The following is a 72089-nucleotide window of genomic DNA, read 5'->3' on the forward strand; positions in this document are numbered from 1 at the left end:
AGAGCCAGCAACACTGCTAGGCATTTGAATAATACCCTGGAACTGCTACAGCTCCATTTTATCCAAGTATAAAGGTTGAATGTTTATATCTTCCAATAAATTTATTGGAAGAAGTTGTTCTGGTTAAGTATCTTCCTTAGCCTAATGGGTGTTCTAGTGGCATAAGAGCCAGAAAAGATGCCAGTGTCATTGATGGAATTGAAATTCTGTTATGTACAACATTAAGAGCTATGACAGCAAAGGAGGTACACTGAGAAGAACACTCACTCATCACGATGGTAAAATTTTCACTGCCAGTCACAGCCGCTAGCTCACACGCTATCCTCTGCGTGACAGTGTCGTTGCCATATAACGTGGGATGCTTGAGACGTTGCGCCTGTTTCAAATTAAATAGTAAAATTCAAATACGTGCACGGAAGAGCTACATTGATACTTTTGAGCATTAGGGGAGATGTGTCTTTATTACGTCATCTGTCAGGGTTTTATAGGTTTTTAATACTCATACTGTTAGAACTCTCCTGTTAGGTTTTTTCTATTATGCTGGTCACATGTCCGTTTTTGCCTATTTAATCCTGCTCCGCCATTCTGGCCTTGCTGGACTTCATTGTAATTTCTACTCTTAAGATAGCCAGGTGCTTTGTTACCTTTCTTAGTCAGTTTAGCTAGGTCTTTTGACCTCTATGTTCTATGTTGTTTGTTTGTCTTTTTACTGCTACAATTTCTGCTAGGAGGTGTCCATCTTTCTCCCAGTCCCTAGTTCTTGTAGGGATCCCTCCCTCACATCTATAGGTCTTCGTTCAGACTAGCTGAGGACTTTAGCGGGTCTGATCGCAGGATCAGGTTCCCCGTTACATTGTAGGGATCTAGCTTAGTTCTATTGTAGGGACAGATCTCCTGTCTTTCCTTAGTGCTTGTAGCAGATCATAGCAGTAAGTCCAGCCGAAAAAATTTCTCTAAGGAAAGACCTCCAGTGTCCATCATGGTGTCGGTTCAGGATTTGGCTCAACACCTGCAGGGACTCTCTCTGGAGGTGGCCGAGCTCCAACAACATGTGAGTAGCTGTTCTGGAGCGCATTTTGTGGAGCCAAAGGTACGATTGCCTGATTTATTTTTTGGTGAACAACAAGATTGTTTTTCCTTTAAAAATGCTTGTTTATTGTATTTTCGTTTGAGACCCAGATACTCTGGTGATGAATCACAGCACATAGGGTTCATAATGTCACTTTTGCGCAAAGAACCTCAGGGATGGGCCTTTTCTCTCCAACCTAGTGATCCGTGCTTTAGATCAGTGGATAGTTTTTTTTCTGCTTTGGGGTTGTTGTATGATGATCCTGATCGTGTCTCATCAGCTGAGACGGAATTGAGACATTTGAGGCAGGGATCAGGTAATGTGGAAAATTATTGTACTCACTTCCGTCGGTGGTCTGCTCAGGTGGGGTGGAACGATTCAGCTCTGAAAAGTTTGTTTCTTGCTGGGCTAGGTGAAAGGGTTAAGGATCTGCTGATTGCTTATCCTACACCTGGAAACTTGCAGGAGGCAATGCAATTAGCTATACGGGTGGACAGGAGACTGCGTGCAAGGGTTAATGAGAGTAAATCCTCTGCCATGTCAGCTCCGAGTCTTGAGAGGGTCTGTACTGACACTGGAAAGCCGATGGAGATTGGGGCGATGTCACCCCGCTCTCAGGAAAAAGACCGCAGGTTTTCTGAAGGTTTGTGCTTTTATTGCGGCAAGTTGGACCATTTCATTAAGAACTCTGTGCTTCGTATGAACAAAGAAAAAAAAAAGGTCAATTACGCCCGTATAGCCTGTTTAAACACTAAGGGTGTATTTCTTTCTGTTACTACCGCAGTTCAGGAAGAATTAATTGAATTTTGGGTATTTGTGGATTGTGGTTCTACTCTGAATGTGATTGATGGGGGATTCTTGGAAAAACTTAATTTAAAACCCAAACCTTTGTCATCCCCTATTGCCGTGGTTTCTGTCGATGGCTCTCCCTTGAAATATGTTACTCACAAGGTTTATGAATTTCCCCTCACTTTTAATGGTATTCACCAAGAAAATTTGGATTTGGTGGTATTAAATAATTTGCCTTCTCCCGCAGTTTTGGGGTTGCCCTGGTTAAAATTGCACAATCCTGTACTGGATTGGTCTACCAATGAAATTAAGTCCTGGAGCCCTAAGTGTTATGACAAGTGTTGTAACGGGCGCATTGCTGCTGTGGATAAAGGGGAACTACCTGTACCTATTCAAGATTTTTGGAAAGTTTTTTCTGAGGAGGAGTCGCAAATTTTGCGTCCCCATAGAGACTACGATTGTACCATTGAATTTGTCCCTGGAGCGACTCTTCCTAAAAGTCGTTTATTTAATCTGACTATTCCTGAGAGAAAGTCTTTGGAGGAATACATACAGACGAGCTTGGCCGCCGGTCATATCAGACCCTCTAAGTCACCTGTGGCTGTTGGATTTTTTTTTGTTAAAAAAAAGGACGGCGGTTTACGTCCTTGTTTGGACTTTCGCGAGATTAATAAAATAACTGTACGCAATCCCTACCCACTGCCATTGAATCCTGATTTGTTTAACCAGTTAGTGGGGGCCAAGTGGTTCTCTAAAATTGTTCTCCGGGGGGCATACAATTTGTTGCGCATGAAGGAGGGTGATGAATGGAAGACTGCTTTTAACACTCCTGTGGGTCATTTTGAGAATTTGGTTATGCCTTTTGGTCTTACCAATGCACCAGCATTTTTTCAGAATCTTATTAATGACATCCTTAGACCTTTGATCGGCAAAAATGTGGTTGTGTATTTGGATGACATTTTGATTTATTCGCCTGACCTGGAGTCTCATTGGCGAAGCGTACGTGAGGTATTGCAGTTATTGATTGACAATTCGCTTTTTGCTAAGCTGGAGAAATGTGAGATCGCTGAACAGAGAATTAGTTTTTTGGGCTACATTATCTCCAGCGAGGGCTTTGAGATGGATCCGGTGAAAGTTCAAGCTGTGCAGGAATGGCCTATGCCTATTGGTTTGAAATCGATACAGAGGTTTCTGGGTTTCGCCAATTATTACAGAAAATTCATTAAAAATTTTTCTATTGTTGTTAAACCACTGACCGATCTCACCAGGAAAGGTTCTAATACTGTTCAGTGGACTACTGAGGCCATTGAAGCTTTTGTGTTTCTAAAGGAGAGGTTTAGCTCTGCCCCCATCCTTATGCAGCCTGATGTGACTAAGCCATTTTTGATTGAGGTTGATGCTTCTTCTGTGGGGGTCGGTGCGGTGTTGTCTCAGGAAAACAAGGATGGAGTACATCCCTGTGCATTTTTTTCAAAAATTTTTTCTGACACTGAACTTAATTACGATATTGGTAATCGGGAATTGCTGGCTATTAAACTCGTATTTGAACACTGGCGTCATCTCTTGGAAGGTGCTGATTTTCCCATTCAGGTTTTCACTGATCATATAATCTGATCTATCTTGATGCTGCCAAGCGCTTGAATGCCCGTCAGGCTAGGTGGGCACTTTTTTTTTCGCGGTTTAATTTTTCCGTTATTTACATCCTGGGTACCAAGAATGTTAAATCTGATGCTTTGTCTCGCAGCTTTTCTCCCATGGTCGGTGCTGAGGAGGAGGAGAGCATTTTACAAGAAGGTGTTGTGATTGCTGCATTGGACTCCGTTTTGGAAGATGAGATTCTTAAAGCTCAGGAGAATGCCCCATCTAACACTCCCCATGGGAGGTTGTTTGTGCCTAGGACCTTTAGGAGAGATTTGTTTGTTGAGTGTCATGAGTCTCGGTTGACAGGTCATCCAGGAATTTCTGAGACCAAGAGACTTGTGGGTCGCAGTTTTTGGTGGCCTGGATGGCAGAAGGAAGTCATTAAGTGGGTGCGTCAATGTACTGTGTGTGCTAGATCTAAGTCTTCACATACTCCTGCTGCAGGGTTGCTTTGCCCTCTGGAGGTTCCAAGTGCACCTTGGACACATCTGGCTATGTACTTTATTACTGACCTTCCCCCCTCTGAGGGTTTCACGGTCATCTGGGTGGTCGTGGACCGTTTTAGCAAGATGTGTCACTTGGTTCCTTTCATCAAACTGCCCTGCGCTAAGACACTCGCTAATGCCTTTGTCAAGGAGATTGTCAGACTCCATGGTGTTCCTACTGACATTGTTTCTGATAGGGGACCTCAGTTCGTGGCTCGTTTTTGGCGTGCCTTTTGTGACAGGTTGGGAGTTCATTTGTCATTTTCATCTGGATATCATCCTGAGTCTAATGGCCAGACAGAAAGGAAGAACCAGGATGTTGAGCAGTTCTTGCGTTGTTTTGTGGCAGACAATCAAGAGGGGTTGTCTCAGTTTCTGCCGCTTGCTGAATTTGCCCTTAACAACCATACATCCTCTTCTGCTGGGTGTTCGCCTTTTTTTGTTGTTCTGGGAGACATCCTTCTTTTGGGTCATTCTCCAAATTGGTATCGGCTGTGCCTGAGGAGGAGAGTTTTTCCGGTGATTTGGAAAGAGTTTGGACGGATGTGCGTGGTAATCTTCAGGAGGCTAACAAAAAATCTAAGAGGTACTTTGACAGGAAACGTCAAGAGGTTTTGTTTACGGTTGGTGACATGGTGTGGTTGTCCTCTAAGAATCTGAGGTTGAGGATTCCTTCTAAAAACTTGGGTCACAAGTTTGTAGGGCCCTTTAAGGTGCTTCAGGTAGTTAACCAATCTGCTGTTAGGTTGGAGGTTCCTACCTCCTGGAAGATTAATCCGGTGTTTCATGTTTCTCTATTGAAAAAAGCTTATGTATCAAATAGAGACGCGACTGCCACTGTTCCTCCGGTGGTGGAGGACGGGGAATATGAAATTTCCCGCATCCTTAATTCTAGACGGTATAGAGGGAGTTTGCAGTATCTCGTCACTTGGAAGGGTTTCGGTCCCGAGGATAACTCTTGGGTGAGGGCAGATGATGTTTCTGCTTCCAGACTTGTCAGAGCGTTTCACAAGAGGTTTCCTGATAAGCCTGGGCCTAGGGGATCCGGAGGATCCTCATAGAAGAGGGGGTACTGTTAGAACTCTCCTGTTAAGTTTTTTCTATTATGCTGGTCACATGTCCGTTTTTGCCTATTTAATCCTGCTCCGCCCTTCTGGCCTTGCTGGACTTCATTGTAATTTCTACTCTTAAGCTAGCTAGGTGCTTTGTTACCTTTCTCAGTCAGTTTAGCTAGGTCTTTTGACCTCTATGTTCTATGTTGTTTGTTTGTCTTTTTACTGCTACAATTTCTGCTAGGAAGTGTCCATCTTTCTCCCAGTCCCTAGTTCTTGTAGGGATCCCTCCCTCACATCTATAGGTCTTCATTCAGACTAGCTGAGGACTTTAGCGGGTCTGATCGCGGGATCAGGTTCCCCGTTACATCGTAGGGATCTAGCTTAGTTCTATTGTATGGACAGATCTCCTGTCTTTCCTTAGTGCTTGTAGCAGATCATAACACATACATGGTAACAATATAATTGACTTAGCTTATCTCTACATATGTGCTGCCATTAGCATACATACATCTTATTGGCTAAAGGTAATTCTGTCTACACCCATCTTTTGGGTTTAGAAATCTCTCACTTTCAATGTGGGAAACCGCAGCAGTCCGCAATACGCAGCGGCAGTGACCATCAGTGACTTCAGTAAGGTTACTGCCGGTTAAAGTCGATGTTTCCCACGCTGTTACACAGAGGACAGCATGGGACCCACTGGATGTTTGGGATTACCCATTCACTTGCATGGGGTTAAAGTTTGGGATCAAGTTTGGGTACCGTTCTGGTACCCGAACCAAACTTTTTTATAAAGGTCGGCCGGACCCAAAAATCCACGTTTAAGCCCATCCCTAGTTACATTTTAAATTGACTACTTAAACTTTACTAAATTTAACTTTACTTAATTAATCCTGAGACTATGGCAAATTGTGATTTGAGACCAAGGTGACAATGGGTAATAATTAGTGATGAGTGAACGTGCTCAGTGATACTCGGATATCATTCAAGTATCTGGGTGCTTGGATGTGCTCGGCACTCGGTGAGCATTAGCAGGTGCTTGAATTTGAAGCTTAAAACCCCACCCTGCGTTTTTGGTGCCTGTTATACAGCCAATAAACATGAGGGTATTGCCTGTCAATCACTGCAACGCCATAGCCATCTTGGTAGCTGCATTATTGTGATTGGCTGGCCGAATCAAGAGTTGTGGAAGAACAGGCACTGCCACGTTCAGCACACTGACGCCATTGTAAATCTCAAGGACAGTTCCTATTGGAGAGAGAGTGCTTGTCCAGGCCTGTGTGTGCACAGTTTAACAAATCAGAGTCCTGTAGTGTTGATACTGGTGCTGAAGCTGAAACATCATACTAACAGTCCTTGTAAGGGCAAATCTTGTGCTTTGCAGTTTGTATCAGATACATTCTGCGTTTAGATTAGGGAAGGATAGTTGCAGGAGCAGGGAGAGTGGCAGAATATAGTCTCTAGGTAGGGCTTAGGGCTTTGCAATCCATTTCTAAATATATATCTGCTGCACATGAACACATTCTTTTCTTTATTTGCTTGCAAAAATTTACTATATTGTCATCAATATAGTATTACATGCTTTCTGATAAATTTCGGTGGTATATAACACTCCAAAAAAGCGTTGAAATTTTTTTCTGGATTCAATTTGTCATCCATAGAGTATTATGTGCTTTGTGGTATATTTCGGTGGTATATAACACTTCAAAAAAGTGTTGAAAATTATTAATGGAATCATTTATAACATAATATATAACAGTCCAAAAAATGGTTGAGAATTTTTTCTGGATTCAATTATTCATCCATGAAGTATTTCATGTTTTTTGGTACATTTTGGTGGTATTAAACACTCCAAAAAAAAGTTGATTTTTTTTCTGGATTGAATTAGCCATTTATAGAGTATTACGTGCTTTATGATACCTTTCGGTGGTATATAACGCTCCAAAAAAGTATTTACATTTTATTCTGGATTCAATTAATCATCCTTAGCATATTACTTAATTTCTGTTAAACTTAAACACTTCAAAAAAACATTGAAAAATGCTTCTGGATTCAATTAGTCATTCATAGAGCATTATGTGCTTTATGGTACATTTCAGTGGTATATAACACTTCAAAAAAGTGTTGAAAATTATTAATGGAATCATTTAGTCAACCATAGAGTATTACGTGCTTTCTGGTACATTTCAGTGGTTTATAACACTCCCAAAAAAGCGTTGATATTTTTTTCTGGATTCAATTAGTCATCCATAGAGTATTTTATGCTTTTTGATAAATTTTGGTGGTATTAAACACTCCAAAAAAGCGTTAAAAAATTTGTCTTTATTCAATTAGTTATCCATAGAATATTACGTGCTTTCTGGTACATTTCAGTGGTATATAACACGCCCAAAAAGTGTTGAAATTTTTTTCTGGAATCAGTCAGTCATTCATAGAGTAGTACGTGCTTTGTGGTACATATCGGTGGTATATAACACTGCAAAAAAGCATTTACATTTTTTTCTGTATTCAATTAATCATTAGTGATGAGCGACTACAGGCCCTAGGTCAATCAGGGTTACCCTCATGGTCTACTGCTCCTGCACCTCATCCTCCTTAGCCTCCTCCTCCTCTTCAATCTCCATCTCCGAAATGACCACATCAGTCACAAGCTGGAAGCACTGCAGCACTGCCTTGGCCAAGCGGCAACAGGCTGTACTGAAGCTAATATGCTTAGGTGACAAACCGCACAATGCTGAAGAGTTGTGGACAGCTCTGAAAGAGCAGGCAGATCTGTGGCTCACACTTCTGAACCTACAGCCAGGCATGGTCGTGTGTGACAATGGCCGGAACCTGGTGGCGGCTCTGAGGCGAGGCGAGCTCACACACGTACCATGCCTGGCCCATGAGCTTAACCTCATGGTTCAGTGGTTTCTCAAATCCTACCCGGAGCTGCTGGATCTGCTTGTTAAAGTACGCCGCCTGTGTGCCCATTTAAGAAAGTCAGCTACAGCTTCCGCTGCACTTGCGTTTGCAGCTTCCGGCTCACAGTGATGTCCCCAAACGTTGGAACTGTACACTGCAGATGTTGGGAAGGATTTGTGAGCAGAAGAGGGCAGTTGTTGAGTACCAGCATCAACAGGGCCGTTGGTATTCAGTTCAGACTCCACACATAAGACCTCAGGAGTGGACATGAATGTCAGACATACAGTACAGACCAAAAGTTTGGACACAGCTTCTCATTTAAAGATTTTTCTGTATGTTCATGACTATGAAAATTGTACATTCACACTGAAGGCATCAAAACTATGAATTAACACATGTGGAATTATCTACTTAACAAAAAAGTGTGAAACAACTGAAAATATGTCTTATATTCTAGGTTCTTCAAAGTAGCCACCTTTTGCTTTGATGACTGCTTTGCACACTCTTGGCATTCTCTTGATGAGCTTCAAAAGGTAGTCACCGGAAATGGTCTTCCAACAATCTTGAAGGAGTTCCCAGAGATGCTTAGCACTTGTTGGCCCTTTTGTCTTCACTCTGCGGTCCAGCTCACCCCAAACCATTTCGATTGGGTTCAGGTCTGGTGACTGTGGAGGCCAAGTCATCTGGCGTAGCACCCCATCACTCTCCTTCTTGGTCAAATAGCCCTTACACAGCCTGGAGGTGTGTTTGGGGTCCTTGTCCTTTTGAAAAATAAATGATGGTCCAACTAAACGCAAACCGGATGGAATAGCATGCCGCTGCAAGATGCTGTGGTAGCCATGCTGGTTCAGTATGCCTTCAATTTTGAATAAATCCCCAACAGTGTCACCAGCAAAGCACCCCCACACCATCACACCTCCTCCTCCATGCTTCACGGTGGGAACCAGGCATGTAGAGTCCATCCGTTCACCTTTTCTGCGTCGCACAAAGACACGGTGGTTGGAACCAAAGATCTCAAATTTGGACTCATCAGACCAAAGCACAGATTTCCAGAGGTCTAATGTCCATTCCTTGTGTTCTTTAGCCCAAATAAGTCTCTTCTGCTTGTTGCCTGTCCTTAGCAGTGGTTTCCTAGCAGCTATTTTACCATGAAGGCCTGAGGCACAAAGTTTCCTCTTAACAGTTGTTGAAGAGATGTGTCTGCTGCTAGAACTCTGTGTGGCATTGACCTGGTCTCTCATCTGAGCTAGTGTTAACCTGCGATTTCTGAGGCTGGTGACTCGGATAAACATATCCTCAGAAGTAGAGGTGACTCTTGGTCTTCCTTTCCTGGGGCGGCCTCATGTGAGCCAGTTTCTTTGTAGTGCTTGATGGCTTTTGCAACTGCACTTGGGGACACTTTCAAAGTTTGCCCAATTTTTCGGACTGACTGACCTTCATTTCTTAAAGTAATGATGGCCACTCGTTTTTCTTTACTTAGCTGCTTTTTTCTTGCCATAATACAAATTATAACAGTTTATTCAGTAGGACTATCAGCTGTGTATCCACCTGACTTCTGCACAACACAACTGATGGGTCAAACCCCATTTATAAGGCAAGAAATCCCACTTATTGAACCTGACAGGGCACACCTGTGAAGTGAAACCATTTCTGGTGACTACCTCTAGAAGCTCATCAAGAGAATGCCAAGAGTGTGCAAAGCAGTCATCAAAGCAAAAGGTGGCTACTTTGAAGAATCTAGATATAAGACATATTTTCAGTTGTTTCACACTTTTTTGTTAAGTATATAATTCCACCTGTGTTAATTCATAGTTTTGATGCCTTCAGTGTGAATGTACAATTTTCAAAGTCATGAAAATTAAGGAAAATCTTTAAATGAGAAGGTGTGTCCAAACTTTTGATCTATACTGTATGTACCATCCTCCAAAATTTTGAGGATTCCACCAAGATGGTGAGAGGCGATGACTCCATATTTAGCATCACCATTCCGCTTCTCTGTCTTCTGTAACAATCTCTGCTCACAATCAAAGAGGATGCATTGCAGGCGGAGCACGATGAGATGAAGCAAGGAATCATACAGGGTGATTACACACAGCCAAGCCTCATCTCATCCCAACGTGGATTGGGTGACAATGAGGAAGAGGAGGAGGCAGAGGAAGGACAGGAGCTAGTTTCATCCACTATAGACGGTACTAGCTGCACAGCTGTCATACCGTCTGTTCAGCGCGGATGGCCAGAGGACCAAGAGGAGGAGGAGGAGGAGGAGAGCATGGTCAGTCATCCTCTTGGTGAGGACACTGAAGTCTTGCCTGTTAGTAGTCTGGCACGGATGGCTGAGTTTGTTACGCTGCCTTTCCCATGACCCTCGCTTTCTCAAAATTTTGGGTGACAGTCATTACTGGTTGGTGACACTTCTAGACCCACGCTACAAGGAGAACTTAATATCTCTTATTCCTGAGGCGGACAGGTCTACAAAAATGGGGCTGTACCAGTAGGCCCTTGTTGAGGAACTATTAAAAAAATTCCCATCTTAAAACGCTGGCGGCAGAGGGCAAACTTCGTTGGACAACCAAGGAGTACAGGTGAGAGAGACACAACTTCAATCCAGCAGAGGCAGGGGAACACTGTCAAAGTTCTGGGAGAGTTTTCTCAGACCCTCCCATCGCACAGGCCCTAAGGCGCAGAGTACTCTCACAAGGAGTGCAAAGTTTTGGAAGATGCTGAGGCAGTACCTTGCCAACCGTACCAGTGTCCTCCATGATTCCTCTGTGCCTTATAATTATTGGGTATCCAAGCTGGATACGTGGAATGAACTGGCTCTCTATGCCTTGGAGGTCCTGGCCTGCCCTGCTGCCAGAGTTTTATCAGAGCGGGTTTTAAGTGCCGCTGGTGGAATTATAACTGATAAGCGCATCCGCCTGTCAACTGAAAATGCTGACAGGCTGACTCTTATAAAAATGAACAAGGGCTGGATTGGACCTGACTTCTCAACACCACCGAACGATAGCAGCGTAACATAAACTCAAATCCAGTGTCTTTTCTTGGGAGGTATATTCCCATGCACCTTTTCACACCCACACATGGGTATACGCGTCCTGATTTTGTCTATTTGCTCTTTTCCTCCTCCTTCTCCTCATCCTCCACCACCATATCACCAGGGTGACCGTGGTCCGTGATGCAACACCCACATAATTTTTTTAAAGGGTGTTTATGATGCCCGTAAAAAAAAATTTTTATACAGTATGTTCATTTATACTCCCTAGGTGTAAATGTTTGTCAGCCTATACACTTATGTAAGGGCATTACAAGTAAAGGAGGCCCGCTACTTTCTAATGGGAACATTTTTTTATGAGGCCCTCCTCCACGTCTCTTCCAAGGGGCATTGAAGTGCCTCCAAATTTTTGGCAGGCCTTGCATTCACTGCATAGGCCAGCACTATGGGAGACTCTCTCCTTTCTAATGGGAATTTGTCGTTAATGTGGCCCTGCTCTGTGTGTCTTTAAATTCTTAGTGGGGTTTTTCCTAAAATTGGTCAGCCGTTTGACTCAAAGCATACCCTATAACTGTACAGCAGACTCTCTCCTTTCTAATAGGAGTTTGTCGTACTTGTTACTGTGGCCCTGCTCTATGAGTCTTTAAATTCTTAGTAGGGCTTTTCCTAAAATTGTTCAGCCGTTGGACTCACTGCATGACCTATAACTGTATAGCAGACCATCTCCTTTCTAATGGGAACATGTCGTACTTGTTACTGCAGCCCTGCTCTGTGTGTCTTTAAATTCTTAGTGGGGTTTTTCCTAAATTTGGTCAGCCGTTGGACTCACTGCATACCCTATAACTGTATAGCAGACTCTCTCCTTTATAATGGGAATTTGTCATTACTGTGGCCCTGCTCTATGTGTCTTTGAATTCTTAGTGGGGTTTTTCCTAAAATTGTTCAGCCAATGGACTCACTGCATACACTATAACTTTATAGCAGACCCTCTCCTTTCTAATGGGAACATGTCGTACTTGTTACTGTGGCCCTGCTCTGTGTGTCTTCAAATTCTTAGTGGGGTTTTTCCTAAATTTGGTCAGCCATTGGACTCATTGCATACCCTATAACTGTATAGCAGACTCTCTCCTTTCTAATGGGAATTTGTTCTTACTGTGGCCCAGCTCTATGTGTCTTTGAATTCTTAGTGGGGTTTTTCCTAAAATTGTTCAGCCGTTGGACTCACTGCATACACTAAAACTGTATAGCAGACCCTCTCCTTTCTAATGGGAGCAGGTCGTGCCTTGTTACTGTGGCCTTGCTCTATGTGTCTTTAAATTCTTAGTGGGGTTTTTCCTAAAATTGGTCAGCCGTTGGACTCACTGCATACACTATAAATGTATAGCAGACTCTCTCCTTTCTAATGGGAATTTGTCGTTACTGTGGCCCTGCTCTATGTGTTTTTAAAATTTAGTGGGGTTTTTCCTAAAATTGGTCAGCCGTTGGACTCACTGCATACCCTATAACTGTATAGCAGACTTGCTCCTTTATAATGGGAATTTGTTGTTGCTGTGGCCCTGCTCTGTGTGTCTTTAAATTCTTAGTGGGGTTTTTCCTAAATTTGGTCAGCCGTTAGACTCACTGCATACCCATTAACTGTGTAGCAGACCCTCTCCTTTCTAATGGGAGCATGTCGTACTTGTTACTGTGGCCCTGTTCTATGTGTCTTTAAATTCTTAGTGGGGTTTTTCAAAAATTTGGTCAGCCATTGGACTCACTGCGTACCCTATAACTATATAGCAGACTCTCTCCTTTATAATGGGAATTTGTCATTACTCTGGCCCTGCTCTATGTGTCTTTAAATTCTTAGTGGGGTTTTTCCTAAAATTGTTCAGCCGTTGGACTCACTGCATACCCTATAACTGTATAGCAGACCCTCTCCTTTCTAATGGGAACATGTCATACTTTTTACTGTGGCCCTGCTCTATGTGTCTTTAAATTCTTAGTGGGGTTTTTCCTAAATTTGGTCAGCCGTTGGACTCACTGCATAACCTATAACTGTATAGCAGACTCTCTCCTTTCTAATGGGAACATGTCGTGCCTTGTTACTGTGGCCTTGCTCTATGTGTCTTTAAATTCTTAGTGGGGTTTTTCCTAAAATTGGTCAGCCATTGGACTCACTGCATACCCTATATCTGTATAGCAGATTCTCTCCTTTCTAATGGGAATTTGTCGTTACTGTGGCCCTGCTCTATGTGTCTTTAAATTCTTAGTGGGGTTTTTCCTAAAATTGGTCAGCCGTTGGACTCACTGAATACCCTATAATTGTATAGCAGACTCGCTCCTTTCTAATAGGAATTTGTCATTACTGTGGCCCTGCTCTATGTGTCTTTAAATTCTTAGTGAGGTTTTTCCTAAAATTGGTCAGCCGTTGAACTCACTGCATACCCTATAATTGTATAGCAGATAGTGTTGAGCCACCCCCGTAGTGTTCGAGTTCGGTTCATCGAACACCCGTGTGTTCGCCGAACTGTTCGTCGAACTGTTCGTCGAACACCTTCGAACACCGTTAAAACCAATGGCAGGCAAACAAAAACACATAGAAACACATAGAAAACACCTTCAAAGGTGTCCAAAAGCTGACAAACTGCTCAGAAGACACAACTAACACATGGAAAAGTGACAAGTACATATAGTCATGCGAAAAGAAAAGAGGTGGAGGAGAAAAAGGAGGGGGAGATACAGATATAGGCATGTCATGCCCTTCTAAAATCCAAAAAGTGAGAAGCCGACACATTCAGTCCGCTCCTGCCCGTGCCACCTCCGTGTCGCCGGGTTTGTGCCAGAGCCGCGGTGAACCCTGACGGCCAGCCCCCCTCTCCCAATACTGGTGCCTGTCCGCTGGTGGGTCGAGCGAGCCCCCCTGTGGTGGAGGCAGCTCTAAGCTTTTTAATTTAAATTGTCTCTCTAATTTGAATGAATACACTTTAAATCCATTTACAAGGATCTATTGGGGGGCAAGTCTCATGCTAGCAGCCGTGTAATTCCAGCTCCAGTAGCGTCCACTAAAGCTGCTGCAGTTAAAAAGCTTTTATAAGGATCGAGCTCGGCTGTCCACCGCAAGGCATCCTACTGCCAGCCCCAGCCCCTATGCCTTGGGGTGCCTCCTGATGCTCTTCACTGAGTATCCCGTGGTCCCGAAGCATTTCCTTTGAAAAAATTAAGTGTCCAAACTACAGGTGGTGTAGCTTGCTTAACAGCCGGGATAATCCGCTGACTAGCAGACACTGCTGCTAGGCACAAAGTATTTCCTGGGCTAGATGCAGTTAAAAATTTGTAAGTAGATACTCTCGTTGGATGCTGAGAAAGCATTCCATAGAGTCTCCTGGCACGCCATATATGATTCTCTTAAAAAGCTTGGGGTAGGGGTCTAGGGGACCCTTTTATAGCCAAAATCACGGCCCTGTATCACAATACGTCACCTAGGCTGAAGATAAATGGAACTGTAGCACCGAGGGCTCGGTTGCTACAGACGTATTGCACCTCACCCAGAGGTGTGATATCTCACTCTCAGATAAGGATGGAGTGTGGATCAGGACCCGACACCTGCATGCATTACACCACATTGCCGTGGGGCAGGGCGACCAATATGCCCCTGAGATGGGCACGACAGTCCTTGTCCCTGGCTGGAGTGGGGGGAGGGAACACTGAGGAAGGGGAACCCTGCAGTGCAGGAGCAGGGAGGAAGCAGTTCCTGGGTGCATTGAGAAGGGAGTATAAAAGATGGGCACCATCTTAGTTCAGTGCAGAGAAGTCTGAGCAGAAGTGGCAGGGAGCAGGGGCTCTGCATGAGCTCTGCTCCGGAGGCGGGCCTAGTAACAGAGGCCCAGGCCTGCAAGAGGGAGAAGGAAGGAAGAGGAGCGGAGAAGGCTCCAGGAACGAGGAATGAAGGGATCCCAGGGGTGCGGACGGGCGAGTCGCCACCGCACGCCCGAATCCACCTGCGTGGAGGGGTCAGGCCAAAGGGGGAGACCGGTCCCCGAACTAGTGGAGGCAGGAAACGACCCTCAGCTAGAAACCGGAGGCTCTGACATTTTATGTGGCGCAGCCCCTTGCTCCACCCGCTAGGAAGGCACCACATAGGGTCAGGGAAACTGGCGCCAAGTTTACCAAGAGTAGGCCCGAGGCAGCCGGACAGAAGTGTTGGTAAGAAAGGCCAGACAAAGGACACACAAAGGGGGTCCTGTGAAGCGCTCCAAAGTTATCTGGGAGTTGTCTGAGCCCCTCACCTGGTGAGCACAGTACGACGTGGGCAGCCGTTACCTGCAGACGTGGTCTGGATAATAAGAACTGTGAGTAAAGGCCCTGAACTGCATCACTGACTCCGTGTCGTTACTGCTGCTGCCCTGCACCATCACCCCCATCCTCCGCATACACTGCCCTGAGGCTATACTCCTCCCGTGGGGAGTTATGCTACGCTCTGCTGCACCCACAACACCAGCCTTAGCGGTCTGCCCTGTAGCGGCGGTTCACTCTGACCGCAATCCACGGGTGGCGTAGTCGGACATTTAAACATCAAAACCACATAAATAGTTCCGCCACTGGTTTGACCGCCCTGAGCCACGGAACCGGATCGCCGCCACGAAGACTACAACCACCAGCATCCACCAAAAAGGGTCCGGCTCCGGGTGTCCCAAGGCCCAGGGGGTGCGTCAGAACATTTTCATCACCTTTCACAATCACCAATGGGACAAGGCAGGGATGTCCTCTGTCCCCTCTCTTATACATCCTAGTGACGGAGCACCTGCTCTCATCAATTCGCCATAACCCCAATATTAGGTGGATTGAGGTGGGAGGCACCGAGTACAAGTGCTCTCTATTTGCTGATGATGTCCTAGTATATATCACTCAATCACATATATCCATCCCTGCTGTTATGGCTGAAATAGATCACTTTGTTACATGGTAAAATTTTAAAATCAATGCAGCGAAGTCTGAGGCCCTCGATGTCTCCCTCCCTAAATCCATATAGGATTCCATCCAGTCCAACTTTCCCTTTGCCTGGCCCTCACAGGGTATCAAATACTTAGGAATTCCTATTCATAGAGACCTCTCCCATCTATGTTATCTTAATTTTGGGCCCTTTATTGAACAATTCCATACAGACCACGGTTGGCAAGTTAGAACTGTAAGATTCACTACGTGAACCACTGGTGTTTTGTGGAAAAGCACATGTACACCGCGTTCCAAATTATTATGCAAAAAGTGTTTAGGAGTGATAAGGGAAGAATTTGTTTGTTTGTCAGTTAAACTCATTGATGGTGATGTGTGTCAGGGCTCTTTATATCACTGTAAGCAATTGCAGACACCTGTGCTAATTAGTTTGGCAGGTGTGTCCAATGAAAGGCAAGACTACTTAAGAAGGCTCTCTCACATTATTAAGCAGCCTACATTTTCTGCCAAAATGGGAAAGAAAAAGGATGTGTCGGCTGCTGAGAAGCAACAAATTGTGGAGTGTTTAGGTCAAGGCATGACTACAATCAACATTGTGCGATGATCAGGATGAAGTGTCTTGGCAATCAAGAAGTATGTAGCTGATTCACAGTACACACGTGTGCGTGCTGATAAGGGCAAATTGAGGACTCTTTCCTACAGGCAATTACGTCAGGTTGAAACAGCAGCGGCAAAAAAGCCTTGTCATAGCAGCAGACAAGTTTTTGAAGCTGCTTGTGCCTCCAACGTCCCCCGAACAACAAGATGCAGGGTCCTTCAGAGGTTTGCAGCTGTGCATATGCCATCCTGTCGACCTCCTCTATCCACTTCACACAAGCAGAAACGGCTCCAGTGGGCCAAACATTACATGAAGACTGATTTCAAAACTGTTTTGTTCACGGATGAGTGCCGTGCAGCGCTCGATGGTCCAGATGAATGGAGTGGAGGATGGCTGGTTGATGGACACCCCACGCAAACACGGCTACAGCGCCAACAAGGAGGAGGTGGAGTAATGTTTTGGGCTGGAATCATGGGGAGAGAGATTGTCGGCCCCTTTAGGATCCCTGAAGGCGCTAAAGATGAACTCCATAATGTATGTGGATTTTCTCAAACAGCACTTCCTGCCATGGTTCAAGAAGAAGAACCGTGTATTTCACAGCAAGATCATTTTTCTGCATGATAATGCACCATCTCATGCTGCACATAAAACATCTGCATCTCTGGCTGATATGGGCATAAAAGGGGACAAACTTATGGTGTGACCCCCATGCTCCCCTGACCTCTACCCCATTCAGAACCTTTGGAGCATCATTAAAAGGAGTGTCTATGATGGCGGGAGGCAGTTCACATCTAAGCAACAGCTCTGGGAGGGTATTCTGTCCTCATGCAAAACAATTGAAGCAGAAACCATCCAAAACCTGACAAATTCAATGGACGAGAGAGTTCAGAAGCTCCTTTCGAACAAGGGGTCCTATGTGAAAATGTAACATCACCTAGAATAAAGTTTTGAGTTGAAAACTGTTTGATTTCAGTTTCTAACAACCTGCTAATGCTTATAATTTCAAAAATGACCATTTTTTTGGTCTTTATTAAAATGAAAAGGTTGATCGAAAAGTTTGGGGGATCTAAGAGTGTGGCAACCCAGTAGTCATGATTACTTCGAATTCTGACAATATGAGGGTCATGCTGCAGGTAGTGCAGCAAGAAGGCACTTATGTGTCTTGCGCATCTCGGAGCCCCAAAATTATTTTCCGGGCTAGATGCAGCTAAAAATTATTTTTAATTTTAAATCTGGTGAAGCTTATTATAGATGGCCTAATAGGATCAGTGCTGCACACTGCTACAAAGCCCAAATTATTTTCCAGTCAAGATACAGATAAACATGATTAGTAATTTGAAAGCTTAAAACGGTTGGTAGGGTGATTTTAACCAATCATCAAGCTTTTACTCTCCCCAGGATGACACAGGGGTAGAAAAGTCATTTCGGATCCATGATTTGTTCATCTTTATGAACGTGAGTCTGTCTACATTATCAGTGGAGAGCGAGCCGCGTGCGCTTATCTGTCAGCACACCACCAGCAGCGCTGAACACACGTTCAGACAGAACGCTGGCTGCGGGGCATGACAAGATCTCCAAGGCGTAAGTGGCTAGCTCCGGCCATTTATCCAGATTGGAAGCCCAAAAAGAGCAAGGGTCCAGTGACACAGTCGTGGCTTCAATGTTTACTTGGAGATACTCCTGTACCATCGTCTCTAGGCGTTGACTATGTGTCAGACTTCTTGTCTCCTATGGCCTTGCAAAGGATGGGCTAAAAAAGTGGTGAAATGATTCCGCAAAATTGATGTTACCAGCAGATACTGTGGTTCTGTTACGGTTTGAGTGCTGAACACTTGACGGTCCCACGGTTGGCAAGTTGGAACTGTGAGATTCACTACGTGCACCACTGGTATTTTGTGGAAAAGCACATGTAAGATTCTGCAACAGTCTCTGCTGATACTCCTGCATGCGTGCATCCCTTTCTATGGCAGGAATAATTTCTGCAAATTTACTTTTGTACCGGGGATCTAACAGTGTGGCAACCCAGTAGTCAGGATTATTTCTAATTCTCACAATTCGAGGGTCATGTTGCAGGTAGTGCAGCAAGAAGGCACTCATGTGTGTTGCGCATCCAGGAGCACCAAGTCCCTGTTGTGTTGGTGGCGAGGTAGCAATCATGCTTCCTTCCTCTGTCCTCTCCCCCCAACCTCGCACAACAGAAATGTGATCAAGGTCTCCCTCATCTGATGAGTCTTCCATCAGTTCGTCCTCCACTTCTTCCTGGGCTCCTGCACCTTCCTCACTAGTTTGGCTGCTACCATGCGCCCTGGTAAAATCATCTCCCCCACCCTCACATGCCTGCCGCCTTGGTGCTGCCGACCGTCTGGACCTTGCAGATGTTAGCCCTTCCGCATACAACTCCTCCTCCTCTACTTCCTCCACCTCCTCTTGTGCCACCACCTGACTCCGAATTCTGTTTAACATGTGCTCCAGCATGTAAATCACCGGAATAGTCATGCTGATAATGGCATCGTCAGCACTAAACATCTTCGTCGCCATTTCAAAACTGTGCAGAAGGGTGCATAGGTCCCTGATCTGAGACCACTCCTCCAGCGTGATTTGCCCCACCTCTGAATCTCGTTGGCCCAGGCTATACGTCAGAACGTATTGCACCAGGGCTTGTCGGTGCTGCCACAGTCGCTGCAACATGTGCAGAGTTGAATTCCACCGGGTAGGCACATCGCATTTTAGCCGGTGAAGTGGCAGGCCCAACGACTTCTGTAGAGATGGAAGTCGCTGAGCTGCGGGATGCGAACGGCGGAAGTGAGCACACAGCGACCGTGCCCTCTGCAGAAGGCCATCTAGTCTGGGATAGTGGGCTAAAAATTGCTGGACAACCAGGTTCAACACGTGAGCCATACAAGGCACGTGTGTGACATTGCCCCGGCGAAGGACCGCACCCAGGTTTGCAGCATTGTCGCACACGGCCTTCCCTGGTTTCAGGTCCAGTGGAGACAACCATTCATGAAATTGGTTCTCCAGAGCTGACCACAACTCCTCAGCTGTGTGACTCACATTTCCCAGACATTTCAATGTAAAAACCGCCTGATGACGTTGAGCCCTACTGCCAGCATAGTAAGGAGGTGTGCAGGATCCCTTCTGCGCAGTTAGAAAGCTTGTGGCATGACCAGACAGGCTTTGGGTGCAGGTGGAAGACCGAGAGGAGGTTGAGGAGGCAGAAGCAGTGGAGGAAAAATGACATAAAGAGGATTGACGCACAACTCGTGGGGACGGCAAGACTTGGACAGCAGCCCCTTGTCCTGCTGTCACCATAGTTACCCAGTGCCCAGTCAGCGACATGTAACGCCCCTGTCCATGCCTACTCGTCCAAGTGTCTGTGGTGAAATGCACCCTGTCACACACAGAGTTTCTCAAAGAAGCGGTGATGTTGTGTGCGACATGCTGGTGGAGCGCAGGCACACCTTTCTTTGAGAAGTAGTGCCGACTGGGCATCTGGTACTGGGGCACTGCGACGGACATAAGGTCTCGAAAATCCTCTGTGTCCACCAGGCGGAAAGGCAGCATTTCTGTAGCCAAGAGCTTGCAGATGGTGAAATTCAACCTCTTAGCTTTCTCATGGCTAGGAGGAAATGGTCTTTTACTTGTCCACATCTGAGGGACCGAGGGCTGGCTATTGTGCTTAGACGGGGTTGATAAGGGTGTCCCCGGCAAACTGCCGGTCTGTGAGGAAGATGCAGGCGGACATGTTAGGTTGCCTTGATCCAAAGGTGGTGCTATCGATGTCGGACAGCGCTCAAGACCAGCTGGTGTTACCACCTCCAAAGAAAATGATGACCTGCCAATCACGCTGGCTGTTGCGGGTAAAGAGGTGGCAGGTCTGCGCCCCAAAACAGGTGTGACTGCTGTCCCCCCAGTCACAGAGGATGAAGAGGCCGCGGATGCACAAGATATGGCAGACGGTGGTTGGCCCGGCCGGCTAGACCGCATTGTAGCACACTGAGCTTCCCACTGCAACTTATGCTTCATGTCCATGTGCCGGTTCATGCATGAAGTACTCAAACTATGTATTTTTTGGCCTCTACTTAGCTTTTGCTGACAAATGTTACAGATAACACGAGTTGGGTCATATTTATCGATCTGAAAAAATGCCCAGGCTATGCAAGGCTTAGCACCCATGCGACCTGAAGAGCCACCACGACTTGTGGTGAGAGGCAGAGTTGTGTTTGAGGATGCAGTTGTTGACGTGCTTCCAGTACTACGTCTCTGTCCAGGAAGGCGCAACCTGACCTCGTCGTCACTAGCATCTTCCTCCACCTCCTCTGCTGACCTCATCTCTTGGCTGACTGTGGGTTGACAGTAAGTGGGATCTCCGACCTCATCATCATCACCCTGTGCGTTATCACACCCGTCGTCCTCAGAGCCAACCTGTTCCTGCCCTGACAAAAAACTAAAGTTGTCGCTCCAATCAGGTATTTGAGTCTTATCATCATCTTCCTCATTGTCTCCACCAACAGGAGTTACAGTTTGGGAATGAGGGTCTACATTATGGTCAGAACCTTCTGCATCTGGTCCTGGATCTGACTCATAAAGATTCTGGGCATCAGTGCAGATCATTTCCTCGTCTGGATTCACAGAAGCGCTGGAGTCGACCTCTGATTCCCAGGCTATAGTATGAGTAAACAGCTCTGCAGACTCAACCATCTGTTCTACCTCATACTCAGACGGGCAGCTGGAGATTTGGGAGCTGTGAGGAAGCAAGTGCGATTTGGGTGACACCTTTGAGGACTGGAGTATTTGTGATGTTGAAGTTGATGTGGAGGAGAGCCCACTTAAAGGAGCACTTGATATCCGTTGAAGCACCTGCTGTTTTTGTGCCTCATCTGGAATTTGTAGCGATTGGCGTGGCCGTAAGAAAGGGATCTTATCACATTGTCCGCTAAAAGAAGTAGACATTTTAGTTTGGCTGGAAGATGGTCTTTCTTCTGCACCTACCCCACGGACACAACCTTTTTTCCCTTTCCCAACACGCCTATTCCCCTTTCCACCAGCAGCAGGCCTTTTTCCACTCATTTTGGTGGTTAACTAATTCACAACTCTGGAGTTGTTTGCACAAAAAAAAAATGGATGGTAACCGAGCAGAGCTGAGTGGCCAAACTGTGGTATTAGGCCAAAACTATTGGCTGGGTTAGATGCAGAAAAAAATTATTTTTAATTTGCAACCTGATGGAGGTCAGTATAGATGGACTAATAGACCAAGTCCCACACACCGCTAGAAGCCCAAATATTTTTTCAGAGCTAGATGCAGAAATTTTTTTTATTCAATTTGCAACCTGATGGAGGTCAGTATAGATGGACTAATAGACCAAGTCCCACACACCGCTAGAAGCCCAAATATCCAAATATTTTTTCAGAGCTAGATGCAGAAAAAAATTATATTCAATTTGCAACCTGCTGGACGTCAGTATAGAAGGACTAATAGAACAAGTCCCACACACTGCTAGAAGCCCAAATATTTTTTCAGAGCTAAATGAAGAAAAAAATTATTTTTAATTTGCAACCTGATGGAGGTCAGTATAGATGGACTAATAGACCAAGTCCCACACACTGCTAGAAGCCCAAATATTTTTTCAGAGCTAGATGCAGAAAAAAATTATTTTTAATTTGCAACCTGATGGAGGTCAGTATAGATGGACTAATAGACCAAGTCCCACACACCGCTAGAAGCCCAAATATTTTTTCAGAGCTAGATGCAGAAAATTTTTTTATTCAATTTGCAACCTGATGGAGGTCAGTATAGATGGACTAATAGACCAAGTCCCACACACTGCTAGAAGCCCAAATATTTTTTCAGAGCTAGATGCAGAAAAAAATTATATTCAGTTTGCAACCTGATGGAGGTCAGTATAGATGGACTAATAGAATGATGCTATGCCCAAAAGATTTTACTTCACTAGGTGCAGTAAAAAAATTGGTATTCTATACATAGGTGGTATATCTTGCAACACAGATAGGCTACTCCACTGACTAACACACTCTGCAATAGGCCAAAAAGGATTAGCTTTGCTAGATTCAGCCAAATGCTGTGAAAAAAACTTGCACAGCACTGGCACAGACCTGCCTGGCAAAAACTGATAGGAACTGATGTAACCTAGTCCTGAAAAGGACTCCAATTACAATTAGTCTTTACTCCCACAATCTATCTATTTAAGAGCACAGACCTGCCTGATAAAAGTCGTAGGAAATGCTGTAACCTAGTCCTTAAAAGGACTGCAATCACAACTATTCCCTACTCCCAAGCTATCTGTATATTTGTGCGAAAATTGGCTTGAAATTAACAAGGTATAGCGCACACAGCAACAGCGGTGCCGTCTAACACGCAGCTGCAGCAGTGAGAAAATGGTGGCGACGGGGAAAATGGCTTGGTCTTATAGGGCAAGGACATGTGACATACACTGCCAATCACACATGCCCTTGCTTGTGTGAAAAAAAGCACTTCGCTCCGTGTGTGCGCTGCTGATAGGCTGACAGATTGCACCTCCCCACTGCAAATGCGGGAAAGAGAAAAAAAAATGGAGATCTTCATTGTTCCTGCAGAGATCCATCCCCTGCCCCTCCCCCCGCCCCGCTGTACACTCAAACTGCGTATTAACATTAATTTTCATCATTACTGAGAAAAAATCCAGTTATGATTTTGGTGCACGAACAGTTATCGAACATAACCTCGAACAGCCGAATTTTTCTCAAATTGTTCGTGTTCGCCGACCGGCTCGAACACCGCCCAAAACAGCTCGAATTTGAGATTGGCGAACAGTTCGAGTAGAGCAACGCTCATCTCTAATGCTGAGAAAGCATTCCATAGAGTCTCCTGGCACGCCATATATGATTCTCTTAAAAAGCTTGGTGTAGGGGTCTAGGGGACCCTTTTATAGCCAAAATCACGGCCCTGTATCACAATACGTCACCTAGGCTGAAGATAAATGGAACTGTAGCACCCTGAGGGCTCGGTTGCTACAGAGGTATTGCACCTCACCCAGAGGTGTGATATCTCACTCTCAGGTAGGGATGGAGTGTGGATCAGGACCCGACACCTGCATGCATTACACCACATTGCCGTGGGGCAGGGCGACCAATATGCCTCTGAGATGGGCACGACAGTCCCTGTCCCTGGCTGGAGTGGGGGGAGGGAACACTGAGGAAGGGGAACCCTGTAGTGCAGGAGCAGGGAGGAAGCAGTTCCTGGGTGCATTGAGAAGGGAGTATAAAAGGTGGGCACCATCTTAGTTCAGTGCAGAGAAGTCTGAGCAGAAGTGGCAGGGAGCAGGGGCTCTGCATGAGCTCTGCTCCGGAGGCGGGCCTAGTAACAGAGGCCCAGGCCTGGAAGAGGGAGAAGGAAGGAAGAGGAGCGGAGAAGGCTCCAGGAACGAGGAATGAAGGGATCCCAGGGGTGCGGACGGGCGAGTCGCCACCGCACGCCCGAATCCACCTGCGTGGAGGGGTCAGGCCAAAGGGGGAGACCGGTCCCCGAAACTAGTGGAGGCAGGAAACGACCCTCAGCTAGAAACCGGAGGCTGTGACATTTTATGTGGCGCAGCCCCTCACTACACCCGCTAGGAAGGCACCACATAGGGTCAGGGAAACTGGCGCCAAGTTTACCAAGAGGAGGCCCGAGGCAGCCGGACAGAAGGGTTGGTAAGAAAGGCCAGACAAAGGACACACAAAGGGGTTCCTGTGAAGCGCTCCAAAGTTATCTGGGAGTTGTCTGAGCCCCTCACCTGGTGAGCACAGTACGACGTGGGCAGCCGTTACCTGCAGACGTGGTCTGGATAATAAGAACTGTGAGTAAAGGCCCTGGACTGCATCACTGACTCCGTGTCGTTACTGCTGCTGCCCTGCACCATCACCCCCATCCTCCGCATACACTGCCCTGAGGCTATACTCCTCCCGTGGGGAGTTATGCTACGCTCTGCTGCACCCACAACACCAGCCTCAGCGGTCTGCCCTGCAGCGGCGGTTCACTCTGACCGCAATCCACGGGTGGCGTAGTCGGACATTTAAACATCAAAATCACATAAATAGTTCCGCCACTGGTTTGACCACCCTGAGCCACGGAACCGGGTCGCCGCCACGAAGACTACAACCACCAGCATCCACCAAAAAGGGTCCGGCTCCGGGTGTCCCAAGGCCCAGGGGGTGCATCAGAACATTTTCATCACCTTTCACAATCACCAATGGGACAAGGCAGGGATGTCCTCTGTCCCCTCTCTTATACATCCTAGTGACGGAGCACCTGCTCTCATCAATTTGCCATAACCCCAATATTAGGTGGATTGAGGTGGGAGGCACCGAGTACAAGTGCTCTCTATTTGCTGATGATGTCCTAGTATATATCACTCAATCACATATATCCATCCATGCTGTTATGGCTGAAATAGATCACTTTGTTACATGGTCAAATTTTAAAATCAATGCAGTGAAGTCTGAGGCCCTCGATGTCTCCCTCCCCAAATCCATATAGGATTCCATCCAGTCCAACTTTCCCTTTGCCTGGCCCTCACAGGGTATCAAATACTTAGGAATTCCTATTCATAGAGACCTCTCCCATCTATGTTATCTTAATTTTGGGCCCTTTATTGAACAACTCCATACAGACCACGGTTGGCAAGTTAGAACTGTAAGATTCACTACGTGAACCACTGGTGTTTTGTGGAAAAGCACATGTACACTGTGTTCCAAATTATTATGCAAAAAGTGTTTAGGAGTGATAAGGGAAGAATTTGTTTGTTTGTCAGTTAAACTCATTGATGGTGATGTGTGTCAGGGCTCTTTATATCACTGTAAGCAATTGCAGACACCTGTGCTGATTAGTTTGGCAGGTGTGTCCAATGAAAGGCAAGACTACTTAAGAAGGCTGTCTCACATTATTAAGCAGCCTACATTTTCTGCCAAAATGGGAAAGAAAAAGGATGTGTCGGCTGCTGAGAAGCAACAAATTGTGGAGTGTTTAGGTCAAGGCATGACTACAATCAACATTGTGCGATGATCAGGATGAAGTGTCTTGGCAATCAAGAAGTATGTAGCTGATTCACAGTACACACGTGTGCGTGCTGATAAGGGCAAATTGAGGACTCTTTCCTACCGGCAATTACGTCAGGTTAAAAGAGCAGCGGCAAAAAAGCCTTGTCATAGCAGCAGACAAATTTTTGAAGCTGCTGGTGCCTCCAACGTCCCCCGAACAACAAGATGCAGGGTCCTTCAGAGGTTTGCAGCTGTGCATACGCCATCCTGTCGACCTCCTCTATCCACTTCACACAAGCAGAAACGGCTCCAGTGGGCCAAACATTACATGAAGACTGATTTCAAAACTGTTTTGTTCACAGATGAGTGCCGTGCAGCGCTCGATGGTCCAGATGGATGGAGTGGAGGATGGCTGGTTGATGGACACCCCACGCAAACACGGCTACAGCGCCAACAAGGAGGAGGTGGAGTAATGTTTTGGGCTGGAATCATGGGGAGAGAGATTGTCGGCCCCTTTCGGATCCCTGAAGGCGCTAAAGATGAACTCCATAATGTATGTGGATTTTCTCAAACAGCACTTCCTGCCATGGTTCAAGAAGAAGAACCGTGTATTTCACAGCAAGATCATTTTTTTGCATGATAATGCACCATCTCATGCTGCACATAAAACATCTGCATCTCTGGCTGATATGGGCATAAAAGGGGACAAACTTATGGTGTGACCCCCATGCTCCCCTGACCTCTACCCCATTCAGAACCTCTGGAGCATCATCAAAAGGAGTGTCTATGATGGCGGGAGGCAGTTCACATCTAAGCAACAGCTCTGGGAGGGTATTCTGTCCTCATGCAAAACAATTGAAGCAGAAACCATCCAAAACCTGACAAATTCAATGGACGAGAGAGTTCAGAAGCTCCTTTCGAACAAGGGGTCCTATGTGAAAATGTAACATCACCTAGAATAAAGTTTTGAGTTGAAAACTGTTTGATTTCAGTTTCTAATAACCTGCTAATGCTTATAATTTCAAAAATGACCATTTTTTTGGTCTTTATTAAAATGAAAAGGTTGATCGAAAAGTTTGGGGGATCTAAGAGTGTGGCAACCCAGTAGTCATGATTACTTCGAATTCTGACAATATGAGGGTCATGTTGCAGGTAGTGCAGCAAGAAGGCACTTATGTGTCTTGCGCATCTCTGAGCCCCAAAATTATTTTCCGGGCTAGATGCAGCTAAAAATTATTTTTAATTTTAAATCTTGTGGAGCTTAGTATAGATGGCCTAATAGGATCAGTGCTGCACACTGCTACAAAGCCCAAATTATTTTCCAGTCAAGATACAGATAAACATGATTAGTAATTTGAAAGCTTAAAACGGTTGGTAGGGTGATTTTAACCAATCATCAAGCTTTTACTCTCCGCAGCATGACACAGGGGTAGAAAAGTCGATTCGGATCCATGATTTGTTCATCTTTATGAACGTGAGTCTGTCTACATTATCAGTGGAGAGCCGCACGCGCTTATCTGTCAGCACACCACCAGCAGCGCTGAACACACGTTCAGACAGAACGCTGGCTGCGGGGCATGACAAGATCTCCAAGGCGTAAGTGGCTAGCTCCGGCCATTTATCCAGATTGGAAGCCCAAAAAGAGCAAGGGTCCAGTGACACAGTCATGGCTTCAATGTTTACTTGGAGATACTCCTGTACCATCGTCTCTAGGCGTTGACTATGTGTCAGACTTCTTGTCTCCTGTGGCCTTGCAAAGGATGGGCTAAAAAAGTGGTGAAATGATTCCGCAAAATTGATGTTACCAGCAGATACTGTGGTTCTGTTACGGTTTGAGTGATGAACACTTGACGGTCCCACGGTTGGCAAGTTGGAACTGTGAGATTCACTACGTGCACCACTGGTGTTTTGTGGAAAAGCACATGTAAGATTCTGCAACAGTCTCTGCTGATACTCCTGCATGCGTGCATCCCTTTCTATGGCAGGAATAATTTCTGCAAATTTACTTTTGTACCGGGGATCTAACAGTGTGGCAACCCAGTAGTCAGGATTATTTCTAATTCTCACAATTCGAGGGTCATGTTGCAGGTAGTGCAGCAAGAAGGCACTCATGTGTGTTGCGCATCCAGGAGCACCAAGTCCCTGTTGTGTTGGTGGCGAGGTAACAATCATGCTTCCTTCCTCTGTCCTCTCCCCCCAACCTCGCACAACAGAAATGTGATCAAGGTCTCTCTCATCTGATGAGTCTTCCATCAGTTCGTCCTCCACTTCTTCCTGGGCTCCTGCACCTTCCTCACTAGTTTGGCTGCTACCATGCGCCCTGGTAAAACCATCTCCCCCACCCTCACATGCCTGCCGCCTTGGTGCTGCCGACCGTCTGGACCTTGCAGATGTTAGCCCTTCCGCATACAACTCCTCCTCCTCTACTTCCTCCACCTCCTCTTTTGCCACCACCTGACTCCGAATTCTGTTTAACATGTGCTCCAGCATATAAATCACCAGAATAGTCATGCTGATAATGGCATCGTCAGCACTAAACATCTTCGTCGCCATTTCAAAACTGTGCAGAAGGGTGCATAGGTCCCTGATCTGAGACCACTCCTCCAGCGTGATTTGCCCCACCTCTGGATCTCGTTGGCCCAGGCTATACGTCAGAACGTATTGCACCAGGGCTTGTCGGTGCTGCCACAGTCGCTGCAACATGTGCAGAGTTGAATTCCACTGGGTAGGCACATCGCATTTTAGCCGGTGAAGAGGCAGGCCCAACGACTTCTGTAGAGATGTAAGTCGCTGAGCTGCGGGATGTGAACGGCGGAAGTGAGCACACAGCGACCGTGCCCTCTGCAGGAGGCCATCTAGTCTGGGATAGTGGGCTAAAAATTGCTGGACAACCAGGTTCAACACGTGAGCCATACAAGGCACGTGTGTGACATTGCCCCGGCGAAGGGCCGCACCCAGGTTTGCAGCATTGTCGCACACGGCCTTCCTTGGTTTCAGGTCCAGTGGAGACAACCATTCATGAAATTGGTTCTCCAGAGCTGACCACAACTCCTCAGCTGTGTGACTCACATTTCCCAGACATTTCAAAGTAAAAACCGCCTGATGACGTTGAGCCCTACTGCCAGCATAGTAAGGAGGTGTGCAGGATCCCTTCTGCGCAGTTAGAAAGCTTGTGGCATGACCAGACAGGCTTTGGGTGCAGGTGGAAGACCGAGAGGAGGTTGAGGAGGCAGAAGCAGTGGAGGAACTTTGACATAAAGAGGATTGACGCACAACTCGTGGGGACGGCAAGACTTGGACAGCAGCCCCTTAAATCATAGAATAGAATCATAGAATCATAGAATGGTAGAGTTGGAAGGGACCTCCTGGGTCATCTGGTCCAACCCCCTGCTCAAAGCAGGATTCACTAGATCATCTCAGACAGATGTCTGTCCAGCCTCTGTTTGAAGACGTCCATTGAAGGGGAACTCACCACCTCTCGTGGCAGCCTGTTCCACTCATTAATCACCCTAACTGTCAAAAAGTTTTTTCTAATATCTAATCTGTGTCTCCTCCCATTTAGTTTCATCCCATTGGTTCTAGTCTTTCCTTGTGCAAATGAGAATAAAGATGATCCTTCTACAATGTGACAGCCCTTGACATATTTGTAGACAGCTATTAAGTCTCCTCTCAGTCTTCTTTTTTGCAAGCTAAACATTCCCAAATCCTGCAACCGTTCCTCATAGGACATGGTTTGCAGACCAGTCACCATTCTGGTCGCTCTTCTCTGAACTTGCTCCAGTTTGTCTATGTCTTTTTTAAAATGTGGTGCCCAAAACTGTACACAGTATTCCAGATGAGGTCTGACCAAAGAGGAGTAAAGACCGATAATGACTTCACGTGATCTAGACTGTATGCTTCTGTTAATACATCCCAGAATTGTATTTGTCTTTTTTGCTGCTGCATCACACTGTTGACTCATGTTCAGTCTATGATCTATTAGTATACCTAAGTCTTTTTCACATGTACTGTTGCTTAGCTCTATTCCTCCCATTCTGTATATGCTTTTTGCATTTTTATTGCCCAGATGTAGTACTTTGCATTTTTCCCTGTTAAAAACCATTCTGTTGGTTGCTGCCCACTGCTCCAGTTTATTTAGGTCTTTTTGAATCCTCTCTCTCTTTTCTCTAGTATTAGCTATCCCTCCTAGCTTTGTGTCATCAGCAAATTTAATCAGTTTACCCTCAATTCCTTCATCTAAATCATTGATAAAGATGTTGAACAATACAGGTCCCAGGACGGAGCCCTGTGGTACCCCACTTGAGACATTCATCCAGCTGGATGTGAAGCCATTTACAACCACCCTTTGAGTCCGATCACTAAGCCAGTTATGAATCCACCTAACAGTTGCCTGGTCCATTGCATACTTGGTCATTTTTTCAATAAGGATGATGTGAGATACTTTGTCAAATGCTTTGCTGAAGTCAAGATATACTATATCTACAGCATTTCCCTGATCCACCCAGTCAGTGATTCTGTCATAGAAGGAAATTAAGTTAGTCTGACATGACTTGTTAGTTACAAACCCATGCTGACTCTGGTTAATCACTTCATTCTTATCCATGTACTTACATACATGTTGTTTAATAATTTGTTCAAAGATCTTTCCTGGTATAGAAGTCAGACTCACCGGCCTATAGTTCCCTGGGTCCACCTTCTTCCCCTTTTTGAAGATAGGAACAACATTTGCTCTTCTCCAGTCTTCTGGGACTTCTCCTGTTCTCCAAGAATTTTCAAAGATTATGGAGAGTGGTTCTAAAATTTCTTCTACAATCTCCTTCAGTACTCTGGGGTGTAATTCATCTGGACCTGGAGACTTGAACTCATTTATGTTAGCTAAATATTCCCTCACAATCTTTCTGTTTACTGATAACTTGGATTCCTCTATTCCTTTAAAAGGACAGTGAAGATCAGTTGATGTTACATTTTCTTTCTGAGAGAAAACAGATGCAAAATAGGAATTAAAAAGTTCGGCCTTCTCAACATCCTCTCTTACCATTTCTCCATTTTCATCCTGTAAAAATCCTATAGCATCTTTGACTTTTCTTTTACTTTTGACATACCCCCAAAATCCTTTTTTATTGCTTTTGACATCTCTTGCAAGCCTTAATTCATTGTCAGCTTTAGCTAACCTGATACGTGCCCTGCAGGATCTGCAGACTGCATTATAATCTTCTTTAGATATGCCTCCCTCTTTCCATTTAATAAACATTTCTTTCTTTCTTTTTAGCATGTGTTTAAGTTCTGTGTTCATCCATCCTGGTTTCCTTAAATGCTTCCCATTCTTCCTACTTTTTGGGATTGTTAACGATTGTGCTTTGAGAATCTCATTTTTAAAAATTTCCCATCCTTCCTGGACATTTTTATCCTTAAGGACATCCAGCCATTGGATCCCTCCTATTCTCTTTCTGAGTCTCTTAAAATCTGCCTTTCTAAAATCTAACCTTGAAGTTTGAGTCCCTTGTCCTGCTGTCACCATAGTTACCCAGTGCCCAGTCAGCGACATGTAACGCCCCTGTCCATGCCTACTCGTCCAAGTGTCTGTGGTGAAATGCACCCTGTCACACACAGAGTTTCTCAAAGAAGCGGTGATGTTGTGTGCGACATGCTGGTGGAGCGCAGGCACACCTTTCTTTGAGAAGTAGTGCCGACTGGGCATCTGGTACTGGGGCACTGCGACGGACATAAGGTCTCGAAAATCCTCTGTGTCCACCAGGCGGAAAGGCAGCATTTCTGTAGCCAAGAGCTTGCAGATGGTGAAATTCAACCTCTTAGCTTTCTCATGGCTAGGAGGAAATGGTCTTTTACTTGTCCACACCTGAGGAACCGAGGGCTGGCTATTGTGCTTAGACGGGGTTGATAAGGGTGTCCCCGGAAAACTGCCGGTCTGTGAGGAAGATGCAGGCGGACATGTTAGGTTGCCTTGATCCAAAGGTGGTGCTATCGATGTCGGACAGCGCTCAACACCAGCTGGTGTTACCACCTCCAAAGAAAATGATGACCTGCCAATCACGCTGGCTGTTGCGGGTAAAGAGGTGGCAGGTCTGCGCCCCAAAACAGGTGTGACTGCTGTCCCCCCAGTCACAGAGGATGAAGAGGCCGCGGATGCACAAGATATGGCAGACGGTGGTTGGCCCGGCCGGCTAGGCCGCATTGTAGCACACTGAGCTTCCCACTGCAACTTATGCTTCATGTCCATGTGCCGGTTCATGCATGAAGTACTCAAACTATGTATTTTTTGGCCTCTACTTAGCTTTTGCTGACAAATGTTACAGATAACACGAGTTGGGTCATCTTTATCGATCTGAAAAAATGCCCAGGCTATGCAAGGCTTAGCACCCATGTGACCTGAAGAGCCACCACGACTTGTGGTGAGAGGCAGAGTTGTGTTTGAGGATGCAGTTGTTGACGTGCTTCCAGTACTACGTCTCTGTGCAGGAAGGCGCAACCTGACCTCGTCATCACTAGCATCTTCCTCCACCTCTTCTGATGACCTCATCTCTTGGCTGACTGTGGATTGACAGTAAGTGGGATCTCCAACCTCATCATCATCACCCTGTGCGTTATCACACCCGTCGTCCTCAGAGCCAACCTGTTCCTGCCCTGACAAAAAACTAAAGTTGTCGCTCCAATCAGGTATTTGAGTCTCATCATCGTCTTCCTCATTGTCTCCACCAACAGGAGTTACAGTTTGGGAATGAGGGTCTACATTATGGTCAGAACCTTCTGCGTCTGGTCCTGGATCCGACTCATAAAGATTCTGGGCATCAGTGCAGATCATTTCCTCGTCTGGATTCACAGAAGCGCTGGAGTCGACCTCTGATTCCCAGGCTATAGTATGAGTAAACAGCTCTGCAGACTCAACCATCTGTTCTACCTCATACTCAGATGGGCAGCTGGAGATTTGGGAGCTGTGAGGAAGCAAGTGCGATTGGGGTGACACCTTTGAGGACTGGAGTATTTGTGATGTTGAAGTTGATGTGAAGGAGATCCCACTTAAAGGAGCACTTGATATGCGTTGAAGCACCTGCTGTTTTTGTGCCTCATCTGGAATTTGTAGCGATTGGCGTGGCCATAAGAAAGGGATCTTATCACATTGTCCGCTAAAAGAAGTAGACATTTTAGTTTGGCTGGAAGATGGTCTTTCTTCTGCAGATGTTACTGTTGCTTTAACACCTACCCCACGGACACAACCTTTTTTCTCCTTCCCAACACGCCTATTCCCCTTTCCACCAGCAGCAGGCCTTTTTCCACTCATTTTGGTGGTTAACTAATTCACAACTCTGGAGTTGTTTGCACAAAAAAACAATGGATGGGAACCGAGCAGAGCTGAGTGGCCAAACTGTGGTATTAGGCCAAAACTATTGGCTGGGTTAGATGCAGAAAAAAATTATATTCAATTTGCAACCTGATGGAGGTCAGTATAGATGGACTAATAGAACAAGTCTCACACATAGCTAGAAGCCCAAATATTTTTTCAGAGGTAGATGCAGAAAAAGATTGTATTCAGTTTGCAACCTGATGGAGGTCAGTATAGATGGACTAATAGACCAAGTCCTACACACAGCTAGAAGCCCAAATATTTTTTCAGAGGTAGATGCAGAAAAAAAATATATTCGGTTTGCAACCTGATGGAGGTCAGTATAGATGGACTAATAGAGAAAGTCACACACACTGCTAGAAGGCCAAATATTTTTTCAGAGCTAGATGCAGACAAAAAATTATTTTTAATTTGCAACCTGATGGAGGTCAGTATAGATGGACTAATAGAGAAAGTCCCACACACTGCTAGAAGGCCAAATATTTTTTCAGAGCTAGATGCAGATATAAATTATTTTTAATTTGCAACCTGATGGAGGTCAGTATAGATGGACTAATAGAGAAAGTCCCACACACTGCTAGAAGGCCAAATATTTTTTCAGAGCTAGATGCAGAAAAAAATTATATTCAGTTTGCAACCTGATGGAGGTCAGTATAGATGGACTAATAGAACAAGTCCCACACACAGCTAGAAGCCCAAATATTTTTTCAGAGGTAGATGCAGAAAAAAATTATATTCAGTTTGCAACCTGATGGAGGTCTGTATAGATGGATTAATAGAACAAGTCCCACACACAGCTAGAAGCCCAATATTTTTTCAGAGGTAGATGCAGAAAAAAAATATATTCAGTTTGCAACCTGATGGAGGTCAGTATAGATGGACTAATAGAGAAAGTCCCACACACTGCTAGAAGGCCAAATATTTTTTCAGAGCTAGATGCAGACAAAAAATTATTTTTAATTTGCAACCTGATGGAGAATCAGTATAGATGGACTAATAGAGAAAGTCCCACACACTGCTAGAAGGCCAAATATTTTTTCAGAGCTAGATGCAGATATAAATTATTTTTAATTTGCAACCTGATGGAGGTCAGTATAGATGGACTAATAGAGAAAGTCCCACACACTGCTAGAAGGCCAAATATTTTTTCAGTGCTAGATGCAGAAAAAAATTATTTTTAATTTGCAACCTGATGGAGGTCAGTATAGATGGACTAATAGAGAAAGTCCCACACACTGCTAGAGGGCCAAATATTTTTTCAGAGCTAGATGCAGACAAAAAATTATTTTGAATTTGCAGCGTGATGGAGGTCAGTATAGATGGACTAATAGAACAAGTCCCACACACTGCTAGAAGGCCAAATATTTTTTCAGAGCTAGATGCAGAAAAAAATTATATTCAATTTGCAACCTGATGGAGGTCAGTATAGATGGACTAATAGAATGATGCTATGCCCAAAAGATTTTACTTCACTAGGTGCAGTAAAAAAATTGGTATTCTATACACAGGTGGTATATCTTGCAACACAGATAGGCTACTCCACTGACTAACACACTCTGCAATAGGCGAAAAAGGATTAGCTTTGCTAGATTCAGCCAAATGCTGTGAAAAAAACTTGCACAGCACTGGCACAGACCTGCCTGGCAAAAACTGATAGGAACTGATGTAACCTAGTCCTGAAAAGGACTGCAATTACAATTAGTCTTTACTCCCACAATTTATCTATTTAAGAGCACAGACCTGCCTGATAAAAGTCGTAGGAAATGCTGTAACCTAGTCCTTAAAAGGACTGCAATCACAACTATTCCCTACTCCCAAGCTATCTGTAGATTTGTGAGAAAATTGGCTTGAAATTAACAAGGTATAGCGCACACAGCAACAGCGGTGCCGTCTAACACGCAGCTGCAGCAGTGAGAAAATGGTGGCGACGGGGAAAATGGCTTGGTCCTATAGGGCAAGGACATGTGACATACACTGCCAATGACACATGCCCTTGCTTGTGTGAAAAAAAGCACTTCGCTCCGTGTGTGCGCTGCTGATAGGCTGACAGATTGCACCTCCCCACTGTAAATGCGGGAAAGAGAAAAAAAAATGGAGATCTTCATTATTACTGCAGAGATCCATCCCCTGCCCCTCCCCCCACCCCGCTGTGCACTCAAACTGCGTATTAACATTAATTTTCATCATTACTGAGAAAAAATCCAGTTATGATTTTGGTGCACGAACAGTTATCGAACATAACCTCGAACAGCCGAATTTTTCTCAAATCATTCGTGTTCGCCGAACGGTTCGAACACCGCCCAAAACAGCTCGAATTTGAGATTGGCGAAGAGTTCGAGTCGAACAACGCTCATCTCTAATAGCAGACTCGCTCCTTTATAATGGGAATTTGTCGTTACTGTGGCCCTGCTCTATGTGTCTTTAAATTTTTAGTGGAGTTTTTCCTAAAATTGGTCAGCCGTTGGACTCACTGCATACTCTATAACTGTATAGCAGACCCTCTCCTTTCTAATGGGAACATGTCGTAGTTGTTACTGTGGCCCTGCTCTGTGTGTTTTTAAATTGTTAGTGGGGTTTTTCCTAAATTTTGGCAGCCCTTGCAGTCACAGCATGGGCATTACCACTATATTAGACCCGCTCCTTTAAAATGGGAACATTTATTTTACTGAGACCCTCCTCTATGTCTCTTCAAAGGGGTATTGGGTTGCGTCCAAATTTTTGGCAGCCCTTGCAGTCACTGGATACACAATAACAGTATAGGAGACTCACTTGTTTATAATGGGAACAGCAAAGCATAGCCGGCTGATGGCCCTCTAACAATAGCGAGGGCCGACTGCTGGCCTTTTAAGAATAGTAAGGGCTGACTGATGGCCCTATAAAAATAAGCTTTATGACTTTCAGAGTCCCTCCATCATAAATAAAACAGGATGTGTCTGATGATGTGTCACACACCACATTGCCCGATAAGGTTGTAAAATGTTAAAATGACATTTCCCGGTGAATGCATTTGTCTTAAAAAATAACGTAAAAAAAACAAAACAATAGGATCTTTCTTTAGTATAAAAAACAGCGTCACCAATTTAACCTCAATGTAATCACATTATTCAGCTCCTGCACCTCCTCCTCTATCTCTGAAATGACCACATCAGTCATAAGCTGACAGCACTGCACCACTACCTTGGCCAAGCTGCAACAGGCTGTACTGAAGATAACATGCTTAATGCTTAATTGACAAAACGCCCAGAGCTGCAGAGTTGTTGAAAGCTGTAACACAGCAGCCTGATCTGTGGCTCTCACCGCTGAACATACAGTCAGACATGGTCGTGTGTGACAATGGGCGGAACCTAGTGACGGAGAAATGACACTCAGAGTAGATACGGTTTCCCTCTATGCCAGTCCTTTCACCGAGCTAAATACAACTCTCATCAAAAAAAGTTGTTCACTGGCTCCGTACCGTCCCTGGCCACATTCACCTGTCCACGTGTTGGGGTTGGGCGGTCCTTCCCAGTAAGTGCACTGGGGAGGGCTTGGGTAATGTTGTGGGACCCGTGCTTGTGGAAGGCGGAGGCAACACAGGGAGAAAGAGTGGCGGATCAGGACCGAGTATAGACACCCGGCTGCCGCTGGCATGAGGTTGTGAAAAGCTTCCGCCTCCACGAGCCTAAAAGGCCATATTTCAAGTGCAAGCAGCTGCCCAGAAATCTGGCAGTTTAGTGTTGCAGCCTGTGGGTGGGTGAGTGACTGGCTGCATACTTGCGCTTGCATTCCAAGTAACAGCAAACTAAGCAGATGGTGGCCTGTATCATCATCATGACCTCACCTCGGCACTATGAACTCTCCTGAAGGAGAAGCCAGGGCCCGCCGGAGGAGTCTCCGGTTCTCTGGTGGGCCCGTCCAACCCTGCCGAGAAGCAGCCCTGGCTAAGAAAAGTGTGGGGGAAGGTTCCCAGACTCTCTATGGCTGCTTTTTTAATGTGGATCAGACATGCTTATGCATGTTATTTCTTAAACCGCATTGCAGATCAGGCCATTGTCCAACTCTGTATTCATGAAATTAAATGCACAAAGAAAGATGTTTGTGTGTCAAAGCACCACCGACAAGTGCGAGTTGATGTTGGACATGCTGCCATTGCTTCTGCAACAAGCTGCATTAGAGGACTTCCTGGGAGAAATGACACCCAGGGCAGATACGGTTTCCCTCTATGCCAGTCCTTTCACCGAGCTAAATACAACTCTCATCAAAAAAAGCTGTGGACTGGCTCCGTACTGTCTCTGGCCACATTCACTTGTCATAGTGTCTGTGGTTAGGCGGTCCTTCCCAGTAAGTGCACTGGGGAAGGCACGGGTAATGTTGTGGGACCCGTGCTTGAGGAAGGTGGAGACGATAACGGGAGAAATAGTGGCGGTTGGGGACCGAGTATGGACACCCGGCTGCCGCCGGCATGAGGTTATGAAAAGATTCCGCCTCCACGAGCCTAAAAGGCCACATTTCAAGTGAAAGCAGCTTTAGAGGACTTCCTGGGAGAAATGACAGCTGGGTAGATATGGTTTCCCAAGTCCTTTCACCAAGCTAAAGAATATGGCTGTGGTGAAATACAACTAAGTAAATAAAGCTGTGGACTGGCTCCGTACCATCCCTGGCCACATTCACTTGACTATGTGTTTGTGATTAGACGGTCCTTCCCAGTAAGTGCACTGGGGAGGGCACGGGTAATGTTCTGGGACCCGTGCTTGTGGAAGGCGAATACGATACCGGGAAAAATAGTGGCTGCTGGGGACCGAGTATGGATACCCTGTCACCGCCGCCATAAGATTGTGGACAGCTTCTGCCTCCACGAGCCTAAAAGGCCACATTTCAAGTGCAAACAGCTGCCCAGAAATCTGGCAATTAAGTATTGCGACCTGTGGGTGGGCGGATGGGTGGCTGCCAGCATACTTGCGCTTGCATTCCAAGTAACAGAAAACTAAGCAGATGGTGGTCTCTATCATCATCATGGCCTCACCTCGGCACTATGATCTCTCCTGAAGGAGAAGCCAGGGCACATCGGAGGAGTCTCCGGTTTTCTGGTGGGTCCGTCCATCCCTGCCGAGAAGCTGCCCTGGCTAAGAAAAGTGTGGTGGAAAGTTCCCTGGACACTCTATGGCTGCTTTTTTAATGTGGATCAAACGTGCTAATGCATGTTATTTCTCAAATCGCATTGCAGATCAGGCCATTGCCCAACTCTGTAGTCATGAAATTAAATGCGCAAAGAAAGATGTTTGTGTGTCAAAGCACCACCGACAAGTGCGAGTTGATTTGGACGTGCTGCCATTGCTTCTGCAACAAGCTGCATTAGAGGACTTCCTGGGAGAAATGACACCCAGAGTAGATACGGTTTCCCTCTATGCCAGTCCTTTCACCGAGCTAAATACAACTCAGCAAAAAAAGCTGTGGACTGGTTCCATACCATCCCTGGCCACATTCACCTGTCTATGTGTTTGTGGTTAGGCGGTCCTTCCCAGTAAGTGCACTGGGGAGGGCACAGATACTGTTGTGGGACTCGTGCTTGTGGAAGGCAGAGACGATAAAGGAAAAAATAGTGGCAGCAGTGGACTGAGTATGGATACCCGGTCGCCACCACCATAAGATTGTGAACAGCTTCTGCCTCTATGAGCCTAAAAGGCTACATTTCAAATGCAGGCAGCTGTCAAAAATTTGACAGTATAGTATTGCAGCTTGTGGGAGGGTGGGTGTCTGGCTGCATACTTGCGCTTGCATTCCAAGGAATGGGGTACGGACAACTGAACACTGCACTGGGACAAGGACATGGACGGTCTGCAACGACAGGTGCATGGCGGGAGGCATCTTCGCATGCACCAAGGATCACTTATGATGGGCACACTTTTAGGCAGTGACCTTGGAGTCAGATATGCTTCCAGGGGTCTTCCCCATGCTGTTCCCATGTCTTTTCAGCACTGTATGCATGTGTCTGATGATGTGTCACACACCACATGGCCAGATAAGGTTGTAAAATGTTAAAATGACATTTCCCAGTGAATGCATTTGTCTTGGTTGAAAGCAATGCAAAAGTGCAAAAAGGCTTCAAAAATGCTACGTGTGAACATAGCCCAAGGTGTGGAGGAGCATTTAGCTATTTATTTTGCCTTATATACATGTCATTACCCTGGAAAGGATGTTCCTTAACATATTTCCCAGTAAAATCCATGTTGGTTTAGTTTTTGTATGTTTTATTGTGAATCCGTAAAAGTGACGTAAAACTCTGACAACATTGTTGACAGCAGTGACCTGGGAGTCAGAAATGCTTCCAGGGGTCTTCCCCATGCTGTTCCCATGTCATTTGAGCACTGTTCCCGTCGATTTGGTCAATTTTTAGGCCCTCTGCAGACCGCCGTGGGGATACTCGAGTTTCCCATAGACTTACATTGGGCTCGTTTCTCGGGTCGAGCACCCGAGTATTCCAATTTGCTCGACCCGAGCAACGAGTACCCGAGCATTTTAGTGCTCACTCATCACTAGATGTGGATGTTGGTTGTGGCACAATTTCAGCTTGCCCGCGGCCTCGGCCTCTGCATGCACTATCATCATCATGTCCAGTTCCCTGTCCCTTGCCATGTGCCTTGCCCATTTTAAATGGAGGACAATATCTTCCACGCTCACTACAAATGGCTGAATTTGGAACGAACTTATATGTGATCCGTGTGACGGACAAAGCACAGTTTTAAATAGCTGGCCTGTAGGTAACTATTTTCAACAGCAAACTGATGTCAATAACTTCACTGACATACTGAAACAAAATTTTAATGGAGGCCATAAATGGCAGAATTTTGAGCGAACTTATATGTGATCCGTGTGACGGACAAACCACAGTTTTAAATAGCTGGCCTGTAGGTAACTATTTTTAACAGCGCCGACCTCATGTCAATAAGCTTACTGACACACTGCAACAAAATTTTAATGGAGGCCAGAAATTGCAATATTTTCAGTGCAATTATATGTGATCTGTGTGACGGACAAACCACAGTTTTATATAGCTGGCCTGTAGGTAACTCTTGTTAACAGCACCGACCTCATGTCAATAAGTTCACTGACACACTGCAACAAAATTTCAATGGAGGCCAGAAATGGAAATATTTTCAGCACAATTATATGTGATCTGTGTGACGCATAAACCACAGTTTTAAATAGCTGGATTTTTAGCGCTGTAATATGGAAAGGACCTGGGTGTATTCTGCAGTGCCAAAAAGCAAATGGCTCAGAAAAACGGTGTTCTCTTGGTTGGTTTTTAAGCAAATAATCAGGATTAAGATAAAGAAAAAAATATTCCTTGCCCCTGTTACCTGGGGCTATTTCTACAAATTTCTGTAAAAGCACCAGCAGACAGAACTGGAATGGACCCTCTTGCTATGTGCACTGCAGTCTGCTATATACTCTGCCTGCCTGCCTATCACTGATATCTCTGCAGCTGGATTAGTCCTCAGAAGGACTGTTAGTTGAGATGGATATGTAGAGAATCTTGTAAAATGCCTACACTAGCTAATAAACAATCAAATCTCTCCCTAGCTCAGCAGCACCTCTCCTTCCCTCTCCTGATTGCGTAGTAGTCTGTGACAAGCACGACGTTGCCAGGTCTGACATAGATCTGATGACGCTGTGCGGCCAATCACTGTAATGCCACAACCAACATGGCTGCAGCATTACAGTGTGTGGCAGACAATCTCTGCTTGTTGATTGGCGCTCTAAAGAGCACCAAACATGCAGGGAGGGGACCCGAGCTCCCACCGAGCAACCCCAGAAATGTTTGGTGAGCGCTGAGCATCTCGAGCAGTAGCGAGCATGCTTGCTCATCACTATTTGTTATCCATAGAGTATTACGTGCTTTCTGGTATGTTTCTATGAAATTTAAAACTCCAAAAATAGCATTGAAATTTTTTTGCGGATTCAATTAGTCATCCATAGAGTCTTACGTGCATTCTGTTAAATTTTGGTGGTATATCACACTTCAAGAAAGTGTTGATTTTTTGGGGGGGGATTCAATTAGTTATCTATAGAGTAGTATGTGCTTTGTGGTATATTTAGGGGGTATATAAGACTCCAAAAAAGTGTTGAAAAAATTTTCGGGATTCAATTAGTCATCCATGAGCTTTGTGGCTCATTTCGGTGGTATATAACACTCCAAAAAAACACAGATTTTTTTTTCTGGATTCAATTAATCATCCATAGAATATTTCTTACTTTCTGTTAAATTTTGGAGGAATACAACACTTCTAAAAAACATTGAAAAATGCTTCTGGATTCAATTAGTCATCCATAGAGTATTACATGCTTTCTGTTTCATTTTGGTGGTATTTAACACTCCAAAAAAGCATTGACATTTTTGTCTGGATTCAATTAGTCATCCATAGAGTATTTTGTGCTTTCTTGTACATTTTTTTCGGTGGTATATAACACTCCAAAAAAGCGTTGATTTTTTTTTTCTGGATTCAATTACGTTGTTATCCTTAGAGTATTACGTGCTTTCTGGTACAATTCTATGATATGTAACACTCCAAAAAAAAGCGTTAACATTTTTTCTGGATTCAATTTGTCATTCATAGAGCATTATGTGCTTGTGGTACAATTTTAGTGGTATATAACATTTTAAAAATGCATAATTTTTTTTTCTGGATTCAATTAGTCATCCAAGTATTACGAGCTTTCTGTTAAATTTTGATGGTATATAACACTTCAAGAAAACTTTGAAAAATGCTTCTTGATTCAATTAGTTATCCATAGAGTATTACGTGCTTTGTGGTAAATTTCGGTAGTACATAACACTCAAAAAAAGCATTGAACATTTTTTCTAGATTCAGTGAGTCATCCATAGAGTATTATGAGCTTTCTGCTACTTTTTAGTGATATAATAAACTTCAAAAATACCGCCTCGCCTGCTGAAGGTGACAACTTTTTTTTTTCTAAAACAAACTTGGTTTCCAGAGACCTAGCAATTAGAAAATACATAATGCATGCAATAAGGGACAGGGAAGTGGAAGTGCTGATGATGGTGCACAGGTATTTTTGACAAATAGGGAAACGTTTTTAAAGATGGTCAAGCAATAACAGCCAATGGTTGACCAAACGTGCTCATTCCCTATTTCCTTTGCGACTTTCAACTGTTGGGTCTCAAAGCTCGACATGTGGCATATGCTGTCCCTCTATGCCTTGGAGATGTTGTGCTGTCCAGTGTTAAACTGATACGCTCGTGCCCGGACTGACTGGCGTAAGCGTGATTAGTGATCCCACTGGACCATGAACCGAGGAGTGCCTGGAGGGGCGTAACTAAGTATCAACCCGGCCCGACCAAGGTCGCACGGCGGCTCAGTCGACTCCGTGAACCAGGGAGGAACCGAGCAGAGGGACCAGGTGCTACTCCAGGTCAGACCCCGGTCACAGCTGTTGACCCACACCAGGGAATGCAGGAGCAGGCAGGTTAGCTGGTATGCAGACAGGTGGGTACTGGCAGGCACAGCTGGTATGATGACAGGTGGGTACTTAGCAGGCATGGCTGGTATGAAGGCAGGTGGGTACTAGCAGGCACGGCTGGTATGCAGACGGGCGGGTGCTGACAGGCACGGCTGGAATGCAGACAGGCAGATACTGGCAGGTATGAACACAGGCTGGATAGGGACCAGTACAGACTGGGATACAGGAACAGAGCCACAGGTGTGGTGGACTAGCAGAGCAAAACTGCAGGAGCGGTGAACAAGCAGAGCGGAGCAAAACCACAGGTGCGGTGAGCAAGCAGAGTGGAGCAAAACCGCAGGTGCGGTGAACAAGCAGAGCGGAGCAAAACCGAAGGTGCGGTGAGCAAGCAAAGTGGAGCAAAACCGCAGGTGCGGTGAGCAAGCACGCCACCAGGAATTTTACAGTCCCCCCCGCCCTTCCTCCAGCCAGCAAGGATTTTCTGCAGAAAATTTAGAGGCCGATCCTACTCCTCAAGAAGATTTCCTCTTCTGTCTACTAGAGGGAACAAAGCTGGTCTCATAATCTTGGTAACTAGGATGCTTTCTCCCATCAGGCCAAACTCAGCCACAGATGAAGTGGGTGACGTGCCAGGAACAGGACACAGGAAAGTCTCTCTCCATTTGTTAATATCGGGTAGTACCCCAAAGGATTCACGGGACCACTGGAGGTCGTCCACCGAGTTGGAGGGGTGCAGAGACTCGGGGTTAACCACCGCTTTGATGGACACTTTGCCAAGTTTACTGGAAGAAGTGGACGAAGTACCAGGTACAGGTTGCAGAAAAGTCTTTTTCCATTTGTTATCAGGTAGCACCCCGGAGGATTCAGGAGGCAATTGGAGGTCCTCAACCTGGTTGGAGGGGTGCAGAGACTTGGAGGATCCTTGATTAGGGACCAACTTCAGTCTGGTTTCTGAGATGACTCATCTGCGAGGCGGGGCGGTGCCTAAAGCCAGATCATTGGTACAATCGTCGAGACTGTGTGGGGACAAGGCCTCCACTACCCTTCCTTCGGAGACTTCAGCGCACAGCAAGTCAGCGACTAGCAGATCTAGAGAAGAAGAAGAAGCAACTGCTGACTGTCCTGAAGATATTGTTAGAACTCTCCTGTTAGTTTTTTCCATTATGCTGGTCACATGACCGGTTTTGCCTATTTAATCCTGCTCCGCCCTTCTGGCCTTGCTGGACTTCATTGTAATTTCTACTCTTAAGCTAGCCAGGTGCTTTGTTACCTTTCTCAGTCAGTTTAGCTAGGTCTTTTGACCTCTATGTTTTATGTTGTTTGTTTGTCTTTTTACTGCTACAATTTCTGCTAGGAGGTGTCGATCTTTCTCCCAGTCCCTAGTTCTTGTAGGGATCCCTCCCTCACATCTATAGGTCTTCGTTCAGACTAGCTGAGGACTTTAGCGGGTCTGATCGCAGGATCAGGTTCCCTGTTACATCGTAGGGATCTAGCTTAGTTCTATTTTAGGGACAGATCTCTTGTCTTTCCAGAGTGCTTGTAGCAGATCATAACAGTAAGTCCTGCCCAAAAAAAAAAAAAAAAATTCTCTAAAGAAAGACCTCCAGTTTCCATCATGGTGTCGGTTCAGGATTTGGCTCAATGCCTGCAGGGACTCTCTCTGGAGGTGGCCGAGCTCCAACAACACGTGAGTAGCTGTTCTGGAGCGCATTTTGTGGAGCCAAAGGTACGATTGCCTGATTTATTTTTTGGTGAACAACAAGATTTTTTTTCCTTTAAAAATGCTTGTTTATTGTATTTTCGTTTGAGACCCAGATTCTCTGGTGATGAATCACAGCGCATAGGGTTCATAATGTCACTTTTGTGTAAAGAACCTCAGGGATGGGCCGTTTCTCTCCAACCTAGTGATCCGTGCTTTAGATCAGTGGATAGTTTTTTTTCTGCTTTGGGGTTGTTGTATGATGATCCTGATCGTGTCTCATCAGCTGAGACGGAATTGAGACATTTGAGGCAGGGATCAGGTAATGTGGAAAATTATTGTACTCACTTCCGTCGGTGGTCTGCTCAGGTGGGGTGGAACGATTCAGCTCTGAAAAGTTTGTTTCTTGCTGGGCTAGGTGAAAGGGTTAAGGATCTGCTGATTGCTTATCCTACACCTGGAAACTTGCAGGAGGCAATGCAATTAGCTATACGGGTGGACAGGAGACTGCGTGCAAGGGTTAATGAGAGTAAATCCTCTGCCATGTCAGCTCCGAGTCTTGAGCGGGTGTGTACTGACACTGGAGAGCCGATGGAGATTGGGGCGATGTCACCCCGCTCTCAGGAAAAAGACCGCAGGTTTTCTGAAGGTTTGTGCTTTTATTGCGGCAAATCTGACCATTTCATTAAGAACTGTGTGCTTCGTATGAACAAAGAAAAAAAAAAGGTCAGTTACGCCCGTATAGCCTGTTTAAACACTAAGGGTGTATTTCTTTCTGCTACTACCGCAGCTCAGGAAGAATTAATTGAATTTCGGGTATTTGTGGATTGTGGTTCAACTCTGAATGTGATTGATGGGGGATTCTTGGAAAAACTTAATTTAAAACCCAAACCTTTGTCATCCCCTATTGCCGTGGTTTCTGTCGATGGCTCTCCCTTGAAATGTGTTACTCACAAGGTTTATGAATTTCCCCTAACTATTAATGGTATTCACCAAGAAAATTTGGATTTGGTGGTATTAAATAATTTGCCTTCTCCAGTAGTTTTGGAGTTGCCCTGGTTAAAGTTGCACAATCCTGTACTGGATTGGTCTACCAATGAAATTAAGTCCTGGAGCCCTAAGTGTCATGACAAGTGTTGTAACGGGCCAATTGCTGCTGTGGATAAAGGGGAATTACCTGTACCTATTCAGGATTTTTGGAAAGTTTTTTCTGAGGAGGAGTCGCAAATTTTGCCTCCCCATAGAGACTACGATTGTACCATTGAATTTGTCCCTAGAGCGACTCTTCCTAAAAGTCGTTTATTTAATATGACTATTCCTGAGAGAAAGGCTTTGGAGGAATACATACAGACGAGCTTGGCCGCCGGTCATATCAGATAGTGTTGAGCCACCCCCGTAGTGTTCGAGTTCGGTTCGGTTCGTCGAACACCCGTGTGTTCGCCGAACTGTTCGTCGAACTGTTCGTCGAATACCTTCGAACACCGTTAAAACCAATGGCAGGCAAACAAAAACACATAGAAACACATAGAAAACACCTTCAAAGGTGTCCAAAAGCTGACAAACTGCTCAGAAGACACAACTAACACATGGAAAAGTGACAAGTACATATAGTCATGCGAAAAGAAAAGAGGTGGAGGAGTAAAAGGAGGGGGAGACACAGATATAGGCATGTCATGCCCTTCTAAAATCCAAAAAGTGAGAAGCCGAGACGGCCAGTCCGCTCCTGCCCGTGCCACCTCCGTGTCGCCGGGTTTGTGCCAGAGCCGCGGTGAACCCTGACGGCCAGCCCCCCTCTCCCAATACTGGTGCCTGTCCGCTGGTGGGTCGAGAGAGCCCCCCTGTGGTGGAGGCAGCTCTAAGCTTTTTAATTTAAATTGTCCCTCTAATTTGAATGAATACACTTTAAATCCATTTACAAGGATCTATTGGAGGGCAAGTCTCATGCCAGCAGCCGCGTAATTCCAGCTCCAGTAGCGTCCACTAAAGCTGCTGCAGTTAAAAAGCTTTTATAAGGATCGAGCTCGGCTGTCCACCGCAAGGCATCCTAGTGCCAGTCCCAGCCCCTATGCCTTGGGGTGCCTCCTGATGCTCTTCACTAAGTATCCCGTGGTCCCGAAGCATTTCCTTTGAAAAAATTAAGTGTCCAAACTACAGGTGGTGTAGCTTGCTTAACAGCCGGGATAATCCGCTGACTAGCAGACACTGCTACTAGGCACAAAGTATTTCCTGGGCTAGATGCAGCTAAAAATTTGTAAGTAGATACTCTCGTTGGATGCTGAGAAAGCATTCCATAGAGTCTCCTGGCACGCCATATATGATTCTCTTAAAAAGCTTGGGGTAGGGGTCTAGGGGACCCTTTTATAGCCAAAATCACGGCCCTGTATCACAATACGTCACGTAGGCTGAAGATAAATGGAACTGTAGCACCGAGGGCTCGGTTGCTACAGACGTATTGCACCTCACCCAGAGGTGTGATATCTCACTCTCAGATAAGGATGGAGTGTGGATCAGGACCCGACACCTGCATGCATTACACCACATTGCCGTGGGGCAGGGCGACCAATATGCCCCTGAGATGGGCACGACAGTCCCTGTCCCTGGCTGGAGTGGGGGGAGGGAACACTGAGGAAGGGGAACCCTGCAGTGCAGGAGCAGGGAGGAAGCAGTTCCTGGGTGCATTGAGAAGGGAGTATAAAAGGTGGGCACCATCTTAGTTCAGTGCAGAGAAGTCTGAGCAGAAGTGGCAGGGAGCAGGGGCTCTGCATGAGCTCTGCTCCGGAGGCGGGCCTAGTAACAGAGGCCCAGGCCTGCAAGAGGGAGAAGGAAGGAAGAGGAGCGGAGAAGGCTCCAGGAACGAGGAATGAAGGGATCCCAGGGGTGCGGACGGGCGAGTCGCCACCGCACGCCCGAATCCACCTGCGTGGAGGGGTCAGGCCAAAGGGGGAGACCGGTCCCCGAACTAGTGGAGGCAGGAAACGACCCTCAGCTAGAAACCGGAGGCTCTGACATTTTATGTGGCGCAGCCCCTTGCTCCACCCGCTAGGAAGGCACCACATAGGGTCAGGGAAACTGGCGCCAAGTTTACCAAGAGGAGGCCCGAGGCAGCCGGACAGAAGTGTTGGTAAGAAAGGCCAGACAAAGGACACACAAAGGGGGTCCTGTGAAGCGCTCCAAAGTTATCTGGGAGTTGTCTGAGCCCCTCACCTGGTGAGCACAGTACGACGTGGGCAGCCGTTACCTGCAGACGTGGTCTGGATAATAAGAACTGTGAGTAAAGGCCCTGAACTGCATCACTGACTCCGTGTCGTTACTGCTGCTGCCCTGCACCATCACCCCCATCCTCCGCATACACTGCCCTGAGGCTATACTCCTCCCGTGGGGAGTTATGCTATGCTCTGCTGCACCCACAACACCAGCCTTAGCGGTCTGCCCTGTAGCGGCGGTTCACTCTGACCGCAATCCACGGGTGGCGTAGTCGGACATTTAAACATCAAAACCACATAAATAGTTCCGCCACTGGTTTGACCGCCCTGAGCCACGGAACCGGATCGCCGCCACGAAGACTACAACCACCAGCATCCACCAAAAAGGGTCCGGCTCCGGGTGTCCCAAGGCCCAGGGGGTGCGTCAGAACATTTTCATCACCTTTCACAATCACCAATGGGACAAGGCAGGGATGTCCTCTGTCCCCTCTCTTATACATCCTAGTGACGGAGCACCTGCTCTCATCAATTCGCCATAACCCCAATATTAGGTGGATTGAGGTGGGAGGCACCGAGTACAAGTGCTCTCTATTTGCTGATGATGTCCTAGTATATATCACTCAATCACATATATCCATCCCTGCTGTTATGGCTGAAATAGATCACTTTGTTACATGGTAAAATTTTAAAATCAATGCAGCGAAGTCTGAGGCCCTCGATGTCTCCCTCCCTAAATCCATATAGGATTCCATCCAGTCCAACTTTCCCTTTGCCTGGCCCTCACAGGGTATCAAATACTTAGGAATTCCTATTCATAGAGACCTCTCCCATCTATGTTATCTTAATTTTGGGCCCTTTATTGAACAATTCCATACAGACCACGGTTGGCAAGTTAGAACTGTAAGATTCACTACGTGAACCACTGGTGTTTTGTGGAAAAGCACATGTACACCGCGTTCCAAATTATTATGCAAAAAGTGTTTAGGAGTGATAAGGGAAGAATTTGTTTGTTTGTCAGTTAAACTCATTGATGGTGATGTGTGTCAGGGCTCTTTATATCACTGTAAGCAATTGCAGACACCTGTGCTAATTAGTTTGGCAGGTGTGTCCAATGAAAGGCAAGACTACTTAAGAAGGCTCTCTCACATTATTAAGCAGCCTACATTTTCTGCCAAAATGGGAAAGAAAAAGGATGTGTCGGCTGCTGAGAAGCAACAAATTGTGGAGTGTTTAGGTCAAGGCATGACTACAATCAACATTGTGCGATGATCAGGATGAAGTGTCTTGGCAATCAAGAAGTATGTAGCTGATTCACAGTACACACGTGTGCGTGCTGATAAGGGCAAATTGAGGACTCTTTCCTACAGGCAATTACGTCAGGTTGAAACAGCAGCGGCAAAAAACCCTTGTCATAGCAGCAGACAAGTTTTTGAAGCTGCTTGTGCCTCCAACGTCCCCCGAACAACAAGATGCAGGGTCCTTCAGAGGTTTGCAGCTGTGCATATGCCATCCTGTCGACCTCCTCTATCCACTTCACACAAGCAGAAACGGCTCCAGTGGGCCAAACATTACATGAAGACTGATTTCAAAACTGTTTTGTTCACGGATGAGTGCCGTGCAGCGCTCGATGGTCCAGATGAATGGAGTGGAGGATGGCTGGTTGATGGACACCCCACGCAAACACGGCTACAGCGCCAACAAGGAGGAGGTGGAGTAATGTTTTGGGCTGGAATCATGGGGAGAGAGATTGTCGGCCCCTTTAGGATCCCTGAAGGCGCTAAAGATGAACTCCATAATGTATGTGGATTTTCTCAAACAGCACTTCCTGCCATGGTTCAAGAAGAAGAACCGTGTATTTCACAGCAAGATCATTTTTCTGCATGATAATGCACCATCTCATGCTGCACATAAAACATCTGCATCTCTGGCTGATATGGGCATAAAAGGGGACAAACTTATGGTGTAACCCCCATGCTCCCCTGACCTCTACCCCATTCAGAACCTTTGGAGCATCATTAAAAGGAGTGTCTATGATGGCGGGAGGCAGTTCACATCTAAGCAACAGCTCTGGGAGGGTATTCTGTCCTCATGCAAAACAATTGAAGCAGAAACCATCCAAAACCTGACAAATTCAATGGACGAGAGAGTTCAGAAGCTCCTTTCGAACAAGGGGTCCTATGTGAAAATGTAACATCACCTAGAATAAAGTTTTGAGTTGAAAACTGTTTGATTTCAGTTTCTAACAACCTGCTAATGCTTATAATTTCAAAAATGACCATTTTTTTGGTCTTTATTAAAATGAAAAGGTTGATCGAAAAGTTTGGGGGATCTAAGAGTGTGGCAACCCAGTAGTCATGATTACTTCGAATTCTGACAATATGAGGGTCATGCTGCAGGTAGTGCAGCAAGAAGGCACTTATGTGTCTTGCGCATCTCGGAGCCCCAAAATTATTTTCCGGGCTAGATGCAGCTAAAAATTATTTTTAATTTTAAATCTGGTGAAGCTTATTATAGATGGCCTAATAGGATCAGTGCTGCACACTGCTACAAAGCCCAAATTATTTTCCAGTCAAGATACAGATAAACATGATTAGTAATTTGAAAGCTTAAAACGGTTGGTAGGGTGATTTTAACCAATCATCAAGCTTTTACTCTCCCCAGGATGACACAGGGGTAGAAAAGTCGTTTCAGATCCATGATTTGTTCATCTTTATGAACGTGAGTCTGTCTACATTATCAGTGGAGAGCCGCGTGCGCTTATCTGTCAGCACACCACCAGCAGCGCTGAACACACGTTCAGACAGAACGCTGGCTGCGGGGCATGACAAGATCTCCAAGGCGTAAGTGGCTAGCTCCGGCCATTTATCCAGATTGGAAGCCCAAAAAGAGCAAGGGTCCAGTGACACAGTCGTGGCTTCAATGTTTACTTGGAGATACTCCTGTACCATCGTCTCTAGGCGTTGACTATGTGTCAGACTTCTTGTCTCCTGTGGCCTTGCAAAGGATGGGCTAAAAAAGTGGTGAAATGATTCCGCAAAATTGATGTTACCAGCAGATACTGTGGTTCTGTTACGGTTTGAGTGCTGAACACTTGACGGTCCCACGGTTGGCAAGTTGGAACTGTGAGATTCACTACGTGCACCACTGGTATTTTGTGGAAAAGCACATGTAAGATTCTGCAACAGTCTCTGCTGATACTCCTGCATGCGTGCATCCCTTTCTATGGCAGGAATAATTTCTGCAAATTTACTTTTGTACCGGGGATCTAACAGTGTGGCAACCCAGTAGTCAGGATTATTTCTAATTCTCACAATTCGAGGGTCATGTTGCAGGTAGTGCAGCAAGAAGGCACTCATGTGTGTTGCGCATCCAGGAGCACCAAGTCCCTGTTGTGTTGGTGGCGAGGTAGCAATCATGCTTCCTTCCTCTGTCCTCTCCCCCCAACCTCGCACAACAGAAATGTGATAAAGGTCTCCCTCATCTGATGAGTCTTCCATCAGTTCGTCCTCCACTTCTTCCTGGTGTTATGTTCTGCTACCAAAGCTAAGGAAAGAGAGGAGATCTGTCCCTACTATAAGACTCAGCTGAATCCCTACGATGTAACAGGGAACCTGATCCTGTGATCAGACCTGCTAAAGTCCTAATCTAGTCTGTACGGAGACCTATAGATGTGAGGAGGGAATCCCTACAAGTACTAAGGACTGGGAGGAATATGGGACACCTCCTAACAGAAATAGTAGCAGACAGACGAACAAACAAAATAGATAGAACATAGAGGTCCGTAGACCAAGCAAACTAACAGAGTTAGATACAGAGCACAGGCTAGCTAGAAAGTAGATATACAATGAAGTCCAGCAAAGCCAGAAGGGCGGAGCAGGATTAAATAGGCCAACAAGGTCATGTGACCAGCAAAGGAAAAAAAACCTAACAGCAAGGTTCTAACACCTGGGCTCCTGCACCTTCCTCACTAGTTTGGCTGCTACCATGCGCCCTGGTAAAATCATCTCCCCCACCCTCACATGCCTGCCGCCTTGGTGCTGCCGACCGTCTGGACCTTGCAGATGTTAGCCCTTCCGCATACAACTCCTCCTCCTCTACTTCCTCCACCTCCTCTTGTGCCACCACCTGACTCCGAATTCTGTTTAACATGTGCTCCAGCATGTAAATCACCGGAATAGTCATGCTGATAATGGCATCGTCAGCACTAAACATCTTCGTCGCCATTTCAAAACTGTGCAGAAGGGTGCATAGGTCCCTGATCTGAGACCACTCCTCCAGCGTGATTTGCCCCACCTCTGAATCTCGTTGGCCCAGGCTATACGTCAGAACGTATTGCACCAGGGCTTGTCGGTGCTGCCACAGTCGCTGCAACATGTGCAGAGTTGAATTCCACCGGGTAGGCACATCGCATTTTAGCCGGTGAAGTGGCAGGCCCAACGACTTCTGTAGAGATGTAAATCGCTGAGCTGCGGGATGCGAACGGCGGAAGTGAGCACACAGCGACCGTGCCCTCTGCAGAAGGCCATCTAGTCTGGGATAGTGGGCTAAAAATTGCTGGACAACCAGGTTCAACACGTGAGCCATACAAGGCACGTGTGTGACATTGCCCCGGCGAAGGGCCGCACCCAGGTTTGCAGCATTGTCGCACACGGCCTTCCCTGGTTTCAGGTCCAGGGGAGACAACCATTCATGAAATTGGTTCTCCAGAGCTGACCACAACTCCTCAGCTGTGTGACTCACATTTCCCAGACATTTCAATGTAAAAACCGCCTGATGACGTTGAGCCCTACTGCCAGCATAGTAAGGAGGTGTGCAGGATCCCTTCTGCGCAGTTAGAAAGCTTGTGGCATGACCAGACAGCCTTTGGGTGCAGGTGGAAGACCGAGAGGAGGTTGAGGAGGCAGAAGCAGTGGAGGAAAAATGACATAAAGAGGATTGACGCACAACTCGTGGGGACGGCAAGACTTGGACAGCAGCCCCTTGTCCTGCTGTCACCATAGTTACCCAGTGCCCAGTCAGCGACATGTAACGCCCCTGTCCATGCCTACTCGTCCAAGTGTCTGTGGTGAAATGCACCCTGTCACACACAGAGTTTCTCAAAGAAGCGGTGATGTTGTGTGCGACATGCTGGTGGAGCGCAGGCACACCTTTCTTTGACAAGTAGTGCCGACTGGGCATCTGGTACTGGGGCACTGCGACGGACATAAGGTCTCGAAAATCCTCTGTGTCCACCAGGCGGAAAGGCAGCATTTCTGTAGCCAAGAGCTTGCAGATGGTGAAATTCAACCTCTTAGCTTTCTCATGGCTAGGAGGAAATGGTCTTTTACTTGTCCACATCTGAGGGACCGAGGGCTGGCTATTGTGCTTAGACGGGGTTGATAAGGGTGTCCCCGGCAAACTGCCGGTCTGTGAGGAAGATGCAGGCGGACATGTTAGGTTGCCTTGATCCAAAAGTGGTGCTATCGATGTCGGACAGCGCTCAAGACCAGCTGGTGTTACCACCTCCCAAGAAAATGATGACCTGCCAATCACGCTGGCTGTTGCGGGTAAAGAGGTGGCAGGTCTGCGCCCCAAAACAGGTGTGACTGCTGTCCCCCCAGTCACAGAGGATGAAGAGGCCGCGGATGCACAAGATATGGCAGACGGTGGTTGGCCCGGCCGGCTAGACCGCATTGTAGCACACTGAGCTTCCCACTGCAACTTATGCTTCATGTCCATGTGCCGGTTCATGCATGAAGTACTCAAACTATGTATTTTTTGGCCTCTACTTAGCTTTTGCTGACAAATGTTACAGATAACACGAGTTGGGTCATCTTTATCGATCTGAAAAAATGCCCAGGCTATGCAATGCTTAGCACCCATGCGACCTGAAGAGCCACCACGACTTGTGGTGAGAGGCAGAGTTGTGTTTGAGGATGCAGTTGTTGACGTGCTTCCAGTACTACGTCTCTGTCCAGGAAGGCGCAACCTGACCTCGTCGTCACTAGCATCTTCCTCCACCTCCTCTGCTGACCTCATCTCTTGGCTGACTGTGGGTTGACAGTAAGTGGGATCTCCGACCTCATCATCATCACCCTGTGCGTTATCACACCCGTCGTCCTCAGAGCCAACCTGTTCCTGCCCTGACAAAAAACTAAAGTTGTCGCTCCAATCAGGTATTTGAGTCTTATCATCGTCTTCCTCATTGTCTCCACCAACAGGAGTTACAGTTTGGGAATGAGGGTCTACATTATGGTCAGAACCTTCTGCGTCTGGTCCTGGATCCGACTCATAAAGATTCTGGGCATCAGTGCAGATCATTTCCTCGTCTGGATTCACAGAAGCGCTGGAGTCGACCTCTGATTCCCAGGCTATAGTATGAGTAAACAGCTCTGCAGACTCAACCATCTGTTCTACCTCATACTCAGACGGGCAGCTGGAGATTTGGGAGCTGTGAGGAAGCAAGTGCGATTTGGGTGACACCTTTGAGGACTGGAGTATTTGTGATGTTGAAGTTGATGTGGAGGAGAGCCCACTTAAAGGAGCACTTGATATCCGTTGAAGCACCTGCTGTTTTTGTGCCTCATCTGGAATTTGTAGCGATTGGCGTGGCCGTAAGAAAGGGATCTTATCACATTGTCCGCTAAAAGAAGTAGACATTTTAGTTTGGCTGGAAGATGGTCTTTCTTCTGCACCTACCCCACGGACACAACCTTTTTTCCCCTTCCCAACACGCCTATTCCCCTTTCCACCAGCAGCAGGCCTTTTTCCACTCATTTTGGTGGTTAACTAATTCACAACTCTGGAGTTGTTTGCACAAAAAAACAATGGATGGTAACCGAGCAGAGCTGAGTGGCCAAACTGTGGTATTAGGCCAAAACTATTGGCTGGGTTAGATGCAGAAAAAAATTATTTTTAATTTGCAACCTGATGGAGGTCAGTATAGATGGACTAATAGACCAAGTCCCACACACCGCTAGAAGCCCAAATATTTTTTCAGAGCTAGATGCAGAAATTTTTTTTATTCAATTTGCAACCTGATGGAGGTCAGTATAGATGGACTAATAGACCAAGTCCCACACACTGCTAGAAGCCCAAATATTTTTTCAGAGCTAAATGAAGAAAAAAATTATTTTTAATTTGCAACCTGATGGAGGTCAGTATAGATGGACTAATAGACCAAGTCCCACACACTGCTAGAAGCCCAAATATTTTTTCAGAGCTAGATGCAGAAAAAAATTATTTTTAATTTGCAACCTGATGGAGGTCAGTATAGATGGACTAATAGACCAAGTCCCACACATTGCTAGAAGCCCAAATATTTTTTCAGAGCTAGATGCAGAAAAAAATTATTTTTAATTTGCAACCTGATGGAGGTCAGTATAGATGGACTAATAGACCAAGTCCCACACACCGCTAGAAGCCCAAATATTTTTTCAGAGCTAGATGCAGAAAAAAATTATATTCAATTTGCAACCTGCTGGACGTCAGTATAGATGGACTAATAGAACAAGTCCCACACACTGCTAGAAGCCCAAATATTTTTTCAGAGCTAAATGAAGAAAAAAATTATTTTTAATTTGCAACCTGATGGAGGTCAGTATAGATGGACTAATAGACCAAGTCCCACACACTGCTAGAAGCCCAAATATTTTTTCTGAGCTAGATGCAGAAAAAAATTATTTTTAATTTGCAACCTGATGGAGGTCAGTATAGATGGACTAATAGACCAAGTCCCACACACCGCTAGAAGCCCAAATATTTTTTCAGAGCTAGATGCAGAAAAAAATTATATTCAATTTGCAACCTGCTGGAGGTCAGTATAGAAGGACTAATAGAACAAGTCCCACACACTGCTAGAAGCCCAAATATTTTTTCAGAGCTAAATGAAGAAAAAAATTATTTTTAATTTGCAACCTGATGGAGGTCAGTATAGATGGACTAATAGACCAAGTCCCACACACTGCTAGAAGCGCAAATATTTTTTCAGAGCTAGATGCAGAAAAAAATTATTTTTAATTTGCAACCTGATGGAGGTCAGTATAGATGGACTAATAGACCAAGTCCCACACACTGCTAGAAGCCCAAATATTTTTTCAGAGCTAGATGCAGAAAAAAATTATTTTTAATTTGCAACCTGATGGAGGTCAGTATAGATGGACTAATAGACCAAGTCCCACACACCGCTAGAAGCCCAAATATTTTTTCAGAGCTAGATGCAGAAAAAAATTATATTCAATTTGCAACCTGCTGGACGTCAGTATAGATGGACTAATAGAACAAGTCCCACACACTGCTAGAAGCCCAAATATTTTTTCATAGCTAAATGAAGAAAAACATTATTTTTAATTTGCAACCTGATGGAGGTCAGTATAGATGGACTAATAGACCAAGTCCCACACACTGCTAGAAGCCCAAATATTTTTTCTGAGCTAGATGCAGAAAAAAATTATTTTTAATTTGCAACCTGATGGAGGTCAGTATAGATGGACTAATAGACCAAGTCCCACACACCGCTAGAAGCCCAAATATTTTTTCAGAGCTAGATTCAGAAATTTTTTTTATTCAATTTGCAACCTGATGGAGGTCAGTATAGATGGACTAATAGACCAAGTCCCACACACTGCTAGAAGCCCAAATATTTTTTCAGAGCTAGATGCAGAAAAAAATTATTTTTAATTTGCAACCTGATGGAGGTCAGTATAGATGGACTAATAGACCAAGTCCCACACACTGCTAGAAGCCCAAATATTTTTTCAGAGCTATATGCAGAAAAAAATTATTTTTAATTTGCAACCTGATGGAGGTCAGTATAGATGGACTAATAGAACAAGTCCCACACGCTGCTAGAAGCCCAAATATTTTTTCAGAGATAAATGAAGAAAAAAATTATTTTTAATTTGCAACCTGATGGAGGTCAGTATAGATGGACTAATAGACCAAGTCCCACACACTGCTAGAAGCCCAAATATTTTTTCAGAGCTAGATGCAGAAAAAAATTATTTTTAATTTGCAACCTGATGGAGGTCAGTATAGATGGACTAATAGACCAAGTCCCACACACTGCTAGAAGCCCAAATATTTTTTCAGAGCTAGATGCAGAAAAAAATTATATTCAGTTTGCAACCTGATGGAGGTCAGTATAGATGGACTAATAGAATGATGCTATGCCCAAAAGATTTTACTTCACTAGGTGCAGTAAAAAAATTGGTATTCTATACACAGGTGGTATATCTTGCAACACAGATAGGCTACTCCACTGACTAACACACTCTGCAATAGGCCAAAAAGGATTAGCTTTGCTAGATTCAGCCAAATGCTGTGAAAAAAACTTGCACAGCACTGGCACAGACCTGCCTGGCAAAAACTGATAGGAACTGATGTAACCTAGTCCTGAAAAGGACTCCAATTACAATTAGTCTTTACTCCCACAATCTATCTATTTAAGAGCACACACCTGCCTGATAAAAGTCGTAGGAAATGCTGTAACCTAGTCCTTAAAAGGACTGCAATCACAACTATTCCCTACTCCCAAGCTATCTGTATATTTGTGCGAAAATTGGCTTGAAATTAACAAGGTATAGCGCACACAGCAACAGCGGTGCCGTCTAACACGCAGCTGCAGCAGTGAGAAAATGGTGGCGACGGGGAAAATGGCTTGGTCTTATAGGGCAAGGACATGTGACATACACTGCCAATCACACATGCCCTTGCTTGTGTGAAAAAAAGCACTTCGCTCCGTGTGTGCGCTGCTGATAGGCTGACAGATTGCACCTCCCCACTGCAAATGCGGGAAAGAGAAAAAAAAATGGAGATCTTCATTGTTCCTGCAGAGATCCATCCCCTGCCCCTCCCCCCACCCCGCTGTACACTCAAACTGCGTATTAACATTAATTTTCATCATTACTGAGAAAAAATCCAGTTATGATTTTGGTGCACGAACAGTTATCGAACATAACCTCGAACAGCCGAATTTTTCTCAAATTGTTCGTGTTCGCCGACCGGCTCGAACACCGCCCAAAACAGCTCGAATTTGAGATTGGCGAACAGTTCGAGTAGAACAACGCTCATCTCTAATATCAGACCCTCTAAGTCACCTGTGGCTGTTGGATTTTTTTTTTGTTAAAAAAAATGACGGCGGTTTACGTCCTTGTTTGGACTTTCGCGAGATTAATAAAATTACTGTCCGCAATCCCTACCCACTGCCATTGATCTCCGGGGGGCATACAATTTGTTGTGCATGAAGGAGGGTGATGAATGGAAGACTGCTTTTAACACTCCTGTGGGTCTTTTTGAGAATTTGGTTATGCCTTTTGGTCTTACCTATGCACTAGCATTTTTTCAGAATCTTATTAATGACATCCTTAGACCTTTGATCGGCAAAAATGTGGTTGTGTATTTGGATGACATTTTGATTTATTCACCAGACCTGGAGTCTCATTGGCGGAGCGTACGTGAGGTATTGCAGTTATTGATTGACAATTCGCTTTTTGCTAAGCTGGAGAAATGTGAGTTCGCAGTACAGAGAATTAGTTTTTTGGGCTACATTATCTCCAGCGAGGGCTTTGAGATGGACCCGGTGAAAGTTCAAGCTGTGCAGGAATGGCCTAGGCCTATTGGTTTGAAATCGATACAGAGGTTTTTGGGTCTCGCCAATTATTGCAGAAAATTCATTAAAAATGTTTCTATTATTGTTAAACCACTGACCTATCTCACCAGGAAAGGTTCTAATATGGTTCAGTGGACTACTGAGGCCATTGAAGCTTTTGTGTTTCTAAAGGAGAGGTTCAGCTCTGCCCCCATCCTTATGCAGCCTGATGTGACTAAGCCGTTTTTGGTTGAGGTTGATGCTTCTTCTGTGGGGGTCAGTGCGGTGTTGTCTCAGGAAAACAAGGATGGAGTACATCCCTGTGCCTTTTTTTCAAAATTTTTTTCTGAGACTGAACTTAATTACGATATTGGTAATCGGGAATTGCTGGCTATTAAACTCGTATTTGAACACTGGCGTCATCTCTTGGAAGGTGCTGATTTTCCCATTCAGGTTTTAACTGATCATAATCTGATCTATCTTGATGCTGCCAAGCGCTTGAATGCCCGTCAGGCTAGGTGGGCACTTTTTTTTTCGCGGTTTAATTTTTCCGTTACTTACATCCCGGGTACCAAGAATGTTAAAGCTGATGCTTTGTCTCGCAGCTTTTCTCCCATGGTCAGTGCTGAGGAGGAGGAGAGCATTTTACAAGAAGGTGTTGTGATTGCTGCATTGGACTCCATTTTGGAAGATGAGATTTTTAAAGCACAGGAGAATGCCCCATCTAACACTCCCCATGGGAGGTTGATTGTGCCTAGGACCTTTAGGAGAGATTTGTTTGTTGAGTGTCATGAGTTTCGGTTGGCAGGTCATCCTGGAATTTCTGAGACCAAGAGACTTGTGGGTCGCAGTTTTTGGTGGCCTGGAGGGCACATTGGACACATCTGGCTATGGACTTTATTACTGACCTTCCCCCCTCTGAGGGTTTCACGGTCATCTGGGTGGTCGTGGACCGTTTTAGCAAGATGTGTCACTTGGTTCCCTTCATCAAACTGCCCTGCACTAAGACACTCGCTAAGGCCTTTGTCAAGGAGATTGTCAGACTCCATGGTGTTCCTACTGACATTGTTTCTGATAGGGGACCTCAGTTCGTGGCTCGTTTTTGGCGTGCCTTTTGTGACAGGTTGGGAGTTCATTTGTCATTTTCATCTGGATATCATCCTGAGTCTAATGGCCAGACAGAAAGGAAGAATCAGGATGTTGAGCAGTTCTTGCATTGTTTTGTGGCAGACAATCAAGAGGGGTGGTCTGAGTTTCTGCCGCTTGCTGAATTTGCTCTTAACAACAATACATCCTCTTCTGCTGGGTGTTCGCCTTTTTTTTGTTGTTCTGGGAGACATCCGTCTTTTGGGTCATTCTCCAAATTGGTATCGGCTTTGCCTGAGGAGGAGAGTTTTTCCGGTGATTTGGAAAGAGTTTGGACGGATGTGCGTGGTAATCTTCAGGAGGCTAACAAAAAATCTAAGAGGTACTTTGACAGGAAACGTCAAGAGGTTTTGTTTACGGTTGGTGACATGGTTTGGTTGTCCTCTAAGAATCTGCGGTTGAGGATTCCTTCTAAAAAATTGGGTCCCAAGTTTGTAGGGCCCTTTAAGGTGCTTCAAGTAGTTAACCAATTTGCTGTTAGGTTGGAGGTTCCTACCTCCTGGAAGATTAATCCGGTGTTTCATGTTTCTCTATTGAAAAAAGCTTATGTATCAGATAGAGACGCGACTGCCACTGTTCCTCCGGTGGTGGAGGACGGGGAATATGAAATTTCCCGCATCCTTAATTCTAGACGGTATAGAGGGAGTTTGCAGTATCTCGTCGCTTGGAAGGGTTTCGGTCCTGAGGATAACTCATGGGTGAGGGCAGATGATGTTTCTGCTTCCAGACTTGTCAGAGCGTTTCACAAGAGGTTTCCTGATAAGCCTGGGCCTAGGGGATCCGGAGGATCCTCATAGAAGAGGGGGTACTGTTAGAACTCTCCTGTTAGGTTTTTTCCATTATGCTGGTCACATGACCGTTTTTGCCTATTTAATCCTGCTCCGCCCTTCTGGCCTTGCTGGACTTCATTGTAATTTCTACTCTTAAACTTGCCAGGTGCTTTGTTACCTTTCTCAGTCAGTTTAGCTAGGTCTTTTGACCTCTATGTTCTATGTTGTTTGTTTGTCTTTTTACTGCTACAATTTCTGCTAGGAGGTGTCCATCTTTCTCCCAGTCCCTAGTTCTTGTAGGGATCCCTCCCTCACATCTATAGGTCTTCGTTCAGACTAGCTGAGGACTTTAGCGGGTCTGATCGAAGGATCAGGTTCCCCGTTACATCGTAGGGATCTAGCTTAGTTCTATTGTACGGACAGATCTCCTGTCTTTCCTTAGTGCTTGTAGCAGATCATAACAGATATGGGTCTGGACACCCCTTGCACCTCAGCAGTCCCCCAGGAAAGACCATGCAGGATCTCCAGACCTGAGCGGGCACTAAATCTCTCGGCTCTGGACGACCTGTGGGTAAACCAGACAGCACCTGGAATGTGAACTTCTTCATGTGTAATGCTCCAATCTGGAGCTTAATTTGTACAGTCATATTTTGACTGTTTCTAAGTAGGGCTCGTCCCTCGCTGACAATGCCCAAACTGGCTTCTGGAGTTGTCAGACGGGATTCAGACACCGACTCTTCAAGGTTTTAAGCCCAAAACTTCCAGTTAATCCGAGGCCTTCTCTTGCCACGGAGACAGTCATGGTCATCTGTGGAGAGGAAACACTAACACCAAGGGCAGCCTTTCCTACAGGCCTAATGTCTTGGGATTCTCCAAGCTTCGCTGGACAAAGACCGTCAGGAGGTCCGAAACAACCGCAGCGGGACCGCAATCCAATTTTGTGACTGAGTTCTGGCCTCTGCTTTGCCTGACGAACATAGTCATCCTTCATGGATTCTGTTCGGAAAGCTGCCTCTACAGGCTGGGGAACAGGAGGTCTTTGGGAGGACAGAACCTGGCATGAGGGTTTACCTCTTCGCCTTGCACGTCTGAACTGCCTCTTGAGGTTGGGAAGAGAAGTATTCTGTGGAGCATTGTCATCCTGTGTGGATTCTATGTGGGCAGCAGTCTCTTTAGGTTGGAGAACTGGTAGGCTACCTACACACATTACCCATCGGGGCTGCTCCAGGATACTGAGAAGGGAAGCTTTAGCAGAAGCCTCAGGAATAGGGTCATCAAAGACTCGCGCACGGACTGACTGGTGTGAGCGTGATTAGTGATCCCACTGGACCATGAACCGAGGAGTGCCTGGAGAGGCGTAACTAAGTATGAACCCGGTCCGACCAAGTTCGCACGGCGGCTCAGTGAACCAGGGAGGAACCAAGCAGAGGGACCAGGTGCTACTCCAGGTCAGACCCCGGTCACAGCTGTTGACCCACACCGGGGAATGCAGGAACAGGCAGGTTAGCTGGTATGCAGACAGGTGGGTACTGGCAGGCACGGCTGGTATGAAGGCAGGTGGGTACTGGCAGGCACGGCTGGTATGCAGACAGGCGGGTGCTGACAGGCACGGCTGGAATGCAGACAGGCAGATACTGGCAGGTATGAACGCAGGCTCGATAGGGACCAGTACAGACTGGGATTCAGGAACAGAGCCGCAGGTGCGGTGGACTAGCAGAGCAAAACCGCAGGAGCGGTGAACATAAAAAAAAAAATCCTACAAAAGACAAAAAATATATCTCATACCCTACCATCATTATATATAAATGTAAAGCAAAGTTGCATAATAAATATAGGGTACTTAGTGAACTATTTTTGATCAAAAAAAGTATACAAGCCATCCCACCAGCGGCAAGGTGACCCTAAATTGGGACGGTACCTATACTGTCTATATTAAAAACCTTACTGTATATCAAAGTTGAAGTAATGCATATAAAAGGGTAGACAAATAGGACCGGGTCCCAACTCCAGACCACCTAGGCCCGTGGTAAGCTACATATATACTAATTAGCTCAACAAAGGGGATGCCACACCCTTAAATTGCACAGAATGCAAACAAGACAAAAAACCAAGCAATGTGAACTGAGGTCTAAGATGGTAGACATGCAAGAAATAGGAGCATGTTCACACTAGCAAAAAGAAGCAAAACCTACAAAAGACAAAAAATATATCTCATACCCTACCATCATTATATATAAATGTAAAGCAAAGTTGCATAATAAATATAGGGTACTTAGTGAACTATTTTTGATCAAAAAAAGTATACAAGCCGTCCCACCAGCGGCAAGGTGACCCTAAATTGGGACGGTACCTATACTGTCTATATTAAAACCTTACTGTATATCAAAGTTGATTTAATGCATATAAAAGGGTAGACAAATAGGACCGGGTCCCAACTCCAGACCACCTAGGCCCGTGGTAAGCTACATATATACTAATCAGCTCAACAAAGGGGATGCCACACCCTTAAATTGCACAGAATGCAAACAAGACAAAAAACCAAGCAATGTGAACTGAGGTCTAAGATGGTAGACATGCAAGAAATAGGAGCATGTTCACACTAGCAAAAAGAAGCAAAACCTACAAAAGACAAAAAATATATCTCATACCCTACCATCATTATATATAAATGTAAAGCAAAGTTGCATAATAAATATAGGGTACTTAGGAGCGGTGAACATGCAGAGCGGAACAAAACCGCAGGTGCGGTGAGCAAGCGGAGCCGAGCAAAACTGCAGGTGTGGTGAACAAGCCTAACTGAGCAAAACCGCAGGTGCGGTGAACAAGCAGAGCCGAGCAAAACCGCAGGTGCGGTGAACAAGCAGAGCTGAGCAAAACCGCAGGTGCGGTGAACAAGCAGAGCGGAGCAAAACCAAAGGTGCAGTGAACAAGCAGAGCGGAGCAAAACCGCAGGTGCAGTGATCAAGCAGAGCGGAGCAGGATCCACAGGTGCAGTAAACAAGCGGAGCAGAGCGGAACCGCCGGAGCGGTGAACAAGTGGAGCTGAACGGAACCGCAGGTGCAGTAAACAAGCGGAGCAGAGCGGAACCGCAGGTGCAGTAAACAAGCAGAGCAGAGCGAAACCGCCGGAGCTGTGATCAAGCAGAGCAGGACAGAACCGCAGGTGCGGTAATCAAGCGGAGCAGAGCGGAACCACCGGAGCGGTGAACAAGCGGAGCAGAGTGGAACTGCAGGTGCGGTAAACAAGCGGAGCAGAGCAGAACCCCTGGAGCGGTGAACAAGCAGAGCAGAACAGAACCGCAGGTGCGGTAAACAAGCGGAGCAGAGCGGAACCGCCGGAGCGGTGAACAAGCAGAACAGAGTGGAACCGCAGGTGCGGTAAACAAGCGGAGCAGAGTGGAACCGCCGAAGTGGTGAACAAGCAGAGCGGAAGGTGAAGGCAGACAGGACAGGGCTCTGTTCACATGGAACAGACGGGAAAATACAGGAAGCTAGCTAGAACACAAGGGGTAAATACAGAGGCAGGGAAACAGAACGAGCAGAACCAGATACACACAAGGTACTTACAATGAAGTAGTGAGTGGACACAAAACTCACAAACAGAAGTACAGAGACAACGAGTTGGAGTTAGGTGCAGGTTCAGACGCTGCAGGAAAAGGGAAGGTTCGAACATAGAGACAAACAGGTAACGGGCTAGGACACTGTTCAGACAGGAACTTAACCGGGAACAAGATACAGGAACGAGCCTAGGAACTCAGCCCCCAGGGTGGCGGAAACAGACTAGAAGTCAGAGATACAGGTAGCGGCCCTGGGTACTCAGCCCCCAGGGTGGCAGAACAGACTAGATACAGGACAGGACCTGGCAACTCAGTTGCAAAAGACAAACTGAGTGAAAGTGTTGCTCAGGCACCTCCTACTGGGTGGAGGGGGTTTAAGTATCCAGTGACTCACAGCAATAGGCTGGGGACGCATTAAGACTGTGCACACAGTAACTATAAGAAACAGGCAGAAGCCGCACCGACGCCCTAAGCAGTCAGACAAGAGACATGGACACAGCAGATACTGAAACAAAATGTGCAGCCTGGACTGACAGGTAAGATTGCGGTCTTGCATGATGGGAGGTGGTGCACCATGCAAGCACGCCGCCAGGAATGTTACATCCAGCCACTAGCATCTTGTCTGAGCAGCTTTTTAGTGGGGGGTCATAACAGACAGGCGCTTTTGCCTGTCAACCGAGAATGCTTACAGGTTCACTCTGATAAAAATGAACAAAGCCTGAATTAGCATCCACTTTTCCACATCACCAGATGACAGCAGCGCATAAAAGTGTTTTTAATGTTCAATATTTGAATGAGGTAGCCCAGTTTTTGCTTTCAAGGGTGTATGGATAACTCTGCTTGTAATTTTTGGCAAGCTCTGCATGCAGAGCTTTTATGAATGTAGGAGTACTAAAACTACACTTTGTTCACAACATTTGAATGAGGCTCCCAGTTGGTGCCTTCAAGGGTGTATGGATGACCCTGCTTGCAATTTTTGGCAGGCTCTGCACTTTGTGCAGAATTTTTATGAGTGTAGGACTACCACAACTCAACTTTGTTCACAATGTTTGAATGAGGCACTAAAGTTGGTGTCTTCATGGGTATATGGATGACCCTGCTTGTAATTTTTGGCAGGCTTTGCACTGTGTGCTGAGCTTTTATGAGTGTAGGAGTACCACAGCTACACTTTGTTCACAATATTTGAATGAGGCACTTCAGTTGCTGCCTTCAAGGGTGTATGAATGACCCTGCTTGTATTCTTTGGCACTCTTTGGACTGTTTTCAGAGCTTTTATGAGTGTAGGAGTACCACTACATGACAATTTGAACAGAATGTGTATGCGGTCCTCCTTTATGTCTAATATAGGGTGTATATGAGTTCCTTTTCCATCGAAATTACTTAAATTAATATTTTTTTAAAATCCTTTTTAAATTTTGCCTAATATACAAGTCATTATACAGGAAAGAATGTTTCTTATCATTTTTTTTCTTGTCAATTTTGAATGTTTTATTGTCAGTCCTTAAAGTGGAGTAAAATTGTGACACCTTTGTTCGCAGCAGTGATCAGGGAGTCAGAGATGGTTTCAGTGGTCTTGCCCATGCTGTTCTTCCATTCAGCACTTTTTCCATCCATTTTCAACATTTTCAGTGCCCCCCAGACCTCCTTGTAAGGGCAGCCAGAAAAATGCTCTGATTTCCCATTGACTCCCATTACACTCGTTAATCGAAACGAGCATCCATGCATTAGGAATTGCTCGGTTCAAGTAACGAGCATCTAAGCATTTTAGTGCTTGCTCATCCCTAGTAATAATCTTTTACTACATTTATTTTGTAGCCTGTTTTGAAACTATTTAAAAAAATATATAATTTTATTTATAATAAATAGGTTCATAGTGTTAGTGTAATTAATTTAGGATCAATCTGAAATCATCCATCTGGTCATTCACTCAGGTTTCTAATGGGTTAAAGAACGAGCTGAAGAGGTGGTGTAGGATGCTTTGTAATCTTTATTTACTATTATGTGATATACTAGAAATTCAGCATCATTGCAGGGAACTAAGCCAGTCATGATCATACAGCATTATGATGCACACATATATTTATTTGTTGCATTAGCTTGCGGAGTGAGGGAAATTTGGACTGCTGCCATTAGAAACTTATGCTGCCCTGACCTTGTATGCAACTGTTAAACTATAAAAGAATTAACCCATTATACTCCCATAATAGTACTAACTGATAAATAACAACTTAAGCGATGTCCAGACTGTTTTGATAAACTTCCTAGACCCACATTACAAGCAAAATCAATACCACAAATCCAATTTAAAGGGATTGTCCTGTCTAGGCTAAAATGTGACTGCAGACTTGTGAATCCTCACATCGCGTGCACTGTACACTGTGGGGATTCTCCAATGCAGATGTCGGGTGCGCGACCGTATGTATGGGATTTGTATACATGCGGTCACATGCCAACTAGATGGGCGTCATCTCCCTCAATGAAATTGTATTCAGCGAGGCTGGATAAGTCTAGATGGAATGTGTACATAAGTCTAGATGGAATGTGTACATAGAGTGACTGCAAACTTGTAGGCTAAGGCCGGACAACCCCTTTAAGGACTTTTCGACAGGAGACTCATCAGAGTCTGTTGTGACTGCCAAAGCACATTCATACGGGTAACATACAAACCAGGAAGACAAATACCAGAATCAGACAGGTCCCTGTTCAGGCTAGAAAAGCCCTTCTCTGACCCTTGTCTGTCCCTGCCTGCCCGCAGATGGTTGCACCCTAAGGTAACGCAATAGTACCCCCACTCGACGGTGGCGTACCCTGAATGTCCTTAGCCGTTCTTGGGATAGCTAGTGTAGCAGTTCCCTAAGGAATAAAGGAATCACACACAAAGCAACTGCAATCAACACTAACTACAGCACAGTAAATGAATCCAACAAAGTCTATCACCAGCAGGAAACACCTCTAGGTAAAGGTATCTAATCCTGCACCTGAAAGTTGTTAGGACAAACAGAATACATAGAATACACCTGTTACCCAAAACCGACATAAACAAAGGTAACAGAACTAAAACATCCAAGGAAAAGATGTATCAGTTGTGGGTCAGCGGAAAGAGACATCAACCACAGAACTCAGAAACAAAGGTTTAAATCCAAAAGCTTACCAATACAAAGCTTGATGACCTCACATGAGGGCTGTTTGTGGGATGTTCTCAGCCCTTCAGAATTTTATGAGATCCCCCACTTACAGGCTGTATTCATCTCTGAAGGTCCCAGGCATTAGATATTGATGTCATATTTTTTATTGTGATTTTACCTTTACATAGTTAAGTTGGAGGTGTTCTAGTGGTCCCACAGTGATGTGAGTGAATGTGTCATGTCCACTCCTTTGCTACAACCCTGAAAATGTATCTCTGATCGATGCAAACCTCATTATTCCTATCTGAACATTGGCACTGGCGGGTCTGAGACAGATTCTTTCATGAACGCAAGCTCATCCTTGGAACAGAATTCACCTCCTTGGAACGAAGGAGCCCCCTGCTTCTTGAATATACAAATTTTAGACTCTATGTCTTTTTCACACAATAGACCTCTGTGGTAATTACCTGTCCACAGCAGGAGGTCTCTACTTCAAAGATTGTTATAATTAGTTTCTCTTTCCCTTCAATAAATGTTTAATGTGAGGCCTACTTCATAGGAAGTTGAAGTGTCAGCTCTTCTCCAGTTATAAATAATTTCCCCTTTTGTTAATTGGTTTCTCTGTTCCTAGATTGAATTAATCCCACTTTAAAAAGGAGATCTTCTCCAGCTATACATAGTTTTCCATCTTTCCATATGTTCAAGTAGAGGGTGACATGTCTTATGGATTTTAATTTTCCTTTATGACAGGAGAAGGTGGATAAATTCTGTCACCACTGCACCTGTGCTTCGATTCTCTTATGCAAGAGAATTAGATCACAATCAGATGACACTCAGCTCAGACATTGACAGAGTTTGAGCCGAGTGTCATAAGCATAACCATTCCGATTCTCTCGCATGAGAGAATCTATGCCGGTTGTGAGAGTACCCTCAGGATGCCTATTTTTCGACAAGTAAGAGAAGGTTGAAAAATCACATTGGCATATACATATCAACGCTGAAAACTCTTGCAATTGGCAAAGAGAACTAGTTTTGAAACTGAAACATTTTAAAACTCATCAGAACGCATATATAACTCAAACAAAATACACCATCTATAATATAACGGGAGATGCGTGTCCCTGTCTGAAGCCTTTATAGACTGCGCATGCACGACGTGCAATCTGGCTCCAGACAGAAGCACGAATCCAGCCGTTACAGGTAAGAGGAGTGTATGGCATCGGAGATCACGGTATGCGTAGACACTGAACGCATAACGTGATCTCCGGCACCATACTTACATACTTACCTGACCTGGAGGAGCGTTGCCACGGTGCTTCTCTTCGCCGGAGACCGGGGCAGGAGTGAGGCGTCGGATCGGCGCATGCGCTATCCGGCGCCATTTTACTGAAGACACCCTCCTCCCCCGGCCTCCGGCAGAAAAGGACGCAGCAGCGCTGGAGCACAGAGAAGAAAGGTGAGTATAAGTGTTTATTTTTTTGTATGTGTGTACGGCGTGAAAGGGATGAGGGGGCCACACATACCAGGATTGGGGGGCGAAGGGTCACACATACCAGGATTGGGGGGTGAGGGGGCCACACATACCAGGATTGGGGAGATGAGGGGTACCACACATACCAGGATTGTGGGGTGAGGGGACCATGCATACCAGGATTGGGGGTGAGGGGACCATGCATACCAGGATTGTGGGGTGAGGGGACCATGCATACCAGGATTGGGGGTGAGGGGACCATGCATACCAGGATTGGGGAGTGAGGGGACCATGCATACCAGGATTGGGGGGTGAGGGAACCATGCATGCCAGGATTGCGGGGTGAGGGAACCATGCATACCCGGATGAGGGGTACCACACATACTATTATTGGGGGATGAGGGGACCATGCATACCAGGATTGGGGGGGTGAGGGAACCATGCATACCAGGATTGAGGGGTGAGGGACCATGCATACCAGGATTGGAGGGTGAGGGGTGCAATGCATACCAGAATAAGGATGAGGGGTACCATACATACCAGGATAGGAATGTGGGGTACCATGCATACTAAGATGAGGGATGGGGTTCCATGCATACCAGGATTTGGGGTACCATGCATACCAGAATAGGGATGAGGGGTACCATGCATACCAGGATAGGATGGTGGGGACAGGATGGGTGCAGCACAAATACAAGGAGGGGGGCAGCACATATCAGCATGGGAGACCATATACCAATAAAAATGCTTGTCACCCGGGCGTAGAACGGGTTCAATAGCTAATATAATATAATGGAACACCGTACAAAAACATATCATGAACAATTATAGTACTATGCAGAACCACATATGTGTAATTTGTGCATTAATATACAGTGCTGCTCACCATTATTGGCACCCCTTCATTTTTTTCATAGACTGTACAATATCTTCAGAAATAAATGGAAATGTATCAAAGTTAATATCCTCAGGATTTTTTAATTAGTGGTCCAAAGTAATTCAACATTAAAGCATTGTTTTTCAACTTCTATGTTGCAATTTCAAAGAAAAAACAGAATAAACAGCATGTGCACCAATAAAGGCACCCCTAATTAATACTTGGTTGCATACCCTTTGGCATCGCTGACAGCCTCCAAATGTTTCTTGCAGACATTTATAAACTTCTTGCACTTCTCAGCTGGAATTTTCTCCCACTCTTCACTTGAAGCTTGTTTAAGCTCTTGAATGTTTGCAGGATTCTTTTTCCCAATGGCAGATTTCAGTTCACCCCAAAAATTTTCAATGGGATTGAGATCAGGACTCATTACTGGCCTTTTTAAAACCATCCATTTTTTCTTTTTCAACCATTCCTGTGTACTTTTGGATGTGTGCTTTTGGTCATTGTCTTGCTGGAGGACCCATGATCTTCGACAAAAAATCAAATTTTCTTACACTGGGTAGGACATTTCGCTCTTAAATCTCTTGATAATTCTCTGATTTCATGATCTCTGTGATATGGTCAAGGCTTCCAGTACCAGACACAGCAAAGCAACCCCACAGTATCATGGATCCTCCACCATGCTTAAATTTTGGTGTTTTTTTCTTTATAAGCTTCATTGCATCCTTTGTAAACAAACTGTTGCTTTTCATTGCCAAAAAGCTCTATTTTTGTTTCACCTGTCCACAGAACATTTTCCCAGAAGGATTGTGGTTTATCAAGGTACTCTTTGCAAAGACCATTTGTTCCTTTTTCTGTCTTTTCTTCAGCAAAGATTTCTTCCCTGGCCTTCACTCATAAAGCTCTGCTTGGTTGAGTATGCGGCGTATGGTACTTGTTAATACCATGACCCCAGACTGTTACAGGTTGTTTTAAATTATTGTTTATCATTTGTTCTTTTGTATTTAACACAAGTGCTCTATACAAAAAAACTGTTTTGCTTGATTAATTTTTTTCAGGAGATATTCCATATTATGTAGTCGTGGGTGGCAATAAGGAAGAGCAGGACTGTAAAGTGCAAGTTGGCGGCTTTTCTTAACCCCTTCATGACTAGAGATGAGCGGTGTTCAACTAGAACTGTTCGCCAATCTCAAATTCGAGCTGTTTTGTACTTCTTATATATGTTACTGACATGTTTCTATCTATCTAATCTATGTGTGATGCTCTATTCTTTTTGTTCTAAATTGTCGGGTACAGGTGTATGCCGCTGATGAATTGCCGGGTTTTCATGTAATACATTCTACATTATTCTTAGTTGTTTTCCTTCATGTAGAATTAACCTACAAGGAAAGGGTTTATTTTCATTCCGATATTTGTGTCCCACTGACTTGCATTGGTTTCCGGTATCGGAATCAGCGATATCCGATATTTTTTGTGTATCGGTCCGATCCAATCCGATCCGATATTTCCCGATATCGGAAGGTATCGCTCAACACTAGTGATAATCTATTCTTTCTGTTCTAAATTGTCGGCTACGGATACGGAATTGCCGGCCGGCTTTTATAAAGAGACGGTGCATGAAAACACTATTATTTTTTTTAATAAATCCTTTAACACTAAATGACAAGTACAGTAACCAACACTGTCACTGTACTTCTTATATATGTGACTGACATGTTTCTATCTATCTAATCTATATGTGATGCTCTATTCTTTCCCTTCTAAATTGTCGGGTACTGAATTGCCGGCCGGCTTTTTTAAAGAGAGTGTCTTCTGAGCAGTTTGTCAGCTTTTGGACACCTTTGAAGGTGTTTTCTATGTGTTTTTATTTGCCTGCCATTGGTTTTAACGGTGTTCGACGTTGTTCGACAGTGTTCTAAGGTGTTCGACGAACAGTTCCACGAACATCCCGGTGTTCGACGAACCGAACCCAAACACTACAGGGGTTGCTCAACACTATTCATGACCTTGCGATTTTCTGTTTTTACGCTTTTGTTTTTTTCTTCCACTATTCCAAGAGCCATAACTTTTTTATTTTTCCATTCACATAGCCATACAAGAGCTTGATTTTTGCGGTACAAGTTGTAATTTTGAATGACCTCATCCGTTTTTTCATGTGATGCACTGGAAAGCAATAAAAAAATTCCAAATGCATTGAAATTGCAAATAAAGTGCAATTCCAAAATTGTTTTTTAGGCCTTCTATTTACCATGGTCACTATGTGGTAAAACTGACTTAGCCATATGATTCCCCAGGTCAGTAAGCGTACACAGATACCAAACATGTATAGTTTTTTTTTTTATTATTTAAGTGGTGAAAAAAAAAATCGCAAATGTGTAAGAAAATGTTTTGCTTATATTGCCATTTTCCGAAATGCATAATGTTTTCATTTTTAGGGAACTGGGGCTGTGTGAAGTTATATTTTTTGTGCCCTGAGCTGACATTTTTATTGATACCATTTTGGGGCAGATACAAATTATCGCCTCTAATTTTATAGCAATGTCCCCTTAGGAGACTTGAAGTTGCGATCATCCAATTGCTTGTGCCTTAGCACTGCTAAGACATCACAATATCCTATGAACACCGTCTACGAGTGATTGACAGTGGGATTTAACTGGTTAACAGCCACCGACGGAGCACCGCTCCACCCGCAGCTGTTAAAGGCACATGATGACTAACTAAAACACTCATCATGTATGAAGAAAGATGTGGGTGTAGGATGGTGGGACAGCAGTCCGGCGCTTCAGGGATGGAGATATATGCTGACCCACCAAAGTGGTACAAAGTATAGATACCAGTGTTCACATGAATATAAACCTTGTTTCCTGCAGATATCAGCTCATCCATTTATATATGCTAATGTATGATATGTATAAGCTGCAATGGCGTCATGTGACCACAGGAGGTCACAGTTTCCTTAGTACTTTCTGCTAAGTTTGTTTTTCAATGGAAAACAATGGAAATTGGTATCTAGGGGAGATAGCAAAGGTGAGTGAGTACAGCCGGAGGCCCGCATGAGGAGTGACGGTTGTCGGAGAAGGATACCAGCCATGATTGTCTGGATGGATATATCTCCATTTGGGAAGGAAACCCCCTCAGCTGCCTGCTAGCACCTGACAAGTCAGACCTGGGTCTGTAAGAGATTTAAGGCCCTCGGCATCATTGTAGAGGGTAACCGTGCACGCAACTACATTTTTTTGGCGCCTAAACCAAAGTCTGATCAGAGGCCTGTATATAGCTTGTCAGTTAGTTAGACGGTGTTTTTGCGCAGGCCAGAACTTCCCCACTAACGGAGTCTGGGATCTTGTTGTTATTTAGACTTTTATTTTTTATTTTATG

The sequence above is a fragment of the Phyllobates terribilis genome, unplaced genomic scaffold (assembly GCF_046119375.1).
Source record: "Phyllobates terribilis strain yellow unplaced genomic scaffold, ASM4611937v1 Scaffold_1__5_contigs__length_1240528914, whole genome shotgun sequence".
Taxonomy (NCBI): Eukaryota; Metazoa; Chordata; class Amphibia; order Anura; family Dendrobatidae; genus Phyllobates; species Phyllobates terribilis.